Here is a 71,829-nt window from a genome sequence, read left to right on the forward strand (position 1 = left end):
TGCCTGAAGATTTGGAAGGACAGAATACCTGTGATCCAGACTGACAGCTTATTACTGTGAAGTCAAAAACGACAAATGGTACAATAGGGTAAACTCTGGGGAAAAAATATTGTGATATATGTGCAGCTGCTTGTGTGAACAAGCCAAATGTAGTAGTATGTTTAAACTATAAGCTTTATAAAATGAACGTTTTGTTACCATTGTATAAACTACAAGGACTGAACCTAATGTTGAAGCTGTGAATAAGAAATGTTTCTTGGGTGCCGTATCATCTGAATGATCTGAATGAACATGTGACACTGAATAATGATGCTGAAAATGCAGCTTTACTGTGACAGGAATATTTATTGTAATATCATTAAATTGTAATAACATTCAAATAAATGCAGCTTTCTTTCAAAAAAGACTATATAATCTTACCAAACTTTTGAATGGTAGTATGTATTAGAAATAATCTGCACTGTGACATTTTAGGTTAAACCACGAGAACATTTAAATAGTTTATCAGGGTCTCATGCGTGTAACCTCACAGAACCGATATTTACGCTAAACAACATTATGCTTGGGTATAAAATGTAAGATATGGATCTAAAGTCATCAGGTTGAGCTTTTAAAAGGTAATTCGTCGTGCTCTTTAACTGAGGAGCTGGTGTCTGTGGAAGGACCAGCAGATGTTTGTTCTGATGGTGGGAGAGGATGTTTCTTCCAACTGCATGATTGAGACCAAGCTTTGATATGCTCTCTTTTGTGCCATTGTGCTGAAATGGTAAATGGTTGCCATGAAATAATGGCAGTATTTGTTTCTGGATGTGAACGGCAGCAGGGCAGTGGTGTCTGGGACTGTATTAGCCACCCTTGACATTTCAGTGCGTCCTGTAGAAACACATTCTGCATTGAGCACCATTGCTAATCAATCTCGAACAATTCCTGGAGTTTGGGATTTGATGTCATCGGGGTCCTGTGATCTAACCACGGCTGCGTACGGAAACTTAGGCAGCTGACTTGTTGACTACCTCATCAGGCAATGACTTTGCGGGCAGAGTTTATGCACGAAGGTGCCTCATGAAACTGATTTCAGACAGACTTTTGAGGCAGCGCAACGGTTTAATGATCTACATCAAAATAGAGTGAATGTTTAATTACTATAAAAGCAATTTCTCACTAGAAATGGCATCAGATGTGGAAAACGTTGGTCAAAAACACATTTATACACGCAACTTTCAGACGCCATCTTTATTTATTTTTTGGCTCAACTGTTACAGAATGGAAAGCACAGGATTGTGGGATATCAAAGGCAAATCAATCAGATGAAGGCATCTCAGGAAGTGAAACTCACATTGGATTTTATAATTGGTCGAACTATTCTTTAACACAAGTCATATAATGATTGCTAGATGAAATAATAACAACTAATAAACAACAAGACATGGGTCTTCAACCCTTTTGGTGCTCAGACAGCTGTATATATTCTCTGTGATAGACAGACAACAAAATTAAACTTGGTTAGTATATTTTTATAATACTAAAGCAAATAGTTAAAATGTGTTGACAGCATATCTGAGATTAACACATTTTCTATTATTTTCAAAACTTTACTGTTAAAAACTAGTGCTGTCAAAACTTGGTCAATGTAAATGCGATTTCAATAATGTCTTATAAGTATTATCTTCTTATAAGTGTTTACCTGTTGTCATGTATCTTCTAAACGTTTTTTAGGAGTTACGCGAGCATAAAAATGGGCAATAACTTAATAGGGAACACTTTACAACAAGGTCCCTTTAGTTAAAGGTGCTCTAAGCGATGTTGGGTGACGTCACTTCTTGTTGACGTTCGAAGTATTGTCAAACAAAACGGAGGCTAGCTCGACCCTCCCTCCTCCTCATCCCGTCCCCTCCCCCTCCCTTCCGTGCTTTTCCGATGTAAATTCGGGACTTTGAGCGTTCCTTCTCCTTTTCCCCTCTTCTTTGCTATTTGTTCATCGGAACGTCGTCTCTTTGGTCGTGTGTCGGCCATATCAAAATTCAAGAGAATATAATTCTAACGTTAGTCGTTGTCGTTGTTAGGACATCTCTCCTCTAGCTAACTTCCCTCTTCATGCATCTCTCTCCTCCACACACCCCCCTTCATGTGCACATGCACTAATCCCCCAACCCCCACCTCCAAATCATTCTTGTCGGTTATTGGCTCAAACACTGTTTGTTATGTTTCGTGGTCCAGGCTGGGCCAGTTTGTTTTTGTTGCCGTTTGTGGAGCCTGGGCTGTCTACAGAGACCGCGTTTTTTTACAGTGTGTTCAGGGGACAGGCAGATAGCGGATAGTGAGGAGATGTTTGCTGTATGTGACAACAAATGTTTCAGCCTAAAAAAATGTGTGACATCACTTAGAGCACCTTTAAACATTAGTTAATGCATTAACTAACGTTTAACCTACAATGAGCCATGTATTTGTTACAGTATTTATTAATCTTAGTTAACATTAATTTGTTAAAAAAATGTTTTCATGTTCTCTCAGTTCCATTAAATAATATTAACAGATACAACTTTTGATTTTAATAATGTATTAGTAAATGTTAAAATTAACACAAGATTAATAAGTGGTTTAGTTACACTTTATTTAGTAACACTTTATTTTACATTGTGCATTTTATACATGTTACATGTACTTACTGAAGTACTGTATAAAACAGTAAATTATACGTTTAAGTAGTAGGCCTAATAATAATTAACAACGTGCTTACTATAGAGTTAGGGTTTGGTTTAGGGTTAGTTGCATGTAAGTATGCACAATTTATAGTAATTGCTATATTAACTACATGTAACGTGTAACAATGACACTGTAAAATAAAGTGTTACCAATAACTAAATGGAACCTTACTGTAAAGTGTTACCATACATTTTTATTAGATTTTTAAAAAGAAAAAAACACTAAAAAACCTAGAGCATTATCCCAATGCTAGTCCCATGTTAGTATATAAAAAAAAAATGAAACCGCACAGACCGATACATCAACTTCACTCTGTGTTGAGTAACGCTAAGCATCCTGCATTGCTTGCATTATTTTCATTTCTTTTCATATCAGCCACATGTTGTTGTAATGTGTGTTGCACCTCTATCTTGCGTCTTCTCCACTTGCTGTCTGTTTCTACTGAAAACAGGAGCGTGTAGATGTTTGGCAGGGTCTGTGCCACAGAAGGGCTCGCTGGGAAAAGAGATGAGACGTGGCCATTCAGATTAGAGGAGGCCATGTGTCTCTCAGCAAACTCGCTGGGCCTGCGGTGCTCATCGTGAACTTGTGCAGACATGAAACTGATCAGACTCAGCATCCTTTGCAAAAGACAGAAGATTCTTCCTCAGTGGTAGTATTAACAATAACTGTAACAGCAGACAATGATTTTTTTGTTGTGGTGTACTTACATGTCTCCAAGGACTTTCCTCATAGTGGACAACACAATTTTGAGTACAAAGATCATAAATATCTTGACGCCATGCCAGAGCCAGTATGCCACAGTCGTAGCTTTAGTGATCCATTTCTGAGACCTGTGAAACAACATATCCAAACAACATGAGTGCTAATGAGCAGCCTCTAAATATTGCCTTTTAAATTCAGAAACCTTTAGGTGGAATTTTTAAATAAATGATGTTGATTTTATGCATTTAATGAAAATAACAGATGCACTGAAATTAATTTTATTCACTGAAAATATGAATCTATTTAATAATGTTGTATGTTTCAAATCTAATTTGTTGTTGAAATATAACCATTCGGACGGTGACTGTAATAATTTCCATGACAGATTCATTCAAACATGCATTAAATAATGAAGACAACATGTTAAGTAAAACTAATCAAACTAATATGCAATTTAGTCCATCTATTTAGCAAAATCCTGGAGGGTTTTCTCTTTAAGCTACTAGGAGCTGGACATTAAACGGTTCTCCTGAGGTAAATGCAGCATTGCGTGACTGTTTTGAAGCCGTTTTATCTTGATGATGCATTTCGGTAAGTTATACCGTTTTTTTTTCCAACACATCTTCTGATGTTCTTTCATGTATATTTTGTGCTGTAACTAGTAACAAAAAGGAAGAGATGATCGATTTACTGCTGCTTGAACTGAAGCAGTGTTCTGTCACGCCACAATAAAGATTGCCTAAGCGGTATTTATTGTTTGAATTTTAATTGAAATTAAAATAAAATTGGCAGAATTTAAAAGTTGAGACTGCCACATTGTTGCATGAATTGTTGCATTCACTCACAAAACATTTGTTTTCTCCCCAGAAACTTTGCTTGCAAAATGTTTTGCGTTTCCCGGCAGTGAATTGTTTTGCATTTCCTGCGCGCAAAATGTTTTGCGTTCTGCCGAGAATTGTTGCATTCACTTGCAAAATGTATTGCATTACACATGAGCGAAATGTTTTTAGTTCCCCCCAAAAAATGTTGCGTCCTCTCGCAAAATGCTCCGCTCTGAAAATATTTAGCATTCCCCACGAGTGAAATGTTGTGTTCGCTTGGAAACTGTTTAACGTTCCACCGAGAAATGTTGTGTTCACTTGGAAAATGTTTTGCGTTCCACGGGAGCGAAATGTTTTACGTTTACCCCCAAAATATTGCGTTTGCTCATTGAAAATGTTTTGCATTCCCCTGAAAATTGTTGCGTTCGCTCGCAAAGTATTTTGCGTTCCCCGCAAAATTGTTGCATTCGCTCGCAAAATTTTTTTTTTGTTCCCCCGAGAAATGTTGCGTTCGCTCGCAAAATGTTTTGCGTTCCCCACGAGCGAAATGTTGCGTTCACTTGGAAACTGTTTAACGTTCCACCGAGAAATGTTGTGTTCACTTGGAAACTGTTTAACGTTCCACCGAGAAATGTTGTGTTCACTTGGAAAATGTTTTGCGATCCACGGGAGCGAAATGTTTTACGTTTACCCCCAAAATATTGCGTTTGCTCACAAAATGTTTTGCATTCCCCTGAAAATTGTTGCGTTCGCTCGCAAAGTATTTTGCGTTCCCCTGAGAAATGTTGCATTCGCTCGCAAAATGTTTTGCGTTCCCCCCAAAATTGTTGCGTTCGCTTGCAAAAATGTTGCATTCGCTCGCAAAAATGTTGCATTTGCTCGCAAAAATGTTGCATTCGCTTGCAAAAACTTTGTTTTCGCTCGCAAAAATGTTATTTTGTTCCCCCGAGAAATGTTGCGTTCGCTCGCAAAATGTTTTGCGTTCCCCCAAGAAATGTTGATCGCTCGCGTAATGTTTTGTACGGAGCCCCTAAAAGGACGTGGTGGTGGAAAAAAATGAGGTTGGGAGGATAAAAAATTTAATTAAAAATCTTTTGTGTCCCCTCGCAAAACGTTTGCGTTCCCCCGAGAAACTTTGTGTTCCCTCGCCAAGATATTTGCGTTCCCACAGTACGCCAAGTCCTTATTCGGACCTGTCTTTCAACTGCCTGCTTAGAGACAAATTTATATTATAAAGCTTGTTTTGAGGAAAATTGGGTTGTAGCACGTTGTCTACGCTACTATAATAATAAATAGGTGTCATTTGTGTTTTAACTACGTTTAGCTCACGAATATTGATCCGGGAAGTTCGAATCTGTGAATATATTGCCAACTTCACTAAACTCCTTGAAGCACTCACTGACCACATTTCTTTATATTTGAGTCCAAGTTCAAACACTATGAAACGCTTCACTGTTATCGTACGGAGCTGTGTTGGAAAAATTATAAGATGGGAGGAAAAAATATATTTCAATGCTTTTGCCTTCCCCAGAGAAACTTTGCATTCTCTTTCAAAGAACTCAAAAGTTTTCCTCCCATCTCATATTTCTTCCATCAACAGAAAGCAGCATAGACTAAAAAGATCTCGGTTCATCAAATAGTAGACCGAGAAATCGATATTGTCAACCCAGCTCTAGCGTCCACACAGCTGAAATGTTTACCTGTTGTAGTTTATTTATGTTGTCTGCCTGCAGTATTTAATATAAATGGTTCATCCTTTTTATTCATGTGTCCTCATAATCTTTAATCAAAATAACTTCCCCTTCCTCTATACCTTTCCCATAAGGTTGTGGCACTCCAGATTGGCAGTGTAAACAGCAAGAGCAGGTATGAGAGCGTCCATTGAGATAAAGAGACATCCGGATTACTCAGAATCTCCAGCCGTCTCTCAATGTTACACAGCAGCACTAAAACAGAGAATAGGAGAATGTTTCACTTATGTATCGAATCCTTCATAATCACAAATTCAAACAGGACCCTACAGTACCTTCCTGAACCTTTACTGGCGAGCTCTTATGTTCTGTCCGCTCTTGACGGGACGGACTGACGGATGAACAAACCCCATTGATGGTCTTCTCTTCGGGTTGTTCCAGGGAGTTCTGCTGTGAATCCTCTTCCTCAACACCATCAGTCTGTGTTAGCATCCAGTGATCTGAGCTCAGGGAATCATCAGATGCATCTGACTCCTTTCTCCGTTCAGGGCACAACGGCAAAGCGTCTGTCGAGGTGTGTGAGACAGTTATGAATGACAGTTGACGTGATTCAGAGTTGATTCAGCTTTTTAAGATTGTTGTGTCTAAATATTAAAGTTTCCAGTATTTCTGATTAGTGTTTTCAAAAGATTTACAAGTATCGCTAAAATTGTATATGTGAAAGGGTTTATGTTTTGAAAGCTGTGCATACATTGACATTGGATGTATCGCTGTCCTACCAAAAGTAATTGTTCACTTTACATATATACTTATGAATACTTCAACATGAACATCCGAAAAAATCATTTAAAAAAATAAAATAAAATGTACAGTAAAACTCACTGCTCTGCTGCAGAAAGTATACGGTATCTTGGTATCCACTGTAGAAAGCCTTCTTCAAAATCTGTCAATTAACAATGAATTAAGTTAAAGGAAGTGTTGATAAAAAATATGTCATCACTTATTCGCCATTGTGTCATTTGAAACCCATGTTACCATTTATTTATTTATTTAATAAAGACCATAAAAGTTACAGAATGTTCAAGCTGCTCGATTCCATCCAAGTGGAGAGTGATCAGGGTTGTTTACTCCCAAAAAAAATAATAATAATGGGACGCTAAATATCATTTTGGCTTTAATAAGATTTTCCCAATTAATAGGCAAGAATAAACCTGGTGTCCTCCATAATTCCTGTTCTTTCCGACAACAAAGCACTTGAATGTGAAAAGCTCGAAATCATAACCTCAGAAGTGGGAAGTAGGATATCTCCGATAGCACGTGAAGGCAGCATTAGAGCAAATAGGTACTTGTGTTGGGACATTTACAGAACTCACCCTCCAGTCCCGAGGGAACATAGCATCTACCAGTCTGAGGAAGTTGGTAAGGGAGCACTGGAAGAAGAGCTTCTGGATGATGGCGTCACAGAGGATGATGGAGGTATCAGAGGGACAGATGTCCATGTTTCCAGCAAACGGGGAGATGGTGAGGGTGGGAGAGGAATCCTCTAATGGCTGGATGTTTGTGAAACCTCCATCCATATAGTGCTGGGAAAGTATAGAGGTTTTATATGTATAGCTTGTTTTAAGCTGCATGTTGGTTTAGATACTGTAGTTCTTAGGCATGTTGTTACAGAGGACATACAGTACAAACACTTGTACTCACCTCGCCTTTATACTGTGGTGGGATCACGCCACTGTATACAGGAACAAAACAACTGCACAAAAGAGCCTTGTAGAGGACGGAAAGAGACCACTTAAAGGGTTAGTTCACACAAAAAAATGAAAAATCATCTCACAATTTACTCACCCTCAATCCTAGGTGTATATGACTTTCTTCTTTTAGCCAAACACAATCAGAGTTATATTAAAAAAAATATCCTGGCTCTTCCAAGCTTTATAATGGGAGTGAGCGCCTGAGATTTTGAAGCCCAAAAAAGTGCATCCCTCCATCATAAAAGTAATCCACACTACTTCAGAGGGTTAATAAAGGCCATGCACTTTTGTAAGAAAATATCCATATTTATAACCTAATGAACTATAATCACTGGCTTCTGTAACGGCCGTACGCGAGTCTAGTTCCGATGTAGGAGTATCGGAGCGAGGCGAATTGGTGGTAAATTTGTATGAACTTGTATAGTCTAATTTTCATATTTGCTTTTACGTCACCAAAGTTTAGGTTTTTGTACAAATCATATAGTACAAATTAATAGCTGTAATTGAGCTGTAACATGACTGTAAACTGAACATTTTTATACATTCTATACATACACATTTTTAAATGATATGGCAAAAATGATGCTTACTTTTATAAGGTCATCTTTGGAGTGAAATTCCGACACTAAAACATTTTTCCCATCAGACATGCGAGTCATGGAAACATGCAGCCGTCCGGTGGCCAGAGTGTGGGCGTTATCAGGCAGACAGCGCTGCAGTGTGACCTCCAGCGACCTGAAAATATCCACCGTGGGACTGAGAAGACCGAGCGGCTGTTGATTGGCAAATCTCGCAAATTCCAAGAGCTGGTCTCGCACATGTCCTGTGAGAAGGTGGATTTAATGACTACCGACACATTTTAACAGTTCAAGTCCTGATTCTTTTATCCAAGTGACTTACAGCACACTAATCCCTGGACCAACCTGGTCTTTTTTTTTTGGATGGAGTTTGAACCTACAACCTTCACAAGTACAACACTAGTCCCATAGTCGATAAATGAAGGTGAATATGAATAGAAAGATCTCAGATTACCTAGATTGGACCCACAGGCGACCGCTGCAGCCACGAGGGAACCAGCAGACGCGCCATAGACTCTTGGTGCTCCTTGCAGGATCCAGGCCGCGTTATCCAAAAGACTCTGAGCAGCACCGAGTTGGTAAGTTGCTAGAAAGCCAGAACCACAGAAAGACACGGAGAGGTTCTCGCATAACGGTGATGACATGACTGGAAATATCTCCTCGTGGTCGGATGGTATCAGCTCTTCAGTGCTCCGACTCTAACTTAAGATGAGGACCTTCAGAGCAACAAGATAAAATCAGACGGTCACGGTGTTGTTAACAGCAAAGAAATGTAAGAAAGCCCACAAAGGACCTCCTTCCCCTCTTGGATACCAGGAATGATCTCAAATCAATTACTCACGTAATGGTGTCTGAATTAGGCCTTTTATATGTGTCTGCACACAACCTTCAAAGGGCATCAGAGGTAAATGTATATTATTGTCATCTTTGGAGCAATACGAATTACTTGACATTTATTAAACGTCTTAAAATGAGCGTGGACATTACCGTAGAGAAGAGCTAAACCATGGCGTACATTACAAGCACATCTATCAAGAGGGAGTATGGATCCATGACCTGAATCAATAAAGTTGAAACAAAAAGTTGTCTTCTTCCTCTTCCAAAACGTATGTAGAGACCATTATTTTAAATGCATCTACTGTTCACACAGTCAGTTGATTTGCCGGGAGCAATAAGCCAGTGATGTCACTTCAGTGCTTCAACTCAGTGCTTTTTAGATCAGAGGTTCTCAACCGATTTGACTCAATGGCCCCTCATATTTGAACAATATTCAAAGGCCCAATGACTTTTCCTATTGTTCATGATTTCTTAAGATAAAAATTAAGGATAATGGTTTTTATAGAAACATCTATATTTATTTTAAAAATCAATTTGAGTTATAAGATTTTATTAAGTTACATGACTTTTCCAGGTCTAGAAATCATCACACTTTAAAAATTAGCCTATAAAGCCTTTTCCCAGACATTGGGAATCCCAGTTCTTTAAATAAATTTAAAAATAAAACAATTTCCCTGATTTAGAACTGATTATGTTATAATAATGGTAACTTTAGGGTCTAATTCTCACTATCAACTACAACTTTTTCCTCCTAATTTTTAAAACTCTACTGCTTATTAATAGTTAGTAAGGCAGTTGTATAGTTTAGGTATCGGGTGGATTACATGATGTAGAATCCTGTAGAATAAGGCATTAATATGTGCTTTATAAGTACTCATAAACAGCCAATATCCTAATAATATGCATGCAAATAAGCAACTAGTTCATAGGGAGAATTGGACCTTAAACTAAAGTGTTACCATTATTATACTAGATTTTATGAGACCAAATGACATATTTACTTATAAACAACAAAAAAGCATACAAACTATTTACTTATGTACTTTTGACTGCAAAAAGCCTTACAAATCAAATACAATTTCACAAAATACAAACTTTCTATTCTGCATTCATATTCATTTTAACCTAAAATATGATAAATTAGATGCTCATTAACTTTTTTTTTTTTATAGTTACCTTTGTAGAGTTAATAGGCAATTAATGAAAACATAGATTTCAGTGTACATATTATGGTCGCACTTTATTTTACAGTACGTGCACTTATGTGTACTTACAGTGTACTTACCTAAGAAAGTACTGGGGCACATAAGGTAACTACATGGGTTAAGGTTAGGTTTAGTGTAGGTTCAGGGTTAATACCTAGTTATTACCCAGTTACTGAAATTACTGTATAGTATATTCATGCGCAACATGACTGTAAAATAAAGTGTCACCCATATTATTAATGCTATTTGATTAATCAATGCAGTACAGTTCACAAATTTGTAAAAAAAAAATAATAATAACATTGCACAGTTTTACAGCCTGAGAACATTTCATATCAACTCGACAACGAGACTATGCGAATCAATCATAATTGTTGCGTTGATGAATGTGTTGTGTAGTTTTCAACACATCCTCACAGCAAACAACAGCATAAACTACCCTGAGTCTTCACCGTGTGAAGTAAACTTAAACTGAGCATCTGCTAAAATATTCCAATAGTTCCTCTACAGGATATCAGCAATCTCTGGGGATGTAGATGGCAGTCTGTATTTCACATCAAACTGTATCGGACGTCCAGCTCTGGGGTTTCCCATTCTAAAAGGCCAGGTTAATTAATGTAGAAGTGAGTGTCATGGGATTGGCGATATGCTGAAGTTGTGATCGGAGCTGGGACTCGGGGTGGTAGGGGTCGAAACAGGTGATACTTCCAGAGCGTCTTCTCTGTAGTCAGGGGACGCGGGACTGTCAGGAGACTCCGGAGGTTCTGCACGCTCCGACCTGCCTTGCATTATTTCCTCAGGCGTCTTCAGAAACCTGCGGCAGACCAAGAGACAGTTTTAAAGACATTTAGGTAGTGACTGATCAACATATGGGCCAGGACGCAGAACGTAATTTCACCATGTGCAACATGTTTCTGGATCAACATCTTTGTTGATCCTGGAACAACATTCCAATCAACCAATCAGATTTGAGGGACAAGTTTACAGTTTATGTTAAGTTTAGGCTCACAGCCAGGGTTCGGTGCGTCTACATCAGTGCTATTCACCATCATTTCACTCTGATTTTAGGGATAACTTATGGGTAGGGTTAGGTTTAGGGGTAGGGATAGGGTTAGGTCTACATTTTTTCAGACAGGAATGTTGACCCAGGAATATGTCTAACTAAAATCCGAAAGTGCGACCAGGACAGCATTTTCCTTTTTGAGATCATCATCCCCAGTTTAACAGAATGAACAGTTTTAGCTCCCTCTTGTGTGAGTTCAAAGATCTACTTTATCAACTGTGTCTGTAAAAAGAATTTTGCAAATATTTTAGTGAATTTCTTTTTTGTATAAAATATGTATTACTTAAAAAAAATTTTTTTTAACAAAGTGTGGGGACATTTACTCATTCTTAATTTGACTTAATTTTCCACAATTTATAATAACAGTAAAGTGATTAAACTATGAAATTACAGATATGGACGTATGGGTACTATTATCTATACACTATGTTCATTCTCTCAACCGACTTAATCAAGCATCTCTTGGGGATGCTTTTAAACGGTGTGCATTGAAGAATGCATGCCAGACCGCATTTAATCATACCATTTCAGCATCATAAGAAACATAAACATAAATTCATGCAAAAGTTAATTGGCTTTTAGTATCACTTGTGAAAAAAAAGTACACTTTATACACTAAAATAATACACTTTAAAGTCAACCCTGTGGTGAAAATCAAGTTTTTAATGTTGTTTATATGTCTATGTCGTGTTTTTAATATGCTTCAAGACAAATCATGTGAGTCAACACCATTGCTGAGTATTTTCTCCTTAAAACTGCAGCGAACCAAAGACAGTCTCTAAAACGCTCTAAACTTTTAAATATGTAATTTTAGTGGTGTTTTAAGGGATACAATTATTGACTACAGGGGGACTTTAAAAGAATGTAGCTACTGTAAGTGTGAACTGAAATGTATTAAATTCAATTAGCTGAACTTTAGAGTGTTTTCGACTCATAAGTAGGACTTGAGTGTGATTTCATTCTTCTATTGTGTTTTTGGTTGAAGTGTACCAAGGTACACTTCTGCTTTATCGGCAGATAAGATATAAAAGATTATGAGGGCACATTCTTTTTTTTTTTTTTAAATGATGATGTGCACCGATAAATCATTTATAATAAACACTGCAATATTCCATAAAAAATAAAAATTGTCCATTTTGAATTCATGGTGACCTTAAAAATGAACTTAAAGTACACTACAAATGCGCATTCAATACAATTACACTTCTTTGTTGTAAAGGGTATGACTAATTTGCCATCATTAAATGGAATTAGCGTATATAGGAATTATATCAGCATCACCATCAACTAACAACTGATATAAGTCAACGCCGACATTTGAGTTATGAGCAAGTACAAACAAATACTAATGTGCTTCAAATGCCTCCACTTACCGGAAGAGCAGCCTCTGCCCTGTCTCTTTCTTGATAATGTTGAGCTTGTAGTAATGGCGCAATGCTCTAGACATTTTCTCATAGGTCATATTGGCCCTGTTCTGCAATTACAAACAAACAGACCCGGTTATTGTCAGTAACACTTAAACACAGAAGACTCTCCTGTTAACGTACCTTGTGGTTTCCCCAGAGTCTTGCCAGTCCATTGGGATCCACCACTCTGAAGACCATGGAGTCCGGATCCTCCCAGCGGATGAAGGCCTTATACCGACTGTCCGACAGCAGGTGGTACACATAGTGCCATAACAGTTTGCAGTCTAAAGAAAGGATGGAATGGCCAAAGGCATGTTACTTTATGGTTTTGACACACTGTAATTTGTATTCTTTTTTTCTTAATTTCCGGGGATTGGAAATTATTAAATGATATCAGCCATAGTTAATGTCTCCAATGAGCACCTGGAATCTTTCCATTGGCCTCAGTGGTGTGTGTGGTGTTTGCAGGTTTACTGGACAGGTTGAGAGGCTCATCTGTACAGAAAATATTTACAGGCTGTCTGGTTTTGTCTGGAGAGTTCTGTTGCAGTCCTTCCTTGGGGGAATGTTGAGAAAGCTCTGCAGAATATGGGTAAACAGTGAGCTAAAAAACACACAAAAAACTCATCCATATCCTATATTAGTGGATCTCAACCAGAGGGCTGGGACACACCTGGAGGACACAAGATGGACAAGCTTTGGTGGGTCCTTTAAATATAACAAACAAAAAATACCACTGTCCTGGGGGTGAGCGATGCACCCGTAGACACAAGTAACCGGTAGAAATTTGCATGTGACTGTGCTGTGCTGCAAGGTCACAAAGGCTTATAATTTGAATGCGTATTTAATCATTGATGGTTAAAAACAAGTGAGCTTAAACCGTTGAAACACAATAAGAAGCGAAAGAAAACTCATTTGTGAGTGCTTTTTGCTGACTAATTCGGCTTGAACAGTTAAATACGCACACTTATATGTCAGAATGACCATCTTTGCAAGTAAACATAGTCATTTATGTCTTAAGTGAATGTAAACAGTTGAGAAAGAAAATACATAAGTATATTGCAGGGGTGCCCAATCCTGCTCCTGCCGATCGACTGTCCTGCACAGTTCATCTCCAACCCTAATCAAACACACCTGAAGCCACCAATTAAGGTCTTCAGGATCACTTGAAAATTAAAGGCAGGTGTGTTTGATTAGGGTTGGAGATGAACTGTGCAGGACAGTCAATCGGCAGGAGCAGGGTTGGCCACCCCTGGTATATTGGATCCATGCATTTAGTCTTAAAGTGACAGCAACCTATTATTGTTCATCAAAAAATCAAAAAATTTACTGAATCATTTTTTAAACTTTAATAGGAATAAATGTATATTTAATTTACACAGTGAATACTATGCAGTGTTTTTTTATACATATTTGATTACTTTATGCAATTTATGTAGTATTACTAAGTTCTAGTGCTTGAAGTTTTTCAGGTAGGTCTATTTCATGTCTTTGTTCTACTGTAGTTTTTTTTTTTCTTCAATATGCTTGTATTCAGTTTCTTTGTTCTTTAACACTGTTTACTTGTCTTCAGTAAGTTTTTTATTTATTTATTTTTTACTTAGGCTAGTTTTAGATATATTTTTTTTGATACTGAAAATGGTGACAAGAATAATGAAATTTCAATGGTATTACAATTTTTTATATAAAATGAAAGCAAAAAATAATAGCGAAAATAACTTGTATTATTTTATTTATATATCGTTATTGTGAAATAAAATTACCCATATCATGATATAAGGCATCTGCATAAAACCTTGAGATCTAGTCTCAGGACTTTTATAAAGTGGGTAACAAAGATGGCTTAAACACTGACCTGTTTTCATGACTTGTGGAAGCTCAGGGTAAGAAGACAAGGGTTTTCCCTCCTGGCTGTGATCCGTGCTGCATCCGGCTGTTAACACCCGAGAATTTGGATTCACAGGACAAACAGGAACACTTCTGTTAGAGGGAACACAAGGACCTGCAAGACCATTTATCAAGTGCTATTTACAGCTGCAGTCGCAAAGCAAATTAACATTTTATTTATAACATTACAGGGTCAAGTCTAACACAAAAAGCCAAATATGAAAGCCAAATAAATGTGTAATATTGTCTGAATGGAGTTGAGTCTGATTTAGCCACACCTTTTGGCGACAGCTCTAGTTTTGCAACCAGGAAATTCCCTCCTGCATAAAGGAATGGGTGTAATGTAACCCCATGTTTCACAAATGAAGCAGATCAGTGTGTTTATAAAGAAACAGACGGAACAAGGAAGAGTTGTTTCAGCTTGTTACTTAACTTTATCTTGAAACCTAAATAACCAGATAGATAGATAGATAGATAGATAGATAGATAGATAGATAGATAGATAGATAGATAGATAGATAGATAGATAGATAGATAGATAGACGGATGGATGTATAGATAGATAGATAGATAGATAGATAGATAGATAGATAGATAGATAGATAGATAGATAGATAGATAGATAGATAGATAGATAGATAGATAGATAGATAGATAGATAGATAGATAGATAGATAGATAGATAGATGGATGGACGGACAGATAGATAGACGGATGGATGTATAGATAGATAGATAGATAGATAGATAGATAGATAGATAGATAGATAGATAGATAGATAGATAGATAGATAGATAGATATATAGATAGATAGATAGATAGATAGATAGATAGATAGATAGATAGATAGATAGATAGATAGACGGATGGATGTATAGATAGATAGATAGATAGATAGATAGATAGATAGATAGATAGATAGATAGATAGATAGATAGATAGATAGATAGATAGATAGATAGATAGATAGATAGATAGATAGATAGATAGATAGATAGACGGATGGATGTATAGATAGATAGATAGATAGATAGATAGATAGATAGATAGATAGATAGATAGATAGATAGATAGATAGATAGATAGATAGATAGATAGATAGATAGATAGATAGATAGATAGATAGATAGATAGATGGATGGACAGATAGATAGACGGATGGATGTATAGATAGATAGATAGATAGATAGATAGATAGATAGATAGATAGATAGATAGATAGATAGATAGACGGATGGATGTATAGATAGATAGATAGATAGATAGATAGATAGATAGATAGATAGATAGATAGATAGATAGATAGATAGATAGATAGATAGATAGATAGATAGATAGATAGATAGATAGATAGATAGATAGACGGATGGATGAATAGATAGATAGATAGATAGATAGATAGATAGATAGATAGATAGATAGATAGATAGATAGATAGATAGATAGATAGATAGACGGATGGATGTATAGATAGATAGATAGATAGATAGATAGATAGATAGATAGATAGATAGATAGATAGATAGATAGATAGATAGATAGATAGATAGATAGATAGATAGACGGATGGATGTATAGATAGATAGATAGATAGATAGACGGATGGATGTATAGATAGATAGATAGATAGATAGATAGATAGATAGATAGATAGATAGATAGATAGATAGATAGATAGATAGATAGATAGATGGACAGATAGATAGAAAAGATCACCTGTGGTCCCATGCGAGTCTAGCATCTGTTGTGTGTGTGTGTTGGAGTTGGCCAGCGGATTGAAGATTGCACATCTCCTTTGCTGCTTTACATGTTGAAGGAGTTCATACAGAACATCACCTGTTTCACAGCAGTTGCAGTTATATTCCACAGTGCAGTTATTATAAAAGTTCTGGACAAATCTGATAACTATAACCTAAAAGTTTTTTAGCATCACGCACCAGAGCTGGGACAGCGGAGACGGAAGTCCTCTTTGGTGAGAAGACAAAGTGCCTTTCCGTTCATCTCAAATCTTTGGTGGTCCGCACGTCGCAAAGAGTATTCCCTCTGAGCCCAGCGCAGCCAGAGATTCACATCCTCTTTATCCCACAGAGAAGGATTGATCCCTGTACATTACAACCAGAAAATAAAGGGCTCATTTACTCACCCTTGTGTCATTCCAGAAACATAAAGAGATATTGTGCAGGATGTCCTATAATGAAAGCAGCAGTGTGAAATGACTCTGAATCTCCTAAAAAAAAGCCATTTAAGCTCTTTAAAAAGTAGTCTGTTACTATTTATGAAGCCTTGCGTGTGTTTAAGGAACAGACCCAAATTGATATCATAATTTGCTGAAAAAACATTCCGTGTGTCGCAAATGTGAGTATATTCAAATCTCACGTGATGCATCTGGAGCCACAAGGTTTGAATATGTGCAAGTTTGAATGTCCTTTGAGAGTAAATTGAGTGAAAAATTTCAGTCTATTCCTCTCACAAAACTTTTTTATGACTTTCGACTACGAGAGACTTAGTCCCTGTTTACACCTGGTGTTAAGATGCGTTTGGTGGATCGGATCACAAGTAGACGAGGGAGACACATTCCCGTTTACATTCCCGCCTCTTTTGTCCACTTTCAACCACTTCTGTCCTGCTTTCTTCGAGGGAAGGCTCTATGGGCGGATAAAAGTATGGGCTTTTTCAGATCTTTTGATCTAATAGACAAAATAAGCTCTCGCAATTTACATATGAACACGACCGGAGAAAATAGAAAAACTTGGCTTTAGTCTCTGCTCTGACAGCAGCAAGATCACGCTGAACGCTGTGAGTGTGTGTTAGAAATCAGGAATGGTGAGAGAACATTGTGCTTGGTACATTTTTCATCTTCAAACTAAACTTGGGTCTTCAGCCGCCAGTTTAAATCCCGTTTGGCTAGAGCGTTTCCCATAATGTTACTCATTAGGTCAGTATGTGGAGAGAAGACGGTCTTTTGTGGCTGTTTGAACACATTCGACCACATGAGCGTTTACTCTACGAAAGCAATCCGGTCAAATGTGTTTTCAACTACCTCTGGAAGTGGTCCAAAGTGGACAAGCTCAAAGCGTTTTAGACCCCGTTTACGTCTGTATTTAGCGTCGTCCACTTGTGATCCGATCGACCAAAACGCATCTTAATACCAGGTGTAAGCAGGGCCTTAGATGTAGACAAATATATGAGGCCAAATGCTTTATGGTATTGTTATTGTTCTTTTTGACCTTTTGAAGACTACTGGCTACTTTTGTGGAAAAGTGCAGCTCGGATGTTCTCCTGGAAGAAGTCGCATGTTAGAAACAGCATGATGTTGAGTACATTTTTCCTTTAATGCATGCACCTAAAACATGTTTAGTCATTGTGATCTGTATGCATTTATTGTAATCGCAGAAGTGTAGTTGTTATGGGAACATACGTAGTCTTCCAGGGAGCTTGCACAGTTCATCAGGCATGGCTTCATTCATGGAGGGAGGTCCGTTTTGAGGGCTGGGCAGAACGGGCGCACAAACTGAGGGTCCGTTCCCATTACAACTCTGCTGACGTATGGAAGGGAGAGCAGAAAGAAACATTTACTTTAATAGCAAATGGAAGGGAAGTCTTTATCTCAGCCTTTAATTCCCTTTCATCAATGATGTATAATATATGAATGAACCAGAAAGGACAGAAACTAGATAGTGACTCATATTTTGCTGAATGAAAACAACACACTGCAAAAGTGAAAGTAAATTTGAGGCACACAGTTTTTATTTTCAGTTTTACACCGTCGCCTAAATTGTTAATAGATCTGCATCAAAAATCTACACTAATATTTTACTTTCATATTATGATATTTTGAGAGGGTTTGCAAAATAACAAAACAGCTTTTTGAATATAACATTTGCTTAAAGTGATGAGTAAAGTGTTTTAATGTGATTAAATTACTTTAGTTCGTTTTTTATTGAGGCACTAATACAAACATTGATTAGCCTACTCATTCAGATTTTTTAACAGTAGGTCTACAATGCACTTATTTGGTGAGTGAGTGAGTCTCTTACCTTTATTAAAGGTGGCGGAGAGGAGGCGTCACTCATGTTAACCTTCAAGACTTGACACACTCTTCTATTTATTCGCGACACTATCAATAACTGATTAAAATATCAACAACTTGTCGATGAATACACAAAATAAGGCGTTTAAAGTCGCGTGACGTCGTATTCTCGCACAGCAGACTAGAGTTTGTCTTTTTCTTATGCGGATCGCCTGTAAAATTAAGAAAGGAATCCTTCCGGGAAATGAAAACGAAAGAGACGAAAGAGAGCGGATCTGCCAGGGGCTGTGTGTGTGTGTGTGTGTGTGTGTGTGTGTGTGTGTGTGTGCTCTTAAATCTCACAAACACAAACACTGACTCTCCAATAGCTCATCTGGTGTTTCCTGAAAGTCCAGAAAGATTATTAAACTGAAATGCGTAGGAAATATGCACAGTGGTTGAACTTTAAAAGAGCTAAACTTTAAAAGAACATAAAAAAATAAAATAAAAAAAAGTCTCTACGTTTGTTCATTTTTAAGTTTTCTACTTTAAGTTTTGTTTATCATTTTATCCATTTCTGTCAGCACTTTTCGGTTGAGGTGCGTCTTTTACGCATCATATAGGCTACTTTAGCGCCCCTAGGAGGGAAACATTGGCTGCGTTCCAAACCGCATACTCAATGAGTAGGTACTTAATTTCAATAAGGACTTACTCAACGAGCGCTAAAAGAGTAGGTACTTTATAGCAAGATCTCGTTGAGTATGAATGCGAACCGGACATCTGCCATGTTAACGTTATCATGTGACCTACGACGCGTTATCACAAGCGCAACAACTTAAAAGATTTGAACGACACGTTTAATTCATCTATCTGTAAATATCTTGATATTGATTAAACTTGCTCATTTTGTGGTCTTTTTGAAGAAACTGCTGCCCATTTATTTTGTGAATACATTTAGGGTTGATTTAAGTTCTTATATTTAACCCTACTAATGTGACCCACCGTTTTATCCTTAACGATATTATTTATTTTTATTACGAAATCCCAAAATTGTCATCTCTTGAATATGTTGTTAATTTGTTATCCAAACGTTTTCATCCACAAGCGAAAGTGGCTAACTGCTTTATTTTTTCCTCTTTTTCTTGTTGAATTTAACTGTCGTTTCATCCCTAGGCCTATAAATAACAAAAAATATATATATTTTTAAATGTATTATAATGAATTATTTAAGAAAATATATATTAAGATATTCAACCTTGTAGGTTCTTTTTTTCCTGTGTAAAAAATATCATATTATGTATGCAAACCCATAATATATATATATATATATATATATATTATGGGTTTGCATACATAATGAGATTTTTTACAGATCTCATAACATCAGTAACTCGACAGCCCTACCTAGAACGGATTTCCTCAGCGTTTGTAATGTCTGCACAAAGGGCAGCTTTTCGAAGACTCGCCTTTGGAGGAAAACTGTTGATTTTATACTCGAAAAATGTACGTATCATTAATATTAAAAAATAATATTACCTCAGAATGAATTGCATTGCTATCCCACCCCAAAACATACAATAACAACAACGATAAATGCTGACCAATACTTAATTATATTACTTTTTACTGAAAATGATATAATTCAATAAAACAAACAAAATGTAATGTATGTCATATGACATAGCTCTGCATGATTGAATACACTCTAGATGTGTATATAATGAACATATCTACATTTTCTTTCAAACAATTAAATAAAACATTAATTAAATAATTATATTTTATTTACTGACAACAATGAGAAATATTAATAAATTAGTAAAAGAATGAATGAAAGTCACCATCACACAATAAACAAATGCATAAGTCAACACATGAAACAAAGCTTTATTCAAACTACAATCATGCATGTAGGCTACAGGCACTGAACTCCACATCCTTCTGCCATCTCAACACAGCGGTTCCCATTCTGCAGCTTTATTCTGATGAATCAGCTGACCGCCAGAGGTGAGCCGTTCCCTCGTGCCGGAGGTTGTTGCGTGATGTGTTGTGCTTCACAATCTGAGGCAATAAGAGCAGGTTGAGTGATCAAGGGTCTTGTAAGGGCAGGTGGAGTGATGGAGGGTCTCACCCATGGCACCATCTCCAGGATTCAGCTCTGGGCTCCTCATCCTCAGTGCTCACACCAGCCTGCTGACATTTCAGATCCTACAAAATGCACAAACATAACACAAAAGCAGTCATTTTAACCGCACAATGTCATTTGATTTCAGTATTATTTAGAAGACAAAAACGTTTTTTTTCCAGAAATGCTGCCATCATCTTCCCTTGCAGGTCCTGCTCCACCACAAAAGATCTGCAGCAAATGCACAAAAATCAATAATCAGAAAAGTGCTGTAATAGCTCTGTTTGAAATTACAATAATTAAAATAAACTACAGCTTAAGATTTAAATAGTTGTTATTCATTTCTTGATAGTTGTATACTCACTCAAAGCCTTCATGAGCCACTCCACCGGATAAACACACATCTGTTCATCTGTCCCTGTAACATCCAGACAAGATTCACATTAGCCTACCTCTGTGATTTATGAACTCAACACTACATTTACATGTTGAGGTTGTTTTAACTTTTTATCCAACATAAATGTTCCTCAATTTATCAACTACTAATGGACAAATAAAATAGATAACTTATGTTTAACGTTAGTTACTTTATAGATTTGTTCTACATAATAGCACATTACTCAGATGTCTATTCATGTTGTGATATTTCAAGATTTTCCTGTCAGATGTAAATAGACATTTAAAATAAGCGTCTTTAAGATGTATATGGTTTATGTAAATCCACGTTAGAAACGTAACTTACGTGTCTTTACTGGAGCTCCCTTTAGCTAACGTTATACATAATAAAACGTGTTTTTACAGCAAAATCACAACTATACTACACTGTGTAACGTCTTTACACCTTCAACAATTCAACAGTTTACTCTACAGTAGTTCAACACATGCAATTTTAACACAAGGAACCGTGTTTACTCACATTTGAAAGCACCCGCGTCTCTGATCTCTGCGATGTTTGCGATGACGTATCCTCTCGCGTGGCCTCCTGGGATAGAAGAGTATCCATCGGTCGAGCACTCAAAAATCTGGCCGAAAGCAGTAAGCCATCCGGGAACTTCTCGCCTACTCTTTTATGAATACTGACGTTTGGAACGTACTGCTTCCTTCACGTACTGTTTTCGCCTACTATATAGTAGGAAAGTAGGCATATTCGAACGCACTTAAGTCCGAATCTCGCGATAATTAGTACGTCACCCAGGTAATTCTCGCCTACTCTTTTGGATTCGTACATACTTTTTCGCTCGCCTACTCCTTTTCCCATACTAAATAGTAGGGAAGTATGCGGTTTGGAACGCAGCAATTCATTCATTTGAATAAGGTTATATGAATAAGGTTTCAGCGTCTGCATCCCCATTTCCCTATAGGACAAGCAGTTTGGAAGATGGATGGATTTCAAGAATCAAAGTGACCATTACTATGGAAAAATTCTGAAATTAAATAATGGTGAAAATAATTGATCACTACAGTGCGTGCAGAATTATTAGGCACGTTGATTTTCTGATCATATTTTTTTCCAGGCACATTTGACCAATTCCAAACCACATTAATCTTAATAACTACTATTGATTTTGTATTTAATCATTTATAAGTAACATATAATTGTTCATGGAGGCTGGAAATAAAAAAACTAGACGCTGTCATCAACGATGTTTCTATGAAAGTTCTCACTGGAGACAAATATGGCATCCTGAGGTAAATATGGAAGCAGGAATTGAGAAACTTTTATTTGCATTGCATTTCTATTTTTGCAACTGCTGTGATGAAATTATGCTATCTGCTGTCCCATACTTTCCCAGGATTGAGTTTCATATAAAATAAATCCAAAAGGAGTAAATATTTCCAATGGTTGACATTATGCACTAGGCTAGCTATATTGATAAATGAGGTGAGCTCATTTTACAAAACATTTCAATAAAAGGTACACAACATTTCACCTCTCACATCCATACAGGTATTTTAAGACTGTATGGCAGAACATTTTAAGTGAGGATTGCTTCAGCTGGAGCATAAAAGATCATTAATCAAACTATGACGAGTGAACACGCAAGAAACTACAATACCCACAATGCACCTTGAAGTAAAACCACGCGTCGGTCGCACAATGACGTACAAACATTTAGCGGGCAGAATCAAAAACAGTTTGTGTTTAGCGTTTACTGTTTAGTCATTAAGCAAAACGCGGCAGTAACGACACTAGTAAGTCAAGATATCAAGGTAAATATCTCATATGATGGTCAATGAAATAATTTGCTTTAGCTATATACGTTATGTAACATCTTGACAAAACAGTTCTCACGCAGTCTTCATAGATTAACATTGGGCTGCTTGTAAGGGGAATGTGCAATTAATATTAGTGTGTATTGTGAATATGGCAAGTGCTAAAGTATTGTTCGCTTAATAACCGTGTCGCGTTGATTCAGACAGGCGTTATGCAGAGAATCAGTCGCCTGAAGCGGGAGATGCAGCTTCTCAGTGCCGAACCTCCTCCGGGAGTCTCGTGCTGGCCGGTCGAGGGACGGCTGGATCAACTACAAGCCCGTCAGTCTGCCTTCACTTCACATTACATGCCATATCTGAGTAAATCTTCAATACTGACAGCATCCTCACTCCTGTGTTTGATATAGAGATTGTTGGAGGTGCGAACACTCCCTATGAAGGAGGCCTGTTCACACTGGAAATCAACATACCTGAGAGGTGAGCCTGCAGTACACATCCTGATGGTCAACACTGATGGAAGGCAATTTGTGTAACTTTATTTATTTAAATGAAAGCAATGTAGGCCTACTATATTTTAGTTCAATACTAATTTATTCTGTATTGTTTCATATTTTGAGTGGATTTCATGTGTGGTATTCACCTCTAAAATATGCACAATTTATTTCTACAATAAATAATACAGATATTATAAAATGTTTAAATAGAGTGCAAGTAGACTAGTGACATCTGGTGTAAAAGCCATAGGTTTACCTACTAACATAGGCTATATTAGCACCGATTGCAATTTTCTGAGCCGATTCCGGTTTTCTTTCAAATAGCTATTGACAAACAAAAATGTTATTTTCTTCAATGCACAATTTTATGTTCTTAAAAAAAAAAAGACAAGTTAAAGTCAGTAATAAAAATAAGTCCTAATAAACTAATTGCAAACAACACCACAAACAAATGCAATAGATAGAATAAAGACAGATATGAAATAAACAGGTTATTTTATTAAGTTTTTCAGGTCTAACAGTAGGTTAGTATTCTGGTTAGAAATACTACAGAAATTAAAGTAATCAAATGTAAAATAACACTGGATATTCTTCATTGTAAAAATGAAATACAAGATTAATGCTTGCAATTAAAGTTACAAAAGTTGAGTGCAGCAAGTGATTTACTTTTTTGTCTTTTGTTCTTTGATTAAAATGACAGACCGCTGCAGGTTTATTAGGCTACTGTCACTTTAAGAGCTAATGCTCAGATCCAATATACTGTTACACAACATGGGTTTTCTCTCAACTATTTACATAATTAAAATGATTAAAGTCTACCAGAGCATTAAATGATCTTAGCATCAATGTGCAATTTTATTAAATAGATTTTTGACGCGTTTAACACTTTTCTCATGTTTGAAGGTATCCGTTTGAGCCGCCGAAGATGCGTTTCCTGACACCCATCTATCACCCCAACATTGATAATGCAGGACGCATTTGTCTTGATGCTCTGAAATTGCCACCAAAGGTAAAGACTGAAAATATAATTGAACCCAAACCTTTAATATATATATATATATATATATATATATATATATATATATATATATATATATATATATGTGTTTTGCAAAACATAATTTATACTTGACACTTGTAGTGATATTAACACTGACAGTAGACCTTTTTTCTATTGTAAACTAGTCAACCTGGTATTCATGCATTTTCTTTCAAAGGGAGCGTGGAGGCCCTCGCTCAACATTTCAACATTGCTCACTTCCATACAGTTACTGATGGCCGAACCGAACCCCGACGACCCACTCATGGCTGATATAGTGAGTTAAGCTGCTGTGTGTTCCCTCAGTTTAAAGATCAAATGTGCAACTTAAGGAATTGAAATCTGTTTGTTTGAACTGCACGACATAATTGACCGAACCAGGGAATTAAGTAGGAGATTAGCTGTTAGTTCAAACAATGATTTCTTTACTTCATGAGGTGTTCTGACTGTCATTGCTCTTGGAAATTAATGGAGTGTTTTGCATACTTTCCAGTCCTCAGAATTTAAATACAACAAACCACTTTATCTAGAGAAGGCAAAGAACTGGACGGCTGAACATGCAATCCAGAAGAACAAGGTACGATTTGTGCTTTTTAGGTCTGTTGTGTTTCAACTGTCTGGCAAAGCCTGAGCTCAACACGCACTGTCGTTACACACATGAGCCACTGGTGGGAGCCATTGTTATGTCATTCTTCACTCTGTTTCCCTTCCCTCTTGTGTTTGAAGGGTTGTGTGGAGACGGAAGAAAAGACTTCAACTGAGAATAAAAATAAGAAAACTGCACACAAGAGAGAAGCACTTACTGCACAGGAGAATTTAGAGCATACCAAGAAAGTATGCATGCAGTAGGTTTATATTTTACAAATGGCTGATACAAAATTATTAAGTTGTTGTTTATTATACAAATTGTTTCTTTTTAGTATGGTTATTTGTCTTGTTTACTTTTCTTGTTGATTATGTGAATGTAATAAAATATATTTAAAGTTACACAAAATTTGCATTTTCTCGAATTGTTCATTAGTCCTCAATACATTTATAGCATCTGTTGTCTAAAGAGCCTACAAATGTCAATATAAAATGTTATCTTAGTACATATTTGTTATACTTTACAATCTGTAAAAGATCCCAACAAAACTATATTGCAACCTGTTTAAATCAGTCATGGATCTGTTTATATCTTCAGTTTATGGCAATGACTTTGTTTGCACTTCTGCTGAGGATTTATTCACTTGTGGTCTGGAAAAGGTGATTATTACAATAATTATAGCTGAACAGTAACAAGTAGTAACCAGTAAAAAATAAATGTTTTTTTTATTTTTGACAATGTAAACATTTAATACTATAATGTTGGTAAGCAAAACCTTTCAGCGCTGTTGCATGATTATTTCTGAAAATGCATAATGATTTTTAAGTCGACATGAAAAGTTGTGATAGACTTTTATTTCATATTGTGTCATATCAGAGTGAAATGGCTTTTGAAACAAGAAAAATATATGCGGCTGGACTTTTTTTGATGGCTGGGTTTGCTATTGGTGGATATCATGTGAGTGACAGGTTGCCCCGCCCTCACGCCAGTAAACACGTCATCAGAAGGCGCGTTTCCATTACAGATTTGCGCAAAACTTTTGCGAATATATATATATATATAAATTTTTTTTTATTATTATTATTTTTCTAAATTCTAAATTTTCTAAAAGCGTTTTAGCGATAAATGGGAGTTTTCGCGAAATTGATGCGTTTACATTGGGCGTATTTTCAATTCGCAATTTCAATTTGCGCAATTTGAAGGGTAGGGTAGACTGTGTACAGTTGAGACGTGTACAGTTGAGACACCTTAAATAACTTGCGTGCGCAGCATGCACAAGTTGTGATTTTTGCTGTGCACATGCGTATTAGTGTCCTCTTTTATCCTGCAAAATCTGAAGACTGGACGCGTCTCCGATCAGAAGATATCTGCAAAAGTTTTTTTTTTCTAAGGTAAGGCTTGCATCGTTTTTTGCGCACTCAACTATGAATAACTTATTATCCTTATGTGACTGTTAAACGTAACTGGTACCATTACAAACGTTATTCTGTGCCCTAAAAATTGGCATATTTCATGGTATTGAGTCATGCAAGCTCAATGCAAAATCTAGAGAAATGTGAGAAGTGGCCAGCGGGGGATAGTTGAGACACAAGTGTACCAACTGTACCCCCGATAGAGTTCTATTACAAAACACGCTGTTTATTTGTTCAGTGTTATGATAACAGGTTAAACGTAATAATTGGCCAGCATAGGATGCAATTAAAAATACAATTTCATATTTATTATATTTAAACTGTATATTATTAATAAATATTGTTAAATATCTTGTTCATGTTTTATACATTTTAACGGTGCTAATTTACATCAAATTAATGAATTTAGAAAGGATGAATAAACAGACATGTTGCCCAATTGTTATTTTCTTCATTTGTCTTTATTTATTATATTTGCAATGAACATTTAGTTACATTTCCCTCATTAAAAATGGCTGTCTCAACTGTACCATAGTACTGTCTCAACTGTCCCGTACATAGGTACAGTTGAGACAGAGTTGACACAAAAAGCACCTTATTTTTATTCGCTAATTGTGGAAAATATAAACTACTTATGGGTATTATTGATTGATAATATATTAGTCTACAAGCTAATGTAATGTCATGTGGCATTTCATGTGAAAATTCAATTCTTTTCAGTAGGTATTTTTGTGTGAAAAATCAAAACTCAAAAAGTGTCTCAACTGTACACAGTCTACCCTAATGGAAACGCAGCTAGAGAAGAGATGAGATGTCCCTGCAAGTAGGAGGGGAATTTATTTAGATTAAAGATTATGAGGGCACGCACATGAATTATATACAAAAATAAAATAAAAAGTGCACGGATACATAATTTATAATAAACTACAACATTCAAAGAAGTGTCAACAAATTATTTCACTGTGACTTTAAATGGCTACTTATGTTAGGGACTCCTTGTGAACTTAATACAACCGTCAGACGGTCAGAATGTAAAATATCATTCAGGTTGATTTTAGAAATAATTAAGCACTGTTCCAGGTATTTGGGGTAAGTAAATAACCTTTAGAATATGTCTTATTGCTGTTTTTGTCGTAACTAAATCAATGTATGGACGCTTCAGACGTCGTTCGCGCGGTCGGTGGAATTTTTACACGGTCCCTTATTTACTGCAGGAAAGGAAAGCTCGTCGAAGCAGCACACATACAGTACATAATACTGCTGTTTTATCAACTTGCGTAGACTGTTTTTGATTAAATGTGTTGTTAACTATATTTGTAGTATAGTTATAAAATCGTCAACGTAATTGTGCTATTAGGCCTACTATATGTAGGACAGACTGTCTCTCCCAAGAGAGCCCGTCCAGGAGAAAGTAATTTGAACAAAATTTGACTTTACCTATATGAGTTTACATTAGACTAGAACGCAGAGAATGGACCTTGCCTTCATATTTCATAGTCCAGCACATGCAGTGGCGTAACTTTGAGTGTGTGCGCGCACAAAACAATAATGTTAAGATGTCCAGAAATCAATTTCAATACTAGCCTACACTGAGTTTAATTTAAGCTCGATGGTGTTTTTAGCCCCCAATGGCTCCTTCCAGGCAGCTAACCCTAACCTCAACCTTAAACCTACCCATCCCCTCGCTGCCTGGAAGGCGCCGTTTGGGGCTAAAAACACGCTATAGATGTAATTTTTAATGTAATAGTTTCAGATACAAATGCCTAAAAGTCATTTTCGTTAACTTTTTATAGTAGCCTACTTGATCATTATTTTTCATTGTCTCGGAATTATTAGTATTTATTACAAAAATAAAATTCAGTCTTTATGAAATTATTTGAATTGCGTTCAATTCTGTTTTGGTCATAACACATGTTTGTGTATAAAATAAATGTTTTGTTTTGTGTGTCTAGAAATGCTGTCTAACAAAGTGGGCAAACAGCTGGGTCACCCCACATATTCTTTAACTGGATGGTTGGTGAGCAAGTTCTTTAAATGGCACAATCAGATTTTGGAGGAGAGTGCAGTGAAATTGTGCAACATACAACCCAACGACACAGTGCTGGAGCTGGGTCACGGGCCGGGCCTCGGTCTTCAGGAGGCCTTGCAGCTCCTCGTGGGCCCGAGAGGGAAGCTGCTGGGTGTGGACTACTCACAATACATGCATCAGATGGCCAGCAAGCGCATGGAGGAGCAGATCTCCAGAGGAAAGGCTGTGTTGTATCATAGTGATTTGCTGACCATGCCGATAGAGGAAAACACTTTTGACAAGGTGTTTCACTGTAACTGTTATTACTTCTGGCCGGATCTCAAAGCGGGAGCGAAAGCGATCCACAGAGTGATGAAACCAGGTGAGATGAGTGATTTAACCAAATCTCTAAACCAAAAGCGATATGTGTTTATTATAGGCAAACTTTAAGTAGGCATATATAGATGAATTAAGAATAGAATGAGATTAACAGGGTAATGTGCCACCCCCTTTTTTTTTTTTTTTACACATTTATTAAATGGTTGTGCTCTCAGTAATCTGAATGGACATTTAAAATGGCATATTTGTCCATCTTACACTTGGAAATAAAGGGATCTAAAAAGGGTTAGAGCAGAAATGCCAGGAGTGTCAAACTCAGTTCTTTGATGGCCACTGCCTTGCAGAGTTTAGCCCCAAAATAAACACACCTGTCCTGCACCAGCTAATCAAGAGGTGTGTTCAACTTGAAACTGCACTGCGCAAACAGATCGTTTTATGACACTGAAGTACCGCAAGAGCGATTCGAAAGCACATGGAGCCATCTTCTCTCTAATCGCTCGCGGTACTTTGATGTCAGGATTAGAAACTACTAGGCATGCGTTTTGGCAATGCTATCTCACGACTACGATTTGTCTAAACCCCCGTGATGAGTAGGATTAGGGGCAGGTTCAGGTGTAGGTCATTCGTACGAATTCATACGAATTGAGCAACTCGAATTAAAAAAACGAACGAGTGAGGTCGTATGAATTCGAACGAATTATAGCCACCTCGTAAAATTCGTTAAAACAGGTTTTGGAGCTAGTTGGAGCTAAACTCTGCAGGTCAGTGGGCCTACATGAGCGCCGTTTGACACGTGCCATAGAAGAACCATTTTCGGAACCTTTCAGTGAATATTTCTTATAAGAACTATTTTTGTATAAAGTGTAAAGACCATTTTAATAATCCAAAACCCTTTTTCTCCTATAAAGAACCTTTTGTGGCTCCAAGGATGCTAAAGGTTCTTCATTGAACCATCAGTGCCAATAAAAAAATAATAATTTTAAGAGTGTATCATAACATAACACAATTTTTAACGTTCAGAACAAATTATTTTCTGTTCCTCAGGTGGAATTATGGTTACAACTCTCAGACTAGAGAGTGTTAAAAAAGTAGCCTCGAAGAACATGTTTAGCGGGGAGAGCTGGCGTCCTGAGGTCTACATGGAGGCGCTGGAGTGCTCTGGGTTCACAGATGTCCGAATGGAGAACAAAAGAGAGAAACTCGTCACATTTCAAGCTATTTTTGCCACTGCTGTGAAGTAAAATCACTGTGTAATATAATGATATGTTAAAAAAGATATCTGCCCTGTCAAACTTTCTCAAGATCAAATATACTCCAATTCATTGTTGAAATTAAATGGTGGTAATAATAAATGATGAAGACAACTGGTCAATTAAAAATATATTGAATATGAAATGTAATGCATATATTTAGCTTCCTGGGGTAATGACGCGTTTCCACAGTTGAAACACTGATTTAGCGATTAAATGAGACATGATACAGTTCAGTTGTACTGTTTCTTTCAACATTCCTTCTGATGTTCATTCATGATGATTTCCTGCTATAACTAGTAGGCCTAAAAATCCATGATATTTTCATGGAAATTCTTAATACGAATACAACCTACTTAATCTGACTTCTTCACCACGGACAATTTAAATGACTTGCAGTTGTTAAAAATAATAACTACAGTATTTTGAGGTAATTACCTGAATACTGTACTTACAATACAATACAATACTTCCCTGAAGTAAGGTGACTGCGTCCCGTCAAGAACCTACTATCAATACCTCAATCACACTTGAGCTGTTTCTTTTGAGCATAAGTACTTCTAATACTACCTCAATCACACAGATGTTCTGTTGTCTTTTGAGCGTGATCTGTTTCTCAGCTGCCCAGCATACAGTATACCTGCACGACTCCCAAGTTGCTCTTTGCAGAAAAGTTTTTTTCATGTCCGGGAGATCACTGGCCACAACAACCAAGTGAGTCTCCTGAATAGAAAGATAACATGTCATTTAAATCACAGGTGAGTAAAAATCAATGTCACTCAAGTCTTCTTCACTGTGATTTGTTCTGGTGATTGGTTTGTGATGATCTAAGCTAATCATATGATTGTTAGTTCTACTGTGCTAAGCACTTTTTGGTTAAGTATATATGGTCTTTGACCTGAGCATCCTTAGTCTGCATTTCTCTATACATTTAATGTCGAAAATACCTATTTCATAAAATATTTCTATCACAATACGTTCACAAGCAGTCGGGCGCCGCACTGCCACTTCCAACCTGATCTCACGGGAAAACGTACAAATTCTACTAGGTGGCTAATTCGTACGAATTCATACGACCTCACTCGTACGAATTAGTACGATTTTTGCAAAATCGTACATATTTTACGAATTGCCCAATTCGTATGAATTCATATGAATGACCTATCCCAGACCCCGCCCCTAAACCTACCCATCACGTGGGTTTAGACAAATCGTACAAATTCATATGAGTGAGGTCGTACGAATTCGTATGAATTAGCCAACTTTTTATCATTCGTACGAATTCGTACAAATTGGTCGTGAGATAGTGTTGGCCACTTCAATGGCTACAGGCTAATAAAGCATCACTGTTTCAGTCAGTGATTTGGCCCTAAACCATTTTGGTTGAATATGTTTCTGAAATTTTTGCACATCACTTACACTAGCAGGGTTCTCATGTGCCCTGGAAAACCTGGAAAATGAATGACCAATTTTCCAGTCCTGGAAAACACATGGAAAATGAAAGAGAACGTCCTGGAAAATCTGCTTGTCCAAGTAAATTCTTCTTTCTAAACGCTCTTGTTCATTGAAGAACAAACAGTTTACAATTGGTCTGAAACAAATAACATTAGTAGCTGGGGTGTGACAAGACACTTACCCCACGAGACGAGACGAGACACGAGATTGGGTTGAGAACGAAACAAGATTTTTACGTAATCCTCAATGATAAAATATATGAAAGGAAAATAGTCTTTAATTCAACTGAAAATCACAAAATGCAAAACAATTTAGGTGCATTTTGAAATTAACTTGTAATGAATGTCATTTTACTTCTATTTTAATGAATTATATGCAGTAAAAGGACATGCAAACATTCTGCCACAAATTCAACCGACTGCCTTGTCCCCTGATTGATTTCACTTGAGAAATGTAACTGAACTCCTTTACACAAATCGAACATAAAAAAATGATATAAATTATAATTATATTAAACAGTACAAATAAAATAAACATAAATAACACAAATGAGACTTTTAAGTGCGAACAATAATTGGAACCATAATCAAAGTAGTGCTCTCTCAAAACTAAAAGTGCAAACTGAAACTGATAAAAAAAATTCTTCAAGCATGAAAAAGAGGTAAATGAACTACACTGAACAGCCTAAGATATGGTCATGTTCATTTTCAAGAATTTAGACTAGACGGATTTTAGAAAAATGGCCTTCTATAAGAAGTGAGGAGCATTTATGGGTACAAGTTGGGAACCGGCCTACCTTACATATTTCAAGGGTGCTGAGTCCAAAAAAACTGGTTCCCAAGCGAAATTTTGAGTTTTTGACCTTCTAATTTGCATATCAAAATGGCCGCCAAATTGCCTATCTTGCTCAGTCGTTGGACCATTTTCCCCTAGTTTTTTTGTAAGTAGGCAATCAAGATGAGGAAATTAAGTTTCTAGATCGATAGTCAAGGGTCAGAGCAAAGATATAATGGAGGCTCACTGCCTTTGTTATGTATATATTTATGCAAAATACCAACTTTTAAGGTGAAATTAAGCATTATTTGTGTCATTTTTTTAAGGCCAACATACATATTCAATCAATATCACTCTTAAATGTTCCCAGTGTATATATGATATGTGATGTATTCCATATTACATAATAACTAAGAAAAACACCATTGCAAGTTTTTTTATGCAAATTAAGGTGAGACACTACAGGTGAATAGGGTAACATTTTTAACTAGCAGATATCACCATGAAACTTACACAGTTGATTACCTACATTAAGATGAGAAACAAAATGTATTGCAAGTTTTCTGTAATGTAATGTTTAAATATGCAAATTAGGCAATATCTAATCAAATATGCACTAATTTGCATAGATTTAAAACAACGAAATCTGAGTATTGGATAAAGCCAGGTTAAAAATTATTTTTTCATTGTGTTCACATATTAGATGGGAAAAAAATTACAGAGGGATTTATGGATATCTACTTTTGTTATCCTGTAAATCAGAAAATACTGTCAATAGCCTTAAAAAAAAATGATTTTCGCCATGTTTTTTGGAATAAAATGTTATATAAATCAGGCTAGGAATAATATATTTACAAATCCCTCTGTAAATGTCTGTGGTGTGGTGTGGCGCAACGGATAAGACACATGCCTTTGGTGTGAGAGACCCGGGTTCGAATCCACTGTGAGACACCACAGTGGATTCGAGCAAGTCCACTGTGTGAGTCCACTCATGTCCCTGAGCAAGACACTTAACCCCTAGTTGCTCCAGAGGCGTGCGACCTCTGACATATATAGCAATTGTAAGTCGCTTTGGATAAAAGCGTCAGCTAAATGAATAAATGTAAAAAAAAAATATAACATTATATAACTATAACTAGGTATAAGTACAAAAGTTTGGTGTATAGGTGCTACTGAAGTGGAGCGTCATCCATGTGGTTTCCTTAGTCTGCTTCCGAAGCCTTCACCGGCCCCAAGCAGGAGGACGGCACCGCCCGTTCCTCGAGGGAGCTGTCTCCCTGCTCAAGGCAAAGCAGCTTGACAGCAGGGAAGTCCATGATGAACCAAAAAAAAATTAAACAAAAACACCAAAGAATCGACGACGAAAGTTAGGCTTTAATGCTCCAACAGAGTAATCCAAAGAGGTACATCCAAACACAACTACACATAGACGAGACCCAACACGAAACACAAACTGATCTGAACTTAAGTAGTTAGAGGATAATGAGACATGAACACCTGAACACAACACACACCTGAACTGAGTAATGAATCAAATTAACAACCATGAAGACAAGCTAACCAAGGTGAAAACACAAACAGAGTCCATGTGGAGAAAACTAAAAATAAACAAAACCAGATAACCCTGAAAGGAATACAGCTTTCATGTATTATGTGCTCTATTTATTGCTTTTTATGGCAAATTTATAAGTAAAAATAATAAAATTATATCATTGTGTTAATTCTTTTTTGTAGTTTTTGTATTATTATTCTATTAAAATGAATGAACTATCTATTAAATATGACATGAATATGAGAACAAGTGAACAAGTTATTTATTTTCATTATACCATAAAAAGTTATTATCGTCATTATTTTTTAAGGTGTAAAATAGTTATTTCTACTCTCTGGCACACACAAATTCCGTCATCTTAAGCCGCTCACTCAATTTCATTTCTCTTTTCTCCATAAAGTACATGTGCCATTCACTATAATGAACAAGTGAACTTGTGACCGATTTCAGATGCATCTCAGACGAAACTGCAAAGTAAATGACAAATTATGACCCACAGACAAAACTTCATAATAAAAGTCAGACAAAAACAATAGCTGAAAACCAAAAAGAGCAGAATTAGACTGTGGACCGACTAGACGTTAACATTTAAGATATTTTTATGGGCTGGCCCCACTCTCATGGAACCAATGAATACTGCTATTTGATAGAAGACTATAGTGGGCCACACATGGTTGCTGCTACTACATACAATGTGGGAGAAAGGGTTTGAGGTTAGAGAAAATATTTTTTGACACATTGTCCCAAATGTCCAAGGCTTCTGAGAGGGGGGCGTAAAACGTCTCGGTTACATATGTAACCCTCGTTCCCTGAGTAGGGAACGGAGACGTTACATCATGATGACGAATGGGGTTTCGCTTAGAAAGCCTCTCATCTTCGAGAAATAAAACGAGCCAATTGCGTAACTCCGCCTTACCTCATGGGTATATAAGGAAGTATGCTGGCAACATGCAGATATGTTTCTTCGCAGAGGAGCGGCAACGTACACTTTCAGGGTGGAGGGAGATTGCCTTCGGTCCAACCCTTCTTGCAGGAAGGAAAGCACAACACTGATCGGGCATTTTCTGGGGTCTTCTCTGCGAGAAGAGCACCAGCTGACGAAGAGGTTGCACTTCAACGCGTAGGCATGTCTCGTGGACGATGCTCTAGCGGAAGTGATGGTAGCCACTACCGCTGGTGGTTGGGTACTCAAACCTGCCTCGTCCCGTCCAGGAGCCACACGTGGAGGTTCCAAAGATCGGGATGAGGGTGCCATAGGGTGCACCGTCCCTGAGAAAGCAGGTCGTTCCTCAGAGGGATTGGCCAGGGAGGTGCCGTCACGAGGAGGACTAGTTTGGAGAACCAGGTCCGGTTGTGTCAATGAGGGGCAACCAAAATGACCTTCTCCCTGTCAAGGCTCACTGGGGGAAACGCATACTTGGAAAGGCCCCGCGGCCAGCTGTGCACCAGTGCGTCCGTGCCGAGCGTGCCCTCGGTCAGGGAGTAAAACAGGTCGCAATGGGACGAGTTGTGGGAGGCAAACAGGTCTACCTGTGCGTCCCCGAACTGATCCCAAATCAGTTGAACCGTCTTTGGATGGAGTCTCCATTCTCCAGGGAGAGGCTGAAGCCATGAGAGCACGTGAGCATCTTGAACGGAAGCCTGTGAAGGGATCGGTTTGGGATCGGTCCAGGATTGGCCGTAACCCACCGGTTTTCTTCGGGACAATGAAGTAAGGGCTGTAGAACCCAGACTTCATTTCGGCTGGAGGGACAATCTCGACTGCACCTTTCGCCAGTAAGGTAGCGACCTCCGTATGCATGACAGGGGCATTGCCACCCACCATAGTGTAACGGACTCCCCGGAGGTGGGGAGGAGATCGTGCGAACTGAATCGCATAGCCGAGCCTGGTGGTTCTCTCAACCCAGCGGGACAGGTTGGGAAGCTCTAGCCAGGCTCCCAAGAACTGAACCAGCGGGGTCATGGGAACCACAGACGTACCCTCGGTAGGGCAGCGAAGTGGAATGAACGGTCCGGACGTGGGCGGCGTAGCGACCCGGTGTGGGTGCACGTTCATTGCCGCATCCTGACAGAGGAGGCCCTGGAAGGACCAGTGTTCCACGGGGTCCATGGCCTCTTGGGTCTCGGAGGAAGGGGCATCAGTTCTTAGAAAAAAGATTCTCCCCCGGCCCTCCACCGGGGGAAGGAGTGGTCCTGCTACCAGCTCCTGAGAAGAACTGAGCCCTAACTCCAAGCTGCCCATCTCAGGAGTGCTGCTTAGCCTGGCGTTTTGGCTGGCTAAGGGGCGGAGACGGGCGGTGCCGTCCTCCTACTTGGGGCCGGTGAAGGCTTCGGAAGCAGACTAAGGAAACCACATGGATGACGCTCCACTTCAGTAGTACCTATACACCAAACTTTCCAGTCTTGTACCTAGTTATATTATGAAGACATTTACAGAGGGATTTGTAAATATATTATTCCTAGCCTGATTTATATAACATTTTATTCCAAAAAACATGGCGAAAATCATTTTTTTAAGGCTATTGACAGTATTTTCTGATTTACAGGATAACAAAAGTAGATATCCATAAATCCCTCTGTAATTTTTTTCCCATCTAATATGTGAACACAATGAAAAAATTATTTTTAACCTGGCTTTATCCAATACTCAGATTTCGTTTTTTTAAATATATGCAAATTAGTGCATATTTGATTAGATATTGCCTAATTTGCATATTTAAACATTAAATTACAGAAAACTTGTAATACATTTTGTTTCTCATCTTAATGTAGGTAATCAACTGTGAAAGTTTCATGGTGATATCTGCTAGTTAAAAATGTTACCCTATTCACCTGTAGTGTCTCGCCTTAATTTGCATAATAAAATGAAATCTCAGACAACTTGCAATGGTGTTTTTCTTAGTTATTATGTAATATGGAATACATCACATATCATATATACACTGGGAACATTTAAGAGTGATATTGATTGAACATGTATGTCGGCCTTAAAAAAATGACACAAATAATGCTTAATTTCACCTTAAAAGTTGGTTGCATATATATATATACATAAAAAAGGCAGTGAGCCTCCATTATATCTTTGCTCTGACCCTTGACTATCGATCTAGAAACTTAATTTCCTCATCTTGATTGCCTACTTACAAAAAAACTAGGGGAAAATGGTCCAACGACTGAGCAAGATAGGCAATTTGGTGGCCATTTTGATATGCAAATTAGAAGGTCAAAAACTCAAAATTTTGCTTGGGAACCAGTTTTTTTGGATTCAGCACCCTTGAAATATGTAAAGTAGGCCGGTTCCCGACTTGTACCCATAAATGCTCCTCACTTTCACTTTTTGGGTACATCCCATCTAGACTACTAGATGGATCGGCTGATCTGGGCGGGTATACTCCCATCGTAGCTCAACGATCTTTATTTTTTTTTTTAAACATTTCTTTTTTATTTAAATTGCTGTTTTCAACATTGATAATTACAATCAATGCTTTTTGACCATTATTCATATATCATATTAGAATGATTTCTGAAGGATCATGTGACACTGAAGACTCAAGTAGCCTAATGGATGCTGGAAATTCAGCTTTGATCACACAATTCAATTAGAATTTTATGTTCGTGTTGAACCGTTATTGGCTTTCGGCCGGTCCTGCCGACCAAAATTTAGATAGCAGTCGCGCTGGCGCGAACACAACACAAAATAAAAAAGACATTCATTTACACTCTCAAATATATATATTTTTTAATCGTTTTGCTTTGGAATTATTTCGACATTACGAATAAAATTGCTGCCCTCAAATGTTAACCTGGAGTCTTGCAAACTTAAGATAAAAATAAAATAAAATAAACCTTTGTTTATAACTAGGCTACTACAATAATAGCCTACATTTCATTTTTTTATAAGGAGCGGTTTTTGTTTTATATGCTGCTAAGAAGACACCCCAGAAGATGGGTCAAGTATAGCTCCATCATTGTTCAAAGTAAAAAAAGATCATACTATATGATGTTATAGTTTTAATCCCAAAGAAATCAAGGGAATTTATCTGCCATTTCTTTCTTTTTGCTGTATCGAAAACGTACCGAACCGTGTCTGTCACCACTCACTGTATCGTATTAAACCGAACCGTGAATTTTGTGAACCGTTAACATGCCTAATATATAATTGAATGAAAGTATTCATTTGTTTTGAAAAACTATACTGACCCCATACTTTTGAATGGTATAGTTTGTTTCATTACTACATTTACACTACATTTATTCATTTAACATACACTTTAGTGACTTTGAAACGAAGAAAATGACAGACAATTTATGTTATATGAATTTATGTTTCAATATGTGGTATGGTCAGGTTTGTATACCTCAAATTAAAACCCAGTGATGTCCACAGATCTAATGGTAACAAAATAAAAACGAAACTAAGATTATGCCCTGCATCATGAAGAAGAAAAAAAACGTTTATTTTGTGTTACATGATATAAATACCTATTGGTGTTGCCTACCGTATAGGCTACCTCTATGAACAGTGCTAATTCAGGTTAAGAATACACTGTGACAAGAGCCAAAAATAAAATAAATAAAAAATAAAATAAAATATTAATAACAATAATGATTATGATGACGCATGCAAAACAGAGAGAAAAGACTAAATTGTATTAGAATAATTACACAATACCACTGTTACCAGTCAAATTAAATCATTAAACGAAAATCCATCTTTGCAGTGCATGGTGACACAGAAGTGGCATCAGATCTGGCATTCATATATTTTCACTGCATTTACAATTGCATGAATAAAGCTATGAGATCGTTCAAATTAGAAATCAGAAATCAGGACCAAATATATATATATATATATATATATAGCCTACTTTATATGTCCAAATAGAAACTGTTTATTTAAAATTGTAATAATATATCACAGTACTGTTGTTTATATTTTAATCAAATAAATGCAGGCTGGGTGAGCATAAGAGACTTATTTCAAAAACATTTTAAAATCCAACTGACACACACACACACACACACACAGGTTTCAAGTTTCGAAAAATACAACAATAAACAGTAAAATTGTAAAATATTATAACAATTGAATTTATAATTATATAGGATTAGGCTTGTTCACAAAATTCGCGGTTCGAACCGCTGTCTGTTGCATTGAGACTCTGGTATGGCTTTATTTTGAAATTCTCGTCAGCAAAATAGAGGGAAAACAAACAATATTGACAATATTGTTTATAAAATGTAACTCACAATGTTAATTTAGTGTTAATTTAACTGTTCCGTTCCGTTCGCCTTACATACTTAATAATCGTGGCGTAAACATTACGTACGCCAATAGCAGCGCTTAGAAATCGTGACGTACGCCAATAGCAGCTGCAAAGCAGAAGCATTGTGGGAAATACAGACTGTTTTAACGAATAAACGTACAATTTGTGTTCTTGTCGTGTTTAACACGACCTCGTCGCGAGTATACCCAACGTGAAAAATCGCAGCTTGAATATACAGTCACCGTCGAAGAGAAACACAGGTCGTGTCTGCCCTATAAATAGAACTCGCGCGCTTTCTACAATTGTCGTTGAGGGCCAGCAGGCTGTCGCCACCCCATTGATCGCTAGATGGATCGGCTGATCTGGGCGGGTATACTCCCGTCGGAACTCGACGATTTTTTTTTTTTTTTTTTTTAACATTTCTTTTTTATTTAAATTGCTGTTTTCAACATTGATAATTACAATCAATGCTTTTTGACCATTATTCATATATCATATTAGAATGATTTCTGAAGGATCATGTGACACTGAAGACTCAAGTAGCCTAATGGATGCTGGAAATTCAGCTTTGATCACACAATTCAATTAGAATTTTATGTTCGTGTTGAACCGTTATTGGCTTTCGGCCGGTCCTGCCGACCAAAATTTAGATAGCAGTCGCGCTGGCGCGAACACAACACAAAATAAAAAAGACATTCATTTACACTCACAAATATATATATTTTTTAATCGTTTTGCTTTGGAATTATTTCGACATTATGAATAAAATTGCTGCCCTCAAATGTTAACCTGGAGTCTTGCAAACTTAAGATAAAAATAAAATAAAATAAACCTTTGTTTATAACTAGGCTGCTACAATAATAGCCTAGCCTACATTTCATTTTTTTTATAAGGAGCGGTTTTTGTTTTATATGCTGCTAAGAAGACACCCCAGAAGATGGGTCAAGTATAGCTCCATCATTGTTCAAAGTAAAAAAAGATCATACTACACTGTAAAACCCAACAAGTTAAGTTAACTCATTTCATTTGAGGAAACCGATTACCTCAATTCAATTAAGTTTATAAAAACAATAGTTATGAGTACTCTGAACTTATTTTAATCGAGTCCACTAAAACAATAATATTTCTTTATACACAATTAAACTTTACACTGCATTTAAATACTTTATATAGCTGAAACTTTACTTTATTGAGTAAAAACAGTGAAATGACAAACTTTAAATGATCTCAGAGCACTTGCAGTTACTGTTAGCTCACAATGTCACACACAAAGTCAAATTCAATAAGTTAAGCTAACTTATTACATTTGAGGAAACCGATTGCCTTAATTCTTTTAATTTTAAAAACCAATAGTTATGAGTACTCTGCAATTATTTCAGTTGAGTTTACTAAAAGTAGATATACATTGCAGTCAAGAAATTAAGTGATTAATTAAGTGATTATTGAGCATTAGTGATTAACACCTGCTGTTAACAAGCGGAATCGATGAAGGAAAGAGAAAAAAAAGAACTACAACTGACTTCCAGCCACAGACTTAGATGAAATCAACTCAAGATAAAAGACGTTTAAATCTCTAAAGATCTCAGCAGAGGAGGATTAAACCACTACACAAACAGCATTACCAGCTTCACTTATTACTAAACAGTTTGACTTTTGTCATGCGTCTACAGAAGTTATTATTGAGAATGAACAGAGGGTTAGATGATAATGATTTATTGAGTTTCAGTTAAAGACACCATGATAGTGATCAGTGTTTGCTTTAGTTGGACTCTTGACCCTTGACTTTATAGCACCAGTTTTTCCTCTGGCTGCTGTAACTGAGTGTTTATAAAACACATTTGTTATGGCACACACGCCAAAAGAAAATATGAGCATGTGGTTATGTTTGAATGATAGAAATCATCATTTAGTGACTTGATTCTCTGATCTTTTCCAGAGCCTAATCTCTGACTAGACAGGTGATGTATTACTATTATTCATTATAATAGAACTGATTCTGCTGTAAGGCCCATTGTTGTGACAATCAGATTTTAAAAACCTCTATGGTATCATGCTGACTTACACAGTAATCAAGTATCAGCATATGAATCTCAACAATGGTGACCATTAAAAAAGTGATTTATGCCGCAATGGATGCTGGGAGCCATGGATAAGTTTTGTATTATGCTAGTACCCAGCATGCATTGCAGCATGAATAATTTTTTAATGGTCACCATTGTTGAGATTCATATGCTGATTCTTGATGTCTGTGTGAGTCTTAGTAATGCAATACCTTTTCTGTGAAACTTTTTGTGCACAACCATTTGTAAAATCCCTCATATTATCTGACGGTCACAACATGGCTAGCTCTTATGCTGTAGAATCACAGTTTTGAGTAAAATGAATAAGTTGGCCTTTTAATCAGAGATCAGACTCTGAATGAAATCAGTGAATCAAGTCACTAAATGCTGATTGTCGTCATCATCAATCCTTCACCATCAACACCCGATCAGACTTTTCCTTGGCTTTTGTGCCATAACAAATATGTTTTATAAACACTCAATTATAGCAACCAAAGAAAATCTTACGTGCAAAAGTCAAGGGTCAAGAGCTCAACTAAAGCAAACGCTGATCTCCACCATGGTGACCTTAAATGAAACTCAAATCATTAACTTCTAAACCTTTGTTAATTCTAATAAGAACTTCTGTAGACGAATGGCAGTAATAAAGTCAAAGTGGTTAATAATAAGTGAAGCTGGTAATGCTGTTCGTGGAGTTGTTTAATCCTCCTCTGCTGAGATCTTGAGATATTTAATGTCTTCTTTTATCTCCCGTTGATTTTGCTGTGGCTGGAAGTCAGTTGTAGTTCTTGTGTTTCTCTTTCCTTCAGTGATTCTGCTTGTTAACAGCAGGTGCTCATCACTAATGCTCAATCATCACTTAATTAATCACTTAATTATACAATTATCATTCTGGGATCTAGAAATGTTCTATAATTCATTCAGTTTGAGTTCTGTTTCAGTCATTCAAGTTTCGGTAATATTTGAGTGCTGTGAACTCAATTTTATTTAGTACATATTACTGTTAGGTTTTACAGTGTGTGTATATATATATATATATAATATATATACACACACTATACTCATTCTTCTCATTCTTCTTCTTCTTCTTCATTTAACCATTATTACGGTTGAGCTATATATGGCCAAAGATATTTGGTCATTTGTTTATAATGTTTCTTTAATTTGAATTTGCATATGTTTTGATTTTTGTTATTTGTGAACGGGGCTTTATAGGGCGGGGCGGAGCACTAATTATACACGTGCTCAGCAAACAGACTACTACAATAACGAAGTTGATATCACTTTCCGACTACGCCACCTAGGGAATTTCACCCAAAGAATTAAATGCGCCCTCTAAAGGCATGAATTAAACTCACTGAGACTGTCGACAGTTTCTTTTCCATGCATCATTTTATTATATCCATGTTTGTGGTTAGTTACTTACAGTCAAATCATATAAAACAGTGAAATCGCCCTCGAACTCTTCTGTCTTGCCTGCACTTGAGACGGTGACGTGAGCAGAGCTCCACTGAAAGGCTTCTTTCCTATTGGTTGTCGCTCGCGAAAATCGCTTCTCATTTGCATAAAGTTGAAATTTCTGAACTTTTGTCGCGCGTCTCGTGTCGCTTGACACGCCCACATTCTGTCGCCAACAGTCACTGTCGCTCGTGTCGCCGGAAGTCGCCAGCGCTCCATTGAAATGAATGGGATCATGTCGCTTTGTCGCTGGCAGTGTGAACGGGGCTTAACTCTCGCTCTGCCACATTGAGATCTTCTCTAATCTTTAGAGACAAATGCGAGCGATCCAGTTTCTATAGCTAAAGAGAAAAATCTGAGCACAGTGTGTGATGTTGTTGAGATCTCTTCTCAGGGCCGCAGAGGTTGGTAAAGTATCCAAAAACTGTACTCAAGTAAAAGTACAAGTACTTATAGAAATATTTACTCAAAGTAAAAGTAATAATCTTAGTTACTTGAGTAAGAGTAAAAAAAAAAGTATCCAGTGAATAAACTACTCAAGTCACTAATAACTTCGGACAATATAGGCCTATATATACAGTATATATATCTCAGAATTGTAGGTTATCTTTACCACAAAAACAGAACAGACAAGCATTATTTCTGGCATCTGTAGCCTGGAAATCATTGCCTGTGTCACAGTGTGGTGCAGGCAGAAGAAGACAAAGAGGAGTCAAAAGTTCCAATACAAACTTTTACTTACAATATAATTCAAACAGGTACAGACAGGCAGAAGGTTCACACTCACTTAATAGGATTGAGAACGGACAATGACAGACTGAACAGAAGGAACTTAACTGCACAATTACTAGAAATGTTTACCTTGGATATTATACAATTTGCAAGCACAATTTGTGAAAAAAACAACAACAACTGTGTTTCCAACTGTGAAACAATTTTATATATATATATATATATATATCATTTTGTCCTTGCATTCTTTCTTGTGGCTCAGTCACACACCTGAATGAAAGGCTCATTATGCGGGCCCCATTGTCTCCTCAGGTGTGAACCACTCAATATTCATGATGGTGTTGGATCGTTGACGCCCCTGCGCATATTGCCTTTCCAAACAAAAAGTGTCTTACAAAATTTAACTCAATGTATTGTTTTATGTGAATGATAAGGCAGGATGATTTTCACATTTTGAAGAAAAAACTCTAGGCGTTAAAATGCATTATTCAGAAGTCTTATGGACACATATTTTGTATGTGTTTTGTGGCCTTATTTCAGAAACTTTCATTTTTAGTTTTTTCAATAACCATGAATAAACATTATCTCAAAAATACAAACATATACATACATGTTGCTCACATATTATGGTAGCCCTGTTTGTGCAAAATACACTTTTGCCATTAATATGTTTATAAGCAACTGAAAAAAGCACAAATGTCAGGGCATGTCAAAACATCTCAAGGACCCCAAAAACACCTCAGACCCCAGAGGGTTAAATACAGACACAGATGACACTGATTAATAGAACACAAGTGATACAGATGAGGATGATTAACTAAACAGAGGTGATACGGATGAACAGGCGGGGGCACAGAAGGCTGCGGTGGAGCCGGAGTGACAGAGGACCAAGGTGGAGCTGGAGGGAGTGAGGAACGAAGGGACGAGGCAAAGCCAGAGGAGTGTAGTCCCGAGGTGAGGGCATGGCAAGTAAGGACCAATGCGGAGCCGGGGGGACGAGGGAGCCCGGCGGAGCTGGTGGACTGATGGGCCACGGTGGAGCTGAGGGAGGTAGGAGCCAAGGTTGAGCTGATGGACTGACGTGTTGAGGTGGATCCTGGTCGCGGAGGTTGGAGGTGGAGACCAGGGATCCACCAACCATGCTGGAGCTGAACACTGGTAGACCCGCAAGCTCACCTCAATTAAGGTGGCATGTGGGTGAGCTTAGGGACTAGCAGGAGGTGGCGACAGCGTGGTTGAGGAAGGGATGATGGGAGGAGGTGGGAGAGGGAGGCTGGGTAGGAGTTCAGGAAAAGATTCAGGCTCAGGAACAGACTCAGGCTCAGGAACGGATTTAGGCTCAGGGACAGATTCAGGCTCGGGGACAGATTCAGGCTCGGGCAGGGCAGGGCGGTCTCGGCGGGATGAGACTCTGGCAGGGCGGTCTCGGCGGGACGAGACTCTGGATGGACAGTCTCGGCGGGACGAGACTCAGGGACAGGAACAGGTCTGGGAATATGGACAGTCCTTGGGGCAGGAACAGGTCTTTGCACAGAACGGGGAACAGGAACAGATCTTGGTGAGGCGGCAGCCTTCTTGGCTGAGGGCTCAAGCGGTGAGGCAGCAGCCATCTTGGCTAAGGCCTCAAGCGGTGAGACGGTGGCCATCTTGGCTTAGGGCTCAAGCAGTGAGACGGCAACCATCTTGGCTGAAGACGAGGGCTCAGGCATGGCAGGCATGATGTGAAGAACAGGTTCGTCAGGCATGACGTAAAGATCAGGCTAGTCAGGCAGTGTTCTGGATCGGGGCGCTATGCTCTCCAGACACCTATTGATGGTCTCTTTCGAGTCCAATCCTGTGGTGTCTGGGAGGTCGCTATGGTAGTGAATACAAACTTACTTACGATTAGTGATGTGACATTTGAACCGAGGCGTGAAAAAGTGGGCGTGCCAGATGAAGCCGCGATTCGAGGCTTGTGTTGTTAACGTGAAAATCACGTGACTAATGACAAACGAGGCCTCGGTTTGTGTGGATACGTTATCGGTTCGGTCTGAGTGTCGCTTCCGGATAAAAGGCAGTTCGAAACTCACACCACCTTGTGGGTGTTGTCAGGAGTAGTAGAAGCAGTTGTAGTAATGTCAGAGAGTCAGAGAGTTAGATAACTATCATTGTCATTGTCGTTATTGTGTCATATATGTGTTAGGGCTGTATATTATTACATTATCAGGTTAGAATAGTTATAGTATATTGTTATTATAGTAGGCCTAGCTATATTATAGTCTTGTTATATTAATTAGATAAGATTATTTGGATTGCTCTGGATTTTTGGATCTGGACTGGACTGCTTTTTGATTTGGATTGCCCTTTTGGATTTGTTTGCTTTTTGTGACTCTTCCTTTTTCCTGGTAATGGAGCCAGCAAGAAAGAGGGAATCCTCCCCTGTCTGGGCTCAACAGAAGCATCAGTGTCCTCATTTGTACCACTGGCATTTTTACATTCCCCTGCATCCTCTGTTCCTTGTGAAAGGATCTTTTCCAAGGCTGGAGAGATTTTGTCCAAGAAGAGGAATCGTCTAAACCCCAACACACTTGAAATAATTCTGTTTCTCAATAAAAAATCTGTTGTAATCCTTCCTTCCAGACTATTCTGTTGCAGTTTACTTTATTACACTCCCTCCAACATAAGCTCTGCACTCAACACAGTGTCACTGTTGTTGTTCATACTGTCACTATCCAAACAATTTATGAATAATTAATTAACTGTGTGTGTGACTCTGCACAAGTAAATTCAGACAGAGAAAGATACATATTTTATATTATACACAGTAATGGACAAATGTCTGCTCATGTCTTTTTATTATTGCAAATGAAAGGTTACAGACATCAACAGTGAGTACTAAATAACTAAATAAATATTTTTATTTATAAAAATATTTTTATAAAATATATATTTTTTTAATAAAAAATATATTTTTTATAAAATGGGGGGGGGGGGGGGGGCACGACACTGGTTCAGAATGAATTAATTTGTCTTCTATTTCTTTGCAAAGTAGCTAGGTGTCACTAGTGAGCAATGCTGAATGAAGCTTTGAGTAATGAACCTTTGGCTGAAGCAATGGGCTGCGAGGTCTCAGTGGTTCAGGAAGCCTCATTTTGCCATCACTACTTACAATGTAATTCAAACAGGTACAGACAGGCAGAAGGTTCTCACACACCTAATAGTACTGAGAACGGACAATGACAGACTGAACACAAGGAACTTAAATACAGACACTAGGCGCGTTTCCATTAAAGATTTGCGCAAAACTTTTGCGATTTTTTCTAAATATTGACAAAAAACTATTGCGAAATGACGGCGTTTCCATTAAACGATGTTATGCTACTAAAACAATAGGTTACTGTCGTAACCCCGGTTCTCTGAAACATCGAGTGGAGAGATCCACCTATGGGAAGGGCATCCGTACCTGACCTCTGCAGAAGCATCCAATTGCACCAAGTCTGGCTAGACAGACAGAAGCGCGCAGCCAATGCCAGGTATTCGCTTATCGTGCGGCAAGCGGGGCAACGCTGGTGGATCTCTCCACTCGATGTTTCAGAGAACCGGGGTTACGACAGTAACCTATTGTTCTCTTTCATCATCTCGTTTCGAGATCCACCTATGGGAGAGACATGGACAGCTCCCCGATTGCCCAATACACTCACAGTGAGGTTCTGAAGGCCAGAGAAGGACGTCACCTCAAAAAGGGCTGTGCCTGACACGTCCCACAAACATGACCCTGCAAGGGTGACGCCACGCTAAACTGCTGTGGACAAGCAGGGCATGAAACATGCATGAAACACATACATGATAATGGCCCCCGCACCACCAATGCACATAGCTAAACCCAAGAAGGAATGCAAATGCTTGGTGACAGGAATGAACATGGCCAGCCGGCCCATTCACTCCTCGTTGGTTAACCCAACGGGGCTGTGGGAAAGGGCTAAGAGGACTCTACCCCTAGGACCGAGTGTGCCACCGAGGTTCTGGTGACATCCAACCAGTAGTAACGCTCAAAGGTATGAGGAGAGGCCCAGCTGGCAGCGGAGCAGATGTCCTGCAGTGGCACTCCCCTGAACAAAGCCCAAGAGGAGGCTAAGCCCCTTGTGGAATGAGCTCTGATGCCCTCTGGGGGCTGCACTCCCTTTGCTTCATAAGCCATAGTATAGCGTCCACAAGCCAATGTGAGAGGCATTGCTTTGAAATGGGACTCCCCTTGTGCGGGGGGAGCCCTTGAAACAAAGAGCTCTTGCGGAAAGCACTGGTCCTGGTCATACAGTATATGCTTGCAGAGCACGGACGGGGCACAGAGCATTCAGCCTCTGATCCTCCGGGGAGGCAAAAAGGTGGAGGGTGAAAAGCGGATAGCTCCAAAACCTCAGAAGTGAACGCAGGGAAGCATTTCGGCATGAAGACCGGGTTAGGCTTAAGGGAAACCTTATCTCCACTTAGGGAGAATTTGGCGCACGAGGGGTGAACCGAGAGTGCATGTAGCTCACTGACCCGTTTAGCAGATGCCAAGGCCGAGAGCAAAGCTGTCTTGAGGGACAGCAGCTTAAGGGAAATACTCCCCAGAAGCTCAAAGGATACAGAGACCGCGCTTCCAGCACCATGGAGAGGTCCCACTCTGGAACAGATCTCCTGATGACCGGCAAAGAGCGGCATGCACCCTTCATAAAACTGTGGGTTAGAGGGTGCTGCCTGACGGTTGAGCCCTCAAAACCCACATGACAGGCTGAAATCGCAGCCAGGTAGACCTTAATGGTGGAAAAGGACCTGCCTCTTTCCATGAGGTCTTGCATGAAACACAAAATATCAGGCACTGAGCACTAATAAGATGTGAGACCATGCCCATCACACCACCCTTCGAACACTTGCCACTTATAGCCATATAGGGATCACGTGGAAACGGCCCTGGCATTCTGAGTAGTGGCGATTACACGCGGCGGGAGAATGACAGAATGTCCGTGCGAGGGGGGAGGGGAGGCGCTATGGCTCGGCGTATAACAGAGGGATTATCTCTGCCAGCCACGGGGCTTTGGGCCACCTGGGTGCTATCAGAATGAGAGACAGGCCGTGCTCTCTCACCCTGGCCAGTGTGAAAATTATCAGGCACAGGGGAGGAAAAGCATACAGCAGTACTTTGGGCCATGGGTGGGCCAGTGCGTCTGCCCCGAGGGGCGCGTCCATGTCCTTTAGCGAGAAGAACATAGGACAATGGTGGTTTTCGCGCGAGGCGAAAAGATCTACGGATGCCTGTCCAAATCTCATACATAACATCTTCACTATCTGCGGGTGAAGACGCCAATCCCCGTAGATTGGGTTTCCCCTCGATAGCAGATCCGGCTCCTCTGTTCAGAATGCCCGGAACATGAGTCATGCGTAATGACAGAAAAACCCGTCTGCTCCACATCAAAAGCTTGTACGCTAGAGCGTGGAGTTTCGACGAGCGCATGCCGCCCTGACGGTTGATATAAGCCACTGCCGTGGTATTATCACACCGTACTAGAACGGGATGTCCCTGCAGGCGAGGCAGAAAATAATTCAGAGCTTTCCAAATGGTAAAAGCTCTAAATAGTTAATGTGCGCTGAACGTAGTCTGCTCAGCCACAGACCGTTCAGCATTCTGCCTTCCTGGGTGGTTCCCCAGCCTGTTAAGGACGCATCGTCACAACTTTCCGCATCGTAACCGTCCCGAGGGGGGTTCCCCGTGCGTAAAAGTTCTCGCTCTCCCAATGGCGCAGGGCCGCCGAGCAGGCGCGCGTCACCGTTACCGAGCGGCAGAGACCGCGAATTGGGCTGAAATGTAGTGACAAAACCCATTTCGTGAACGCTCTCATTCTCAGGAGACCAAACGGCACACCCTGAATAGATGAAGCCATGAGACCCTACAGCCTGAGGCATGTGCGATATTGTACTCTCGCCCCTTCTCTGAACTGAGACAGACAGTCCATCAGCGAGCGAACGCGCTCTTGAGAGAGACGCGCTCGCATGGAGACTGAGTTCAATTCCAAGCCCAGGAAAATGACATTCTGACTGGGAGTCAGATTGCTTTTGCTCGCATTCACCTTGAACCCGAGGGATGTGATGTGCGCGAGCACCCGGCCGGTGACCAGTGACACCTTCTCCTTCGATTTGGCTATGATGAGCCAATCGTCTATGTAAGTCAGAATTCTCAGCCCTGATAGTCTCAGGGGCGCCACGCCCGCCTCCGCACATAGACAGAAAGTTCGGGGACTCAAATTGCGCCCGAACGGAAGAACTGTGAATTCGTAACAATTGCCTTGGTAGGCGAAACGAAGATATTTCCTGTGTGGAGGGTAGATGCTTATGTGAAAGAAAGCATCTTTCAGATCGACTGATGTGAACCAGTCGTTCTGCTTTATGGCACGGGCGAGAGAGCCTTGTGTCACATTCTGAAATTGTATTTCCTCAAATGTTTGTTCAACACTCGAAGGTCCAATATAGGGCGGGGGCGCCACGCCTTTTGGATAATGAAAATACCAGGAATAAAAACCATGGTATATCAGATTGGGTGGCACCATCTGAATCGCTCCCTTGTTTAGGAGGGAGGAAATTTCCTCTTTCAGAATGTGTGAGGCGTTTTCTTCTGTGTGAGGAGAAAGAACGCCGTTGAAATGCGGAGGTTTTTTTACAAACTGCAGCCTGTAACCCTGGGTTACGGTACGCAAAACCCACTCAGGCGCTGAAACGGCTTGCCAAGCTGCTTCGTGACTCGCGAGCGCCCCCGCTCAGGCTGGAGCGGGGCTGTATGGGCCCAGCTGGTTCATTTGTGATGCAAAGGCGCCATCTAGTGGGCACACTAGAGGCGACATGCAGGGGTTCGGAGGGATTTCCTCTCTCTGCAGTGAGAAGTTTTCTCTGCGGAGAGAGGTCTTCTTTCCAAAACGTATTCATTTGATTCGTAACTTTGTGTGTTTTGTGTTGGGCAAACACTGGGGCCGAAAGCCTTTATTAAAGGTGCAATGTGTGATATTTCTGAGGATCTATTGACAGAAATGCAATATAAGATCAATAACTATGTTTTCAGTGGTGTATAAAGACCTTACTTAATGAACCGTTATGTTTTTATTACCTTAGAATGAGTCATTTATATGTACATAACCGCGGCCACCCCTTCTATGAAGGTCGCCATATCGTGACGTCATGTTTCTACCGTAGCCGACAGCGAACAGACAGCGCTACAGAGCGCGTTTCATCACTAACTTGAATGAGAAGCAGCAGGAAAAGACGCGGCTTCCTACGTCGGCCACCGTAGCCTCTCATTCGAGTTTGAAATTTCAAGGAAAGGCCGCGAATTATTTACCGATTGCAATTCGCATATCTCACCACTAGATGCCGCTAAAAATCACACACTGCACCTTTAACAGAGTGAGGGGAACATAGTGTGGTGTCCACTGTGCTAAACTTTCCCTCACAAAGTGCCCCCTGATTTTTAAGTGGGGGGAAAACACACATCTCCTGAACACATGAACTGGGCAGTCTCAAGTGCATGCAGAAAAATAATATCCGCGGAGAGAGAACTCTCTCTGTAACGGATTTATTTAATTTGTTTGTTTTAAAGTGTTATTTAGTTATGTGTGTGTTTTGTGTTGGGGAACACAGGGGCCACAGCCTTCCACACACAACGTCCACTAAAAACACAGGCAGGCTGGGCAGCCGCAACTGAGCTGTGTGAGCCCAGCTGGTTGATTTGTGAGGCAATGGCACCCTCTTGTGGACGGACTCAGGGCGACATGCATGGGATCAGAGAGATTTGCTCTCTATGTAGGCAGATATATAAATCTGCACGAATTCATCTGATTCGTTTGTTAAATGTGTTGTTTAGTAATGTGTGTGTTTTGTGTTGGGGAACACAGGGGCCGAAGCCTTCCACACAAAACTTCCACTAAAAACACATGGGCTGGGCAGCCGCAACTGAGCTGTGTGAGCCCAGCTGGTTGATTTGTGAGGCAATGGCGCCCTCTTGTGGACGGACTCAGGGCGACATGCATGGGATCAGAGAGATTTGCTCTTTATGTTGGCAGATATATAAATCTGCACGAATTCATCTGATTCGTCTGTTAAATGTGTTGTTTAGTAATGTGTGTGTTTTGTGTTGGGAAAACACTGGGGCCGAAGCCTTTAATAACTGGGTGAGGGGAACCAAGTGCGTGCGGTGTGGTAACACTGCTTATGTACTTTTCCTCACGACAGCGTCACTAAACACACGGGCTGGGCAGCCACGAGGCGGGATTAACCGACCGTCCGCGGGAGACCCTGTGTCTTTTGGACAGGGGTTCTGGGATCGGGAGAGAATCCGGAGGGCTCGTGGCCCATGAAAGCGGGCTCGATACTCCCAACGGTCGAACAACAGGCAGGCCGCTTGCGTTCGGGGCCGCCTTCCTAGGAAGGCATAAATGAAAGCCTCAACACGTAATCGTAACACATCAAGGCCCGTGAGACCGTGTTAACAGTCTAGCGGGACGCTCCAGCCGTGCTTATGAGCTTCGTGAACACTGGAAAAAAACTTCTTCTTTTTTTTTCTTTTTTTTTTTTAAGAGTTGTTTCGGAACCGTCCGGTTCGTCAACGAGAGTGAGCTTTTCCTCTTCACGGAATGCGGATTGGGCTGATGTCAGCTCAAATATTTTAGAAAGGTGGCGATCCGGGAGTCCCCCGGTAGCGCGTCATCATCACCGTGTCCTCCATCCAAGTCAGAAAGGCCGAGCACGGCGCACTGCATCGTGCATCTAAAAGCCGGCTTAGTAAAAGCTAACGTTACATGGACAGCAATTACAATGACTGCAATTCTCCGGGTTCTCCAAAGCTTCTTGAGCGTGTTAAGCCCAAGCAGGCCGCGCAGAACGAGAGGGTCCTTAGCGGCGATGAGAGCACCACACGCGGCCGGGCAGGCTCGTCGTGATAGGCTGTTCCCCGGAGAAGCGGCGGTTTAGACGGTCACATAGCCATGGGTGGGCCAGCGGTGAAGAACTTGGAAAAATCCGTGGCGGGCAGCCATGTAAGGAGGAGCAGGTGAAGGACAGCGAGAGCTCGGGCGGCTCCAGATGCAAAAAACACAGCGGATAGGCTGAAGAAACGACTGTCACTCACGTCTGGTGGAGGCTGATCTGGCGATATGTCCTCCTGAAGACTCGAAAGTGAGCAGCGTAACGTTAATCCAACCGAACCGTGTCAGTGCAGAGATCGCGAGAAGCGAATGTCAACTGAGGAATAGCAGCGCGCGGAGAAGTTATATGCCTAGGTAAGGGGTGTGGCCTTACCTGGCATTGGCTGCGCGCTTCTGTCTGTCTAGCCAGACTTGGTGCAATTGGATGCTTCTGCAGAGGTCAGGTACGGATGCCCTTCCCATTAGGTGGATCTCGAAACGAGATGATGAAAGAGAACGTCATTTTTTCCTCTCGCGATAAGTCATTCCAAAAATCATGGCAACGGACGTTGGTAAGTTTATATATATCACAGCCACGTACCGATTATTATTAATGGAAGGAAACGTAGGCGTGTTATCCAAGCATTAATGGCAAGGAAAGACCCTTATACTGTGAGCGGCACATATGAGGTGTTTCTGGGTTTTTCTCACTCATTTCCTCCGAGGTCTTGATTGTGGCATTTCTTTGAGGTTTAGAATCCAGTATTTCTGTCATTCTTTCTTCTCAAGAACTGTCTCGTATTCTGTCCAAACACACCGCGCCTTCTAAGTCAGCTGACCTGTAAATGCGCAAAAACTGTTTCCATTGCAGTTTTGCAAAATATTCCTTTTTCGAATTGCCTGAAAAACCTCCTCATGCCAGCGCAAAAACTTTTTTGCAATAAATGGGAGTTTTTGCGAAATTGACGTGTTTCCATTGAGCGTATTTTCAATCCGCAATTTCAATTTGCGCAATTTGAATGGTAATGGAAACGCGGCTACAGATGACACTGATTTATAGAACACAGGTGATACAGATGTGGATGATGATTAACTAAACACAGGTGATATGGATGAACTGATTAAGACAGTGAAGACAACACGTGACGTGATGACAGGCGGATAAGTCCAATGAAGACAAATTAAACAGAACACAATTGTGACAGCCTGTCCTTTGGTTTGTATAATAGTAACTTATACAACTACATTTGGATTATTAATCAATGTCAAAATAAAGTGAATCTGCAGTGTTTTGCATTTAAAGGCATGTAAAGTAGGGTGACCATACGTCTTCTTTTTCCCAGACATGTCCTCTTTTTGGACCTAAAAAAATGCATCTGGCCGTGATTTCTAGATCGCCCAAAATGTCCGGGATTTGGCTTTTGCTTTTTACAGTCGCGTTTTTGCATAAGAAACAGTGTCATGTAAAAGGTGTTAAAGCTAAACAATTTTCTTTATTTGTTTGTTATTATTCTATTGTTGCGGGCCAAAAGTTGAATGGAAAGGAAGTATTACTTTATGTATTAAAGTACAATAAGCTACTTGCAAGGTTGTGAATGGATTTGTCAAGTATTTGTTGAAGTTCAGTTAATCATCAATCACAACTCCAAGGTTCCTGGCTGATCTTGATGGAGTTATGGATGACGAACCCAGCTGAATGGAGAAGTTGTGCCGAAGTGCTGGATTTGCCGGGACCAGAAGCAGCTCTGTCTTCACAAGGTTTAGTTGAAGGTGGTGGTCCTTCATCCAGCCAGAAATGTCTGTCAGGCAGGCAGAGATGTGAGCAGCTACCGTCGGATCCTCTGGTTGAAATGAGAGGTAGAGTTGTGTGTCATCAGCGTAGCAGTGATAGGAAAAGCCATGTTTCTTAATGACAGATCCTAGTGATGACATGTAGATGAAGAGAAACAGTCAAAGCACCGAGCCCTAAAGTACTCCAGTTGCTAGATGTTGCGATGTAGACACCTCACCCCTCCACGACACCCTAAAACCTACCTGAGAGGTATGACTTGAACCATTGCGGAGCGTAGGTTACGCCAAAAGGTGACATGTGGAGGAATGTGTGCTGGTTCTGAGGCAGGTTGAGGTTAAGAGTGAGGAGGAAGTGATCTGAGGTGTGCAGTGGAGTGACCAGTGTATGGTCAATGGAGCAGTAATGCGTGTAAATAAGGTCCAATTGGTTACCTGGTTTGTGTAGCCGCAGTAGATACTCGTTTGAGGTCGAATGAGGTAAGAGTGTGGAAATCAGCAGCCTGAGGCTTTTCTAGGTGGATGTTGAAGTCTCCAAGAACTAGGAGAGGAGTACCATCCTCAGGGAAGGATGAAGTAGCACATCAAACTCCTCCAAGAAACTGCCAAGCTGACCTGGGGGACGATAAACAACTACAAAATGGATTTTAATAGGAATGGTGATAGTAATTGAATGTGAGATGTCTGAAAGAGCTGTTGTCACACAGAGGTGGTAAAGGATAACATTTCCAATCGTTTGAGATGAGCATACCAGTACCTCCAACCCTTCCGGTCAGGCAAGGGGTGTGTGAGAAAGTGAAGTTAGTGGAGAGGGCAGCAGGTGTGGCAGTATCCTCTGGTCTGATCCAGGTCTCAGTCAGGGCCAATAGGCTGAGACCTAAATGAGTAGAGTTAGATGTAATAAAATCAGCTTTGTTTACAGCATGCAATTCCAGAGACCAATAGGAAAAGAGAATAAAGTACTAGAAGACACCAGAAAGGTACGCAGGTTGTTAGGATTGTACTGCTTCCTACACGTGACATTTGATTTATGTGTGTTAGTAATAGTAGGGATTTGAAAGCACATCGTGAAAGAGAGGTCACACACAGAGAAATGAGAAAAAGATGTGTAGAAGAGAAAGCAAAGAAATATAATACTCAAGTGCCTAGTTGGTGTCCTTGCTCGGTGGAGTCGTGCAGGTAGAGTCGCTGGTCTTTACACTCTTCGGTCTTCACACAATGAGGGCTTCACACGAGGGCTGCCGCGGTATACTACTTGTGTTAGCAAACTAAACTGGGAGCACCAGTTCACATGGTATCTGATCAGGGAACTTATTTTACTGGACATGTAATGAAAGTTGTGTGCAGTGGTAACATCAGGCAGAAACTCTACAGTCTTTAAAGACCACAGAAATCTAAATGGTCATGTGTTTGAATGTCACCTTAAATACCAATTGCTAAGCAAAAAGCACAGTACCAAAACTGCTGATGTGAGGCTCTGAACACAGATCTGGCTATTGTAAACAGCATCATTTAAAGAAATTTCCCCAGCAGACCTGGGTGTTTTAATGCTTTCAACACAGCAGACTGTGTAAGTTAAACTGCAGCAGCAACTTAAAGGAATAGTTCACTCAAAAATTTAAATTAGCCCATGATTTACTCACCCTGAAGCCATCCTAGTTACAGAGTTATATTAAAAATGTCCTGGCTCTTCCAAGCTTTATAATGGGAGTGAATGGGTTTTTGGAAGTCCTTCAAAGCACATCCATCCCTGATTAAAGTGCTCTACGCTGCTCTGGGGGGTTAATAAAGGCCTTCTGAAGTGAAGCGATGCGTTCGTGTAAGAAAAATATTCATATTTATAACTTTATTGACTAAAATAACTAGCTTCCGGCAGACGGCCATACACATCGATTTAAGGCGAAAGAGTAACCCTTGAATTTGATGCACAACGTAATGATGAATGCGGTTGCCCAGCCCTGTTTGTTTGAACCACGGGAGGCGTCACTCCTACATCCTACGTCACATACATCCGATACATCATCAAGTGTTACTCTTTTGGCATAAGACGACTTGTGTACGGCCGTCTGCCGGAAGCTAGTTATCTTAGTCGATAAAGTTTTAAATATGAATATTTTTCTTACACGAACGCATCGCTTCACTTCAGAAGGACTTTATTTATTACCAGCAGTCAGATCTGACCATTATCACTCAGTTTATCTGGCCTTTTTCTTTGCAGAAACATAATCATGAAAATGGTCCATGTCTTTGTAAACTAAAACAATTTTTCCTTCACTCTCAGAAAAAAAGGTACAAAAGCTATCACTGGGACAGTACCCTTCAAAAGGGTTCTAATATGTACCATTTAGGTACTAATATGTACACGATTGGTACCAATATGTACACGTTTGGTAACAATATGTACCTTTGAGGGACTTATATGCACTCTTTAGGTACAAAGGCGTACCTTTTGTAAAGGTACCGCCACAGTGACAGCTTTTGTACCTTTTTTTCTGAGAGTGTTGATGGCACAAAACCGCAGGTAAAAGCCATCTGCAACAACTATCTGGTGTGGTGGCAAACAAAAGTATATCACTGAATAAGAGACAAACATTCCCAATTGTCTTTGATGAGGTTTATTTTCTTGCAAGGAAGGCCAGCAGACATTCAGTCACACAGAGTGGCTGCAGAGTGTGACCGTGAGGGGAGGGCATCCTTTCTCCTTTATAGTCTTGACTCCCAGAATGTTATTTTTCTTGGCCAATTATGGTATTTCAACCATATGTGGAACATTCTTAGACTTGTTCATCATATGTTATCCTTGAGTGAAGGCCCTCCTGTCACGTACCAACACTCTTTACCATTCCAATACAATTCCATATTAGAATAAGGTTTGTGTGTGCTCTTTTACTGTCACATGATGGTCACACACATCTTAGAGATACAATTTCTTGCAATTTGTGTAAAGGTTCAAGACTTTTTTTCTGCCTGTCCATTTCCCTTTCAGGGTGATGGCTGCCATTTTTTCAGAATCAGGGTCCACAAGGGTCTGGGCCCGCCTGCATCAGCCAGGACACACACATCTTGAAATGTAGGAGATGGGTGTGGAGATAATTCAAGGGGCAATTCACACCTCATAGCACTCATACTGCAGCTCCATGGCCTCCCGGTGTAGCTCCGGAACTAAATTATACACCAGAGATTATGGTAGGATAGACACCACCCATCTCTTATACACAAAGATACAGAACACACCCTCACTACTACAACCTCACAACATCTCTTCCTGGCATAGATCATAGGACTATCCAGGCCAAAAGCATTCATAATTTCTTTTCAACTGTGTCAAACAGTTTTACAGTGTTACAATTTTGTCAACTTCCTGTATGTAAACACTGTAATGTGCATTGGACATGTGCATGGCTATAGTCACACATCAAATTATTTAATTTCTAACCATTCAAATTCCACATTCAAATGCAGTGCAACTGGTCTCTTTTAATAACATGTTTATTATGTCCAGTCATTCGCATTGTTGCAAACTAGGAGGACCCACAAAATATGACTAATGACAATACAAATTTAGAGTTAGTTCTGGAATGGAGGCATTTCTATCAATCAACCACACATTTCCCAGTCAGACCTGCATTATCGAGTGGGACATAGCCTGTACATCAAATGCACAGAGGATGATTGCAAAAGCTAAACTAGGGATTTTAAGAGTTACTAGAGTTTCTGTAAATCCTATTCTCTAATTGACCTGATTGAAACTTTAGGTTTGCATTAATGATTTGCAATTAAAACAACTAATATAGACAATTTTATTTCTATATTTAATTATGTTTTATATTTTAATTATGCATACCGCTGGTAAATATACTAGTTATTGAAAATGATATTGTTATTTTGCTACCTTTCCTTTAATTCATCCAGACAAAGTCTAAATTCCACTACCATATGGCAGTGGAAGTGAAGACTATGGTGATCAAATGAGCTCACTAAATATATGACTCTGAAAAGGAGACCTTATTTACCGCTCGCACATGAGTTCATCATGTGTTATTTTATGTTCTTGTGTTTATCTAACAACTCGCTTCTCATCTTACAATAACACCAAATTCATAAGTGTGCAATTATTGCATCATCATTCAGAAGTTGTCCAGGTGTTTCGTACGCAATGGAGCGTCATCGGTGAAATGATTCCTTCAGTGAATCAGTGAAATGATTGAAGCAAACCTGATCCAACAGGATCGCAGACATCCTGTCCAGATGCTACCGCATCCACTCAGCGCAGTGCATTTTGCAGTGCTTTCATCTTGAGGCTAACCCTGTCTAAATGCTGTTGTTTCAGGTGACTACTTGACTCCTGGTCAATCATCGACTCATGAAATTTCAAAAATGTCCAAAACAAAACATGAAATGTCCAAAAGTGGCCCATCAGAATTTGCCCCAAAGGGCCAGTGGAGGCCTGTAAAACTTGGTTTTCCTGCTAAGTCAAAAGTTGAGATAAAACCCCCTGCAACAAAACAATAAAACTTACTATGTGATCTGGAGAGAAGATCTCACAGAAAGAGCATAGGACACACCGCCATGCCTAAATTTCTCTCCTTGCTTATCTATGCATCCTCTTCTCTACCGACTCTCTCTCCTTTCCCCATTATTAGAGGCACTGAAAGTTCACTAAGAATGCCTACATACCACATATGATGTATCTTGTGAATCTATTGTTGTTTCCCTTTCATGTTTGGTGTCATTTTACATAGGGGTCTGCACGTGCCACTGAGCTTCAAAAAAGACGGAAAATCACCAAGCAACAATAAAACTAGAACAGTGATGTATATTCAGGCTTTCCGAAGCCTTGGTACCACTTTCTGTGAGGAATCGATAAAAATTTACGATTTACGAAAACTAGTCATGTACATCTGGTTTAATTGTCCCCGTAGAGTTTATGAAATAAGTTGTATTCCAGTTGTCCAGTTCGTGAATGAATCATTTGAGTCGGTCCATTTCAATGAATAGGAGAAACCCATTGATAAAACCAGTCTGAATGATTCATTCATGAATAGAATTTATTTGGTTCTCGAGTTCAAATCACAGATTCAATGATCCTGCCGCTGTTTTAGATCATTTCCAAGTTTCTTTCTGGTGGTGCTGGTGTTAAACTTATTATTCACTTGCGCATATTTTGCACTTGCCTGTGAGCGTTGCAAGTGGAGAGAGAGCCTTCAGTAAGCTTAACCAAGTAAAGAACTATACCTCAGATCAACATGAGATGGCTTGATTTCAAAGATCTGATCAAAGATTTTGCTGTGAGAAAAACACGACACTTAGCACTTGTGGAATATGAAATTGCAAGTTGACAGCGTATGTCACAGTCACCAGCTGGTGTACCCAGGTTGACCTCTAGAGAGCACTCCTTCTCTGAACTTCAGTCCCTATAATCCTTTGCCCGGACTCATGATGAATTATTGCATTCACCTGTTTATCATTACATTGTTTGTCTCACCCTACTTATAGACTGGCTGCGTTCAAAACCACATACTAAATACTGGGTTAAATAAACGTATTTAAATTAGTGTTTTTTTTTTTTTTCTGTCATGGAGGCTGAGAGTGGACGGAGGAGCTGAACACGCAGCGCCGGATGAAACCCTGAAGCTTCTGTGCGGGGTTGAGAGGTTATAGTATAGGAAGTGTCAATGGTCCATTACCAAGATAGGTGGCGGTAATGCACATATTTGTCTGCGATCCGCCGTAAAAAAAGCAAGAAGAAGAAGAAGAAGAAAACCACATACTTCCCTACTATATAGTATGGGAAAAAGAGTAGGTGAGTGAAAAATAATGTACGAATTCTCTGTATTCATAAAAGAGTAGGTGATAATTACCTGGGTGACGTACTAATTAATGTGAGACTTAAGTGCGTATACTTTCCTATTATATAGTAGGCGAAAACAGTACGTGAAAGAAAAAGTATGTTTGAAACATCAGTATTCATAAAAGAGTAGGCGAGAAGTTCCCGGATGGCTTAAGGCGGTGCGATCGCACAGTGTATGCCCGCCTTTACTGCTTCCGGCCAGATTTTCGAGTGCTCAACCGATGGATACTTTTCTATCCCAGGAGACCATGGGAGAGGATACGTCATTATCAAACATCGCAGAGATCAGCAACGCGGGTGCTTTCAAATGTGAGTAAACACGGTTCCTTGTGTTAAAATTGCATGTGTTGAACTACTGTAGAGTAAATTGTTAAATTGTTGAAGGTGTAAAGATGTTACACAGTATATAGTTGTGATTTTGCTGTAAAAACACGTTTTATTATGTATAGCTAACAGGGGAGCTCCAGTAAGGACACGTAAGTTACTTAAAGACACTTATTTTAAATGTCTAATTACATCTGACAGGAAAATCTTCTATGTATTGCAGAAGAGCACATCACAACATGAAATAGACATCTGAGTGATGAATGTGTACTATTATGAAAAACAAATCTATAAACTAAACATAAGTTATCTATTTTATTTGTCCATTAGTACTGATGATAAATTGAGGAACATTTATGTTGGATAAAAAGTTAAAACAACCTCAACATGTAAATGTAGTGTTGAGCTCATAAATCACAGAGGTAATGTGAATCTTGTCTGGATGTTACAGGGTCAGATGAACAGATGTGTGTTAAGTGGCTCATGAAGCTGAATGCTGCCATCAAAGGCTTTGAGTGACACTACAGAAATGAATAAAAACAACTATTTAAATTAAGTTGTAGTTTACTTTATTGTAATTTCAAACAGAGCTATTACAGCACTTTTCTGATTCTTGATTTCTGTGCATTTGCTGCACAGCTTTTGTGGTGGAGCAGGACCTGCAAGGAAAGATGATGGCATTTGTATGAAAAAGCGTTTTTGTCTTCTAAATAATACAGAAATCAAATGACATTGTGCTGTTAAAATGACTGCTTTTGTGTTATGTTTGTGCATTTTTGTAGGATCTGAAATGTCAGCAGACTGGTGTGAGCACTGAGGATGAAGAGCACAGAGCTGAATCTTGGTGATGGTGCCATGGACTAGACCCTCCATCACTCCACCTGCCCTTATGAGACCCTCCATCACTCCACCTGCCCTTATTGCCTCAGATTGTGAAGCACAACACATCACGCAACAACCTCAGGCATGAAGGCACGGCTACCTCTGGCGGTCACCTGATTCATCAGAATAAAGCCGCAGAATGGGAACCGCTGTGTTGAGATGGCAGAAGGATGTGGAGTTCAGTGCCTGTAGCCTACATGCATGATTGTAGTTTGAATAAAGCTTTGTTTCATGTGTTGACTTGTATATGCATTTGTTTATTGTGTGATGGTGACTTTCATTCATTCTTTTACTAATTTATTAATATTTCTAATTGTCCGTAAATAAAATATAATTATTTAATTAATGCTTTAATTAATTGTTTGAATGAAAATGTTCAAATAAAAGTTTGATATGTTCACTATATCTACAGTGTATTCATGCATAGCTATGTCATATGACATGCATTACAATTTGTTTGTTTTATTGAATTATATAATTTTCAGTAAAAAGTAATATAATTAAGTATTGGTCAGCATTTATCGTTGTTATTATTGTATGTTTTGGGGTGCGATGGCAATGCAATTCATTCTGGGGTAATATTACTTGTTAATATTAATGATACTTAAATTTTTCGAGTATAAAATAAACAGTTTTCTCCAGCGGCGTATCTTTGCACAGCTGCCCTTTGTGCAGACATTACAAACGCTGAGGAAACCCGTTCTATAGGGCTGTCGAGTTACATTATGAGGTATATATCATGGGTTTGCATACATAATATGATATTTTATACACAGGAAAAAAAGAACCTACAAGGTTGAATATCTTAATAATTATGATATATAATGAAATAATTCATTATAATACATTTAAAAAATATATTTTTTTGTTTTTGTTATTTAGCCTAGGCGTGAGGGATGAAACGAGAGTTCAATTCAACAAGAAAAAGAGGAAAACATAAAGCAGTTAGCCACTTTTGCTTGTGGATGAAAATGTTTGGATATAAAATAAAGAAATTAACAACATATTCAAGAGATGACAATTTTGGGATTTCGTAATAAAAATAAATATCGTTAAGGATAAAACGGTGGATCACATTAGTAGGGTTAAATATAAGAACTTAAATCAACCCTAAATGTATGCACAAAATAAATGGGCAGCAGTTTCTTCAAAAAGACCACAAAATGAGCAAGTTTAATCAATATCAAGATATTTACAGATAGATGAATTAAACGTGTCGTTCAAATCTTGCGCTTGTGATAACGCGTCGTAGGTCACATGATAACGTCAACATGGCAATTGACTACTTTGGACTTCGAAAACAGGATGTAAATACAGGTATTTGCGCTGGCTTAAATAACATCATTTTTATTCTTATCTTTCACATCTGCAGTCAGATTCACTCGTGTTCACTCTGAAGGAATCACTCACATTGGCTGTGCACTTGTAATGACACATCAAGGATGTTAAGAGGCTAAAAGCAGGTTTAAAACTTGCCCCATTGAAGTCAACAGGGTGCAAATTTTAAAAAGAGGATAACACGGTGTAGGCAACACCGATTTTTGTCGTTGTTCTCTGTACTGACAGCACTCCAAATGTACAAAAAAATGAGCTCAATGTTAAAATTGACCGGAGTTCTCCTTTAAGTCTCAGAGCAATCCGTGACAGCGTATTTTATAAGACAGCTTATAAGACATCCAGACAGAGTTTAAATAGTGTCTGTGTATGAGATGGTACAATGGTGTTGTACTGTATGCAGTACCAATAATCGGTATTGGATGATTAAATCTATTATTTTTATCCTGTCAATCAAAAGGGAGCACTGTAAAAAGTTTAACTATTATTTACTCAATTTTTTTGGTGAAACATTTTTACACTCAACATTTTTTAAAGCTGTGAAATCAATTAAATATACTGTATGAATTGAGTAAATGCAAGTAAAAAAATTAAGTAAATCTGAGTAACTGCATCTGGTACATTAACAAATAAAATTGAGTATAAATAATTTAACATTTAAACATTAAAAAAACAATATTTATGAGCAATATTAACTGTTTTTATTTATGAGTAATATTAACTTTTTTTTATTTCCTCTTAACTTTTGTAAAATAGTAGCCTATTCCATACAACCACCAGTATATTGTCATGACTGAACAGACAGGAAACAGTTGCAGGTACTCAAAAAGTGTTTAATATCTCAAAAAGGTCAGAAACAGTACAGGAACAAAGAAGGGCGGCGACTCAGGCTCGTGCAGGGACTTTCCGATGGTCTGTGGTGCTCTGGTGCTGTGAAAGTGCAGAATCCCGATCCCGGTGTTTGAGTGCGGTGAATCCAGTGACGAGGAACAAGACGGCGAGAAGACAAGGCAGGCGAACACAGACACGGCAAACTTCACGGGAACACAGACACGGCAACACAGGACCTCAACAAACAATCCGACACTGGAACAGAGAATGGTGTGAGTATATATAGGCAATGGGAATGAACAGCAGCTGTGAACAGTGATTGTGATGATGATGATGATCAGCTGGAGCGCTGACAGACACGTGAGCGGGACAACGCCCACTCACACATAAACACAACGACACGAGACAAGAAAGAAACAATGCATTCAACAACCGTGACAGTACCCCCTCCTCTAGGAACGCCTCACGGCGTTCCCAGACTCCCTTACCTGTCGATTGTAATCATCGATAAGAGAGTGATCCAGGATGTCACGAGCCGGAACCCAACTTCTCTCCTCCGGACCGTAACCTTCCCAGTCCACCAGGTACTGGAATCCGCGTCCCCTCCGCCTAGAGTCCATAATGCGACGGACCGAATAGGATGGTTCCCCATCTACGAGTCGCGGCGGTGGGGGAACCGGGGCAGGCGGATTAATGCGGGAAAAAAAAACGGGTTTAATTTTGGACACGTGGAATACCGGATGAATTCTCCTGTACACTGGAGGGAGGTTGAGGCGGACTGCCACCGGACTAACAATCTTGGTGACAGAAAACGGGCCAATGAATTTAGGAGCCAGTTTATTGGATGCGGAGCGGAATGTTCTTAGTAGAAAGCCACACTTTGGAACCGACGACATATACGGGAGGTCTAGACCGGTGGCGATCGGCTTTGGCCTTGGTGCGCGCCCGCACACGGAGGAGAGTCTCACGGGCTCTTGTCCATGTGCGGTGACACCTCTGGACGAAGGCGTGAGCGGAGGGGACCGCGACTTCGGATTCCAGACTAGGAAAGACCGGTGGCTGGTATCCTATACTACACTCAAAAGGAGATAGGCCCGTAGCTGACACTGGCAACGAATTGTGGGCGTACTCCACCATAGGCAGTTGCTGACTCCAGGAGGAAGGATTCCTGGCAGCCGTACATCGCAAGGTTCTCTCCAGGTCTTGGTTGGCTCTCTCAGTTTGACCATTGCTCTGAGGGTGAAACCCGGAAGACAGACTGACCGTCGCCCCCAGTAACTTACAAAACTCTCGCCAAAATTTGGACACAAATTGGGGACCCCTGTCGGAAACCACGTCTGTCGGGAGGCCATGTAACCGAAAGACGTGATTAACGACTGCAACCGCTGTCTCCTTGGCTGAGGGTAATTTGGGCAAGGGAACAAAGTGGGCTGCCTTCGAGAATCGGTCCACCACGGTTAAAACTACCGTGTTACCCTGGGAGGGTGGGAGGGCGGTAACAAAATCTAGAGCGATATGGGACCAGGGTCTCGAAGGCACCGACAGCGGTTGGAGTAACCCATCTGGGGGTCGATTGGAAGACTTACCAATAGCACAAACTGAGCAAGCCAAAACAAAATCGTGAACGTCGCGAGCCATAAGCGGCCAACAGAATCGTTGTCTGACCAAATAGAGGGTGCGACTAACTCCTGGATGACAGGCTAGACTAGAACAATGACCCCACCGAATAACGTCTGGACGTAGTTCCTCCGACACAAATAAGCGGTTCGGTGGGCACCGGATCGGAGGCGTTACCCCTTCTAGAGCCTTCTTGACTCTCGATTCGACCTCCCAAGTGAGCGTAGAGATAATTAGGGTCTCAGGAAAAATACGCTCGGGAGTAGGTGCGTGTTCGGATCGATCAAAAATACGCGACAAAGAATCGGGTTTGATGTTTTTGGAACCCGGACGATACGAGAGGGTAAAATCAAATCGGCCGAAAAAAAGTGCCCACCGCGCCTGCCTGGAGTTCAACCTTTTAGCGGATCTAATGTACTCCAGATTCTTATGATCCGTCCAGACGATAAAGGGTACCCCGGACCCTTCTAACCAATGACGCCATTCTTCCAAGGCTAACTTGACCGCCAACAACTCCCTGTTGCCAATGTCGTAATTTTGTTCAGCTGGTGATAAGCGATGGGATAAAAACGAGCATGGATGCATCTTGTTGTCTGAAGGTGAGCGTTGTGAAAGAACTGCGCCTACCCCCACCTCTGACGCGTCGACCTCCACCACAAACTGACGTGAGTAATCAGGGGCGATTAAGATGGGAGCCGAAACAAAGCGGCTCTTGAGGTTGGAAAAAGCAGTCTCGGCTGCTTCCGACCACCTGAACGCAGTTCTGGGGGAGGTCAAGGCAGTCAGAGGTGCGGCTAGTTGGCTAAAGTTGCGAATAAAACGCCGGTAGAAATTGGCGAACCCCAGAAACCTCTGTAGGGCCTTACGGGAATCTGGGTTTGGCCACTCTACCACAGCCTTAACTTTGTCAGGATCCATACGCATACCCTCAGCCGACACGATGTGTCCTAAGAAAGGGACCGACTGTGCATGAAAAGCGCATTTCTCCGCCTTGACAAAAAGCCCATTCTCTAGCAACCTTTGGAGAACTCGTCGGACGTGCTGCACGTGTTCCTGGAGAGACGAGGAAAAAATCAGAATGTCATCCAGGTAAACATAAATAAACTGATCGATCATGTCTCGCAGCACGTCATTGACGAGTGCTTGGAAGACTGCGGGACTGTTGGACAAACCGAAAGGCATGACCAAGTATTCAAAGTGCCCCCTAGGGGTGTTGAAGGCAGTCTTCCACTCATCCCCCTTCCTGATACGAACCAAATGATAAGCATTACGTAAGTCCAATTTTGTGAAGATGGATGCTCCCTGCAACCTCTCGAAGGCTGAAGACATCAACGGCAAAGGATAAGTATTCTTTACCGTGATGTTGTTCAGCCCCCGGTAATCAATACAAGGTCGCAGCGATCCATCCTTCTTCCCCACAAAAAAGAACCCCGCCCCCGCCGGAGATGAGGAAGGTTGGATGAACCCGGATGCTAGAGAATCAGAAATATATTTCTCCATAGCCTCCCTCTCCGGAACCGAGAGTGAATAAATCTTGCCTTTAGGCGGAGACTTACCTGACAGTAAATCTATAGCACAGTCGTAGGGACGGTGCGGAGGAAGAGAAGCAGCCCTTGACTTACTGAACACTTCCCTCAGGTCACGGTACTCCGCGGGCACGTTTGATAAATCCACTGCTTCCTCCTGCAATACAGGAACAGAGACAACAGAACAGGCAGACACAAGACAAGAACTATGACATTCAGTGCTCCAGGCTGATATGGTTCTTTGTTTCCAGTCAATGCGGGGGTTGTGTTGATTGAGCCAGGGGTGACCCAATACAATGGGGGTGTGATGGGAGTCCGTGATGTAGAATGATATTGTCTCTGCGTGATTCCCTGAGATGATGAGTGTAATGTTCTCGGTGGCCTGGGAGATGGTGGGTAGTGACTGTCCATTGAGTGCATGTACGGTGATTCTCTGGGGGAGTGTTCTGAGTGGGACTTGAAGCTGTAGTGCAAAGGTGCGATCCATAAAATTACCTTCGGCCCCGGAGTCCACCAGTGCGGTGCAGTGATGATCGTGGACAGACCATCTAAGTCTTCCCGGGAGGATGGTGGATGTAGATGAGGACTTTTCGGCGGAGATCCCACCCGATAGTAGCCTCATGCTTACTATCGGGCTTGGCCTTTTACCGGGCAGTTGTTGGCAAAATGTCCCGCTCCCCCGCAGTACAGGCAAAGGCCAAGGGATCTCCGCCTCTCCCTCTCCTCCCGGGAAAGCCGAGCTCGACCCACCTGCATGGGCTCGGGATCGGAGGGACCGACCGCGTCCATGCCGCTGGACCGCTGATGTTCCACCCCCCCACGAGGCAGGCTGGGTGGAGCGCGTGGTCCGACCCGGGCAAGTCGGGCGTCCACCCTCAGAGCCAGATCGATAAGTCCATTCAGTGAGGGGGGTAGGTCCAGGGCGTAGATCTCCCTCTGGACGCGGTCGGCCAGCCCATGCAGGAACCTATCCCACTGCGCTTCCTCGTTCCAGCGACACTCGGCCGCCAGGGTCTTAAACTCAATGGCATAATCGGAAACCGATCGATCTTGCTGACGTAGATCTGATAAGACCCTGGCAGCCTCTCTCCCCGCGACCGCGCGGTCGAAAACTCTCCTCATCTCCGAGGAGAGCTCCTGGAACGAGGAACAGCATGGTTCTTGATTCTCCCACACCGCCGTCCCCCATAGTGCCGCTCTCCCAGTCAGTAGCGTCAGAACGAATGCCACCTTCGTCTCCTCTCTCTCGAATGTCTGTGGCTGGAGAGCAAAATGCATGCCGCATCGAGTCAAAAACGGCCGGCAAAAGTTAGGCTCACCCGAGTAAGGCTCAGGAGTCGGAAGGCGTGGTTCCGACTGGGAGGCGGGCATCGGTGGTGTGGGAGGGACGGGCGGTGCGGCTGGCGCAGCGGGAGGTTGCAGCTGTTGAAAACGCTGGGTCAGCTCGGACACCTGCGTGACGAGAGCCTGAATCGCGCGCGCCGCATCCCCTTGATGACGGTCCTGAGCGTCCATCCTTTGAATACTTGCACGAACAAAGTCATCCATTGTCGCTGCGGCGCCACCTGCTGCTTCCATCAACTGGTCGGATTGTTCTGTCATGACTGAACAGACAGGAAAAAGTTGCAGGTACTCAAAAAGTGTTTAATATCTCAAAAAGGTCAGAAACAGTACAGGAACAAAGAAGGGCGGCGACTCAGGCTCGTGCAGAGACTTTCCGATGGTCTGTGGTGCTCTGGTGCTGTGAAAGTGCAGAATCCCGATCCCGGTGTTTGAGTGCGGTGAATCCAGTGACGAGGAACAAGACGGCGAGAAGACAAGGCAGGCGAACACAGACACGGCAAACTTCACGGGAACACAGACACGGCAACACAGGACCTCAACAAACAATCCGACACTGGAACAGAGAATGGTGTGAGTATATATAGGCAATGGGAATGAACAGCAGCTGTGAACAGTGATTGTGATGATGATGATGATCAGCTGGAGCGCTGACAGACACGTGAGCGGGACAACGCCCACTCACACATAAACACAACGACACGAGACAAGAAAGAAACAATGCATTCAACAACCGTGACATATATGGTACATGACATTGGCCTTTATTGTCGATAAAAACAGCAATACAGCACATTACTGTTTTTAACGTGTATACAATATTGCCATTTAAACTCATTTAACAAACATTTTAGAAGTAAAAATGAAACATTTAAACATTCAGGTAGCCTAATTCAAGTGTAATTAACCGGTCTGTTATCCAATATCCTCCGGATCAGTGTTGGTTCTCGTGCCGGAGACGGACTTCACTGCGGGTGAACTTCGAACTTCATACCGCAGTCCTGCACTTCACTCATAGCCGAAAGATACTGCCAGCGACTGACTCCATAACATGCCAATTGTTTTAATTGAGTAAACTTACCCAATTTCTTAAGAGTGTGTTAAATATATTAATAATATTGATTTGAATTAAGTTATATTTTTGTTTCTTGAAACAGATCAGTTTAATTCAACATTCTCAAATATTTTGACAGAAATTTCAATAATATATTATAGTGTATTATAAAGAAATAATTGGTTAGTCAAATACTAAATCATTTTGTTGATTTCATAAAAATCATTTACACCCCGGATTGAAACTTTAGGTTTGCATTTATGATTTGCAATTAAACAACTAATATAGACAATTTTATAATTGTAATTATGAAACTGTGTATTTCTATATTTAATTATGTTTTATATTTTAATTATGCATACCGCTGGTAAACATTATTGAAAATTGTATTGTTATTACATATAGGGATTGTCAAAGTTTTTTTTTTTTTTTTTTTTTTGTCATCTACTGAATTTTTCGTCAACGATACCAGGGACACCGAAACATCGGGGAACATGAAATTTGGTGGGCATGTAGCCCCACTAGACTTTTACGGAAAAATTTCGTTTGGTCCCCGGGGGCCAAGGGTTGCTGGTTTAGGATGATACTGTCACTAAGGTTGCCAACTGTCCCGAATTAGGCGGGACGTCCCGTATTTTGGGCCTAATTTATTTGTCCCGTGCGTGACCTCCCGTGTCCCGTTTTTTGACAAGCTGATAAACCAATGACTGATACAACAGCAACAGCAGCAGTGCTGACCACGACACTTGAGAATGATCACCGACACCTGTCATCATCCAATCACAGCTTTTTTTAATCACTGTTTTGAGACAAATCATTCCCTGCGTCCCAATGTGCATACTATCCGCCCTATCTGCCCTAAATAGTATTGACAATTACTAATGTCACATACTTTTTAGGATGGATAGTATGCACATTGGGACGCAGGCATTGTTTGATTTGCGAACATCCTCTGCCGTCTGGTCGCTTCCGCTTCAAGCCGGACTCGTCTCGCGCTAACGGTAATTTCCTTTCACTGTCCACGTTTTGATTTCGGCTAATCAATTTTGGCGAATGCAAACAACGTGATTATTGTTCATGAGTCTAACATCCAGCCACGCAAGAAAACATGTAATCTACCTGAGGGAATAATATGCTCAAAAAACATTTCTGATTATTATTAATGTTTTAAAGCTTTTACATAGAAAGCTTTTGTAACATTATCTTAACTGTCACTTTTGATTAATGTAATGCATCCTTGCTGAATAAAAGTAGGCAATTGCTTTCTTTATTTTTTTTCCCAAAAAATAATCTTACTAACCCCAAACTTTTGAACTGTAAGCCTAGTGTATAATGTTAAAAAAGCTTTCTATTTTAGATAAATGCTGTTATTTTGAACTATGGTTTGTTTGTAATGTGACTTTTTTCATGTATGACATTAAAATTATTTTTAGAATTAAATACATAAATAGGTTAAGCAATACAAATGTGTTTATGTCTGATAACCTTTTAAACACAAACTTAACTGCAGACACTGAAATGATGTACACTGTGTGATACAGTACAAATATTTTGAGTGTCCCTCATTTTCCTATAAATAACCACGATTGTCCCGCATTTTCCTTTTCTGAAGTTGGCAACCCTAACTGTCACACACACACATGCAGGAATACAAACAAACGCAAGCATGCACACACACTGACATCCACACGCACAGACACACACCCATACACACACATACAAATCCACATGCACAGACACACACACACAAACACACACGCGCACACACATGTACGCACGTATACATACACGCACAGACAGACATGCACATACTACTACTTTTTTTAGGTATATACATAAACACGCAATACAGCCAAATTGCTCCACGTCATTTATTTTTGTGGAAAGCCAGTGCAGGCCTGAGCGGCGGTCATATTTTGTACCGCCATGCGGTACATCTAGTTTTGCTACCTTTCCTTTAATTCATCCAGACAAAGTCTAAATTCCACTACCATATCGCAGTGGAAGTGAAGACTATGGTGATCAAATGACTCTGAAAAGGAGACCTTATTTACCGCTCGCACTTTTGACATGAGTTCATCATGTGTTATTTTATGTTCTTGTGTTTATCTAACAACTCCCTTTTCATCTTACAATAACAACAAATTCATCAGTGTGCAATTATTGCATCATCATTCAGAAGTTGTCCAGGTGTTTCGTACGCAATGGAGCGTCATCAGTGAAATGATTCCTTCAGTGAATCAGTGAAATGATTGAAGCAAACCCGATCCAACAGGATCGCAGACATCCTGTCCAGATGCTACCGCATCCACTCAGCGCAGTGCATTTTGCAGTGCTTTCATCTTGAGGCTAACCCTGTCTAAATGCTGTTGTTTCAGGTGACTACTTGACTCCTGGTCAATCATCGACTCATGAAATTTCAAAAATGTCCAAAACAAAACATGAAATGTCCAAAAGTGGCCCATCAGAATTTGCCCCAAAGGGCCAGTGGAGGCCTGTAAAACTTGGTTTTCCTGCTAAGTCAAAAGTTGAGATAAAACCTCCTGCAACAAAACAATAAAACTTACTATGTGATCTGGAGAGAAGATCTCACAGAAAGAGCATAGGACACACCGCCATGCCTAAATTTCTCTCCTTGCTTATCTATGCATCCTCTTCTCTACCGACTCTCTCTCCTTTCCCCATTATTAGAGGCACTGAAAGTTCACTAAGAATGCCTACATACCACATATGATGTATCTTGTGAATCTATTGTTGTTTCCCTTTCATGTTTGGTGTCATTTTACATAGGGGTCTGCACGTGCCACTGAGCTTCAAAAAAGACGGAAAATCACCAAGCAACAATAAAACTAGAACAGTGATGTATATTCAGGCTTTCCGAAGCCTTGGTACCACTTTCTGTGAGGAATCGATAAAAATTTACGATTTACGAAAACTAGTCATGTACATCTGGTTT

General features: G+C 40.0%; 5 protein-coding genes and 1 long non-coding RNA gene across 14 annotated transcripts in view; 3 read left to right on the plus strand and 3 right to left on the minus strand.

Moving 5' to 3' along the window:
- LOC311302002 (uncharacterized protein) overlaps positions 1–399 on the plus strand; it is a 5,806-nt gene extending 5,407 nt beyond the window's left edge. The window contains exon 6 of the mRNA XM_084427496.1: positions 1–399. This exon is cut by the window's left edge and continues 1 nt beyond it. Within this exon, the coding sequence (XP_084283622.1) occupies positions 1–44 (44 nt within the window). The 3' untranslated portion in view covers positions 45–399.
- A 2,191-nt stretch (positions 400–2,590) lies between these two features.
- pnpla1 (patatin-like phospholipase domain containing 1) lies at positions 2,591–9,017 on the minus strand. Its single transcript, XM_084428784.1, has 9 exons — positions 8,704–9,017; positions 8,262–8,494; positions 7,622–7,687; positions 7,294–7,503; positions 6,803–6,863; positions 6,256–6,486; positions 6,043–6,175; positions 3,414–3,536; positions 2,591–3,323 (listed from the first exon to the last, which is right to left on the minus strand). The coding sequence occupies exons 1-9, from the start codon at positions 8,891–8,893 to the stop codon at positions 3,011–3,013; spliced, it is 1,560 nt and encodes a 519-aa protein (XP_084284910.1). The 5' UTR covers positions 8,894–9,017; the 3' UTR covers positions 2,591–3,010.
- A 565-nt stretch (positions 9,018–9,582) lies between these two features.
- etv7 (ETS variant transcription factor 7) lies at positions 9,583–18,994 on the minus strand. Of its 5 annotated transcripts, none has more exons than XM_084429109.1 (10): positions 18,685–18,851; positions 18,066–18,183; positions 16,585–16,749; positions 16,364–16,483; positions 14,926–14,967; positions 14,616–14,762; positions 13,184–13,339; positions 12,902–13,044; positions 12,728–12,828; positions 9,583–11,105 (listed from the first exon to the last, which is right to left on the minus strand). In XM_084429109.1, exons 1-10 carry the CDS (start codon positions 18,718–18,720, stop codon positions 10,922–10,924), a joined length of 1,212 nt encoding a protein of 403 aa, XP_084285235.1. In that variant the 5' UTR covers positions 18,721–18,851; the 3' UTR covers positions 9,583–10,921. The 5 variants fall into 5 exon arrangements, with proteins under 5 accessions (XP_084285235.1, XP_084285234.1, XP_084285236.1 ...); XM_084429108.1 differs by having other exon boundaries at positions 18,066–18,186; XM_084429110.1 differs by lacking the exon at positions 14,926–14,967 and having other exon boundaries at positions 18,066–18,186; positions 18,685–18,994.
- Positions 18,995–20,524: 1,530 nt separating this feature from the next.
- LOC311302753 lies at positions 20,525–21,981 on the minus strand. The gene is made up of 3 exons (XR_014629661.1): positions 21,698–21,981; positions 21,146–21,199; positions 20,525–21,012 (listed from the first exon to the last, which is right to left on the minus strand). It is a non-coding gene; the product is annotated as an uncharacterized lncRNA (long non-coding RNA).
- Positions 21,982–22,869: 888 nt separating this feature from the next.
- ube2t (ubiquitin-conjugating enzyme E2T (putative)) lies at positions 22,870–26,035 on the plus strand. Of its 2 annotated transcripts, none has more exons than XM_084427490.1 (7): positions 22,870–22,992; positions 23,199–23,316; positions 23,403–23,472; positions 24,393–24,498; positions 24,707–24,805; positions 25,022–25,105; positions 25,255–26,035. In XM_084427490.1, exons 2-7 carry the CDS (start codon positions 23,208–23,210, stop codon positions 25,375–25,377), a joined length of 591 nt encoding a protein of 196 aa, XP_084283616.1. In that variant the 5' UTR covers positions 22,870–22,992; positions 23,199–23,207; the 3' UTR covers positions 25,378–26,035. The 2 variants fall into 2 exon arrangements, with proteins under 2 accessions (XP_084283616.1, XP_084283617.1); XM_084427491.1 differs by having other exon boundaries at positions 22,870–22,974; positions 25,255–25,516.
- A 1,468-nt stretch (positions 26,036–27,503) lies between these two features.
- LOC311302001 (putative methyltransferase YdaC) lies at positions 27,504–30,355 on the plus strand. 4 transcript variants are annotated; one of them, XM_084427494.1, is made up of 3 exons: positions 27,504–27,615; positions 28,479–28,916; positions 29,918–30,355. In XM_084427494.1, exons 2-3 carry the CDS (start codon positions 28,481–28,483, stop codon positions 30,112–30,114), a joined length of 633 nt encoding a protein of 210 aa, XP_084283620.1. In that variant the 5' UTR covers positions 27,504–27,615; positions 28,479–28,480; the 3' UTR covers positions 30,115–30,355. The 4 variants fall into 4 exon arrangements, with proteins under 4 accessions (XP_084283620.1, XP_084283619.1, XP_084283618.1 ...); XM_084427493.1 differs by lacking the exon at positions 27,504–27,615 and adding an exon at positions 27,724–27,773; XM_084427492.1 differs by lacking the exon at positions 27,504–27,615 and adding an exon at positions 27,734–27,937.
- Positions 30,356–71,829: the final 41,474 nt, after the last annotated feature.

Source organism: Rutilus rutilus (assembly GCF_951802725.1).
Source record: "Rutilus rutilus genome assembly, chromosome: 13".
Taxonomy (NCBI): Eukaryota; Metazoa; Chordata; class Actinopteri; order Cypriniformes; family Leuciscidae; genus Rutilus; species Rutilus rutilus.

Bases quoted from the DNA above. Each gene is read 5' to 3' on its own strand.
- pnpla1 (XM_084428784.1), bottom strand. From the start codon at position 8,893: ATGTCATCACCGTTATGCGAGAACCTCTCCGTGTCTTTCTGTGGTTCT. The intron at 6,864-7,293 runs GTGAGTTCTGTA...GTTAATTGACAG, and splicing joins TGTTCCCTCGGGACTGGAGG to ATTTTGAAGAAGGCTTTCTA. The intron at 3,537-6,042 runs GTATAGAGGAAG...GTTGTTTCACAG, and splicing joins GCCACAACCTTATGGGAAAG to GTCTCAGAAATGGATCACTA.
- etv7 (XM_084429108.1), bottom strand. From the start codon at position 18,720: ATGAGTGACGCCTCCTCTCCGCCACCTTTAATAAAG. The intron at 18,187-18,684 runs GTAAGAGACTCA...TCCATACGTCAG, and splicing joins CTCCGCCACCTTTAATAAAG to CAGAGTTGTAATGGGAACGG. The intron at 12,829-12,901 runs GTACGTTAACAG...TTGTAATTGCAG, and splicing joins GACTCTGGGGAAACCACAAG to AACAGGGCCAATATGACCTA.
- ube2t (XM_084427490.1), top strand. From the start codon at position 23,208: ATGCAGAGAATCAGTCGCCTGAAGCGGGAGATGCAGCTTCTCAGTGCC. The intron at 23,317-23,402 runs GTCAGTCTGCCT...TGTTTGATATAG, and splicing joins GCTGGATCAACTACAAGCCC to AGATTGTTGGAGGTGCGAAC. The intron at 25,106-25,254 runs GTACGATTTGTG...TTGTGTTTGAAG, and splicing joins ATGCAATCCAGAAGAACAAG to GGTTGTGTGGAGACGGAAGA.
- LOC311302001 (XM_084427494.1), top strand. From the start codon at position 28,481: ATGCTGTCTAACAAAGTGGGCAAACAGCTGGGTCACCCCACATATTCT. The intron at 28,917-29,917 runs GTGAGATGAGTG...TCTGTTCCTCAG, and splicing joins CCACAGAGTGATGAAACCAG to GTGGAATTATGGTTACAACT.